At 37.2% G+C, this 72,089-nt stretch overlaps 2 pseudogenes; one reads left to right on the forward strand and one right to left on the reverse strand.

The window, feature by feature from the left end:
* Positions 1-4,761: 4,761 nt before the first annotated feature.
* LOC112320878 (AN1-type zinc finger protein 2B pseudogene) lies at positions 4,762-34,689 on the reverse strand (annotated as a pseudogene).
* A 1,039-nt stretch (positions 34,690-35,728) lies between these two features.
* LOC112320868 (dolichyl-diphosphooligosaccharide--protein glycosyltransferase subunit STT3B pseudogene) lies at positions 35,729-37,705 on the forward strand (annotated as a pseudogene).
* Positions 37,706-72,089: the final 34,384 nt, after the last annotated feature.

The following is a 72,089-nucleotide window of genomic DNA, read 5'->3' on the forward strand; positions in this document are numbered from 1 at the left end:
CTGCTGTCATATCTTAATGGCGTTCTATCCAATCAACAAAATTTAATTAATGTGGTCAAACTTTTATTTCTATAGACAGAAACAGAAGATTTATTTTCATATAAAGAAATATTTACTAAATATCAAGTAAATGCTCCGTGCTTATTTAATGCATAGGGAATCTTAGTACTTTTTATATTGCCCTGAGTAAGAAAATATTTTAAAGAAAATTCTCTTTGAGTAAAGAAGATGGAATTGTGAATTTTATTTCTTTGCTTAAGAATGCTTCTCCGCCTTCTACCTATTTTCTCTGTGCAGTTGTTCACAGCAGCCAAGTGCAGTTAATCTCTCTGTTTCGTGGACATGTCTGTTTTTGCAGTGCCTTAAGAGTTTTGTTGGTTGCCAGATCATTAATGGGCTATGAATTATGCAATAAACTTCTCCTGCACCAATAAAGAAGAAGCTAGCACTGAAGTCTGGCCTGAGAATAGATGAAATGCAACAATAAAAGCCATAAACACGGTCTTTCATTTGGAAGTCCTATTAAGAATTAGAAATAATTCATGTTCAGATGGTTTTGTATGGCAGAGATGCTGTAATGAAAGAGTGTTCAGGACTTTTAAAAAATTGAAGAAGAGAAAGGGGAGGATCATTGGACTTGAAACAGGCTGTGCCTGGGAAGCAGGGAACTCATTGCCTTTGTTTCCTTTTTCCTATTTAAGTCTCAGGCTAGTAGACATTACATTTCTAATCACAAGATTATGGGCCCATACAAAATTTACCAGGCAGTTATTTTTCTGGAAAAAAAATGCTGTTTTTTTAAGCACTTTAATTTAATGTCATTTTAAATTCATGTTAAAGATCTAAGAATGTATTTTGTGTTTCAAGTTGCTTCTACTGATGATACAGCTCTTTCTGGGTCTGAGAGTAAAAGAATGAGAGATGAATGGCATTTCTTCTTAAGCAAAATACCAATTAAGAAAGCTTTAGCCTGGAGTTGCAGTCTATTTTCAGTCTGCTATTATGTGAAATTTTGTCATTTTACTTTGAGTTTCCACATAGTGGGAAAAACACTCGGAATAAGTCTGTGTAATGCTTAAAGGGTTGGGTATGAGACATGCATGATTTGTAAATTCTGTTTTTTTCACTTACTAATTGAACTTGGGACAAAGTAGTTATTCTTTTTGTTATAGGTTGAATGGTATCCCCCCACCCAATCATATGTTGAGGCTCTAATTTCCTGGTACCTCACAATGTGACCTTACTCGGAAATAGGATCTTTGAAGATGTAATTTGTTAAGATGAGGTGATTGAAGTGGGCCCTAATCTAATACAACGGATGTATGTATAAAGGGGAAATTTGGATACAGAGATACTGTTGGGCAAATATACCTTAAACTCTTCTTCTAACCCAGAGAACCTCTCCACAGAAGTAGTAGGAAAAAAAACAAAACAAAACAAAAAACAGTTTAATTATTGAATAAGAAGTAAACCAAAATATGATGTGCATCACAGACAATCCATTAAGCAACTGCGGAGACAGAAAAATCCTCACCCTGTTATATAGCCAAGCAGATACAACCTGTTACATGCGTATTTGCAAGACAAACAATGACCAGTCAAGTAAGAGTACTTGAGAGCACCTTTGTCACACATGGTTCATGCTAACCTTACTCGGTAATTGGGGTGACCATCTGTGTTGCCTAATTGGCTTTATCCAGAGGAAAACAAACCTTTTATCTCTCTGGCAAGAGGTAATTTTGCAGCTTGGAACAAGGTCCCACGAAGTTAGGCTTCTACATTCCTGCGCCTACCTTGAGGATTCTCCTTCACAGCCCTCAAAAAGAACCAACCCTGCTGACGCCTGGATCTGAAACTTCTACTCTCCAGAGCTGTGAGGTGATACATTTCTGTTGTTTAAGTCACTCGGTTTTTGAACTTTGTTAAGGTAGCCCTAGAAAACTAATACATCCCTTATATTCCAGTTTCCCTCCCTGGAGTCAGTGGGGCTTGGGAAGGCATGAGAACTGTAAAGTGGGCGTGGTATATCTACTTCAGAGAATTGTCAAGATACATAAATGAGCTAAATTCATAAGATGCTTAGCAAAATGCCTGCGGCATAGTACTCATTACATTTTGCCTGTTATTACTCTTCTTCTTTCCTTGAGAAAATTGCATAGTATTGTTGGATGTAAAATTAGGAGGTTAGGCAAAATTCTCTTATCTCTTGTATCTCTGAAATTCAATTATTTTATTTTTTGTGTTAAAATTATAAGCCCCTTTTGTAATTTCACTATTAATCTATCAATAAAGATATATTGAGTATTTCTTATTATGTTAAACAAATATTCATTATTTCCTAAGGAATATACATGCGAAAAAGTGATTAGGTAGAGTAGTGGCAATATAAACTGATATAGACAAAGTAGAGAAGAGGGAGGAGTCAAATCTGGGGATGAGACGGATAAATGAACACTGAACAGACTAGATGATATTGGGAGTGGAGTTCGGAGTTTGAATTCATCACCCAGGAAAGGGCAGAGACAGTCATTCAAGGCCTAGGGACCGGCAGGCCCTAGAAAACAATTAACAGCTTACAATATTACTTGTTGCTCCAAATATTTTTGGAGCCTAAAAGTGTAGTGGGAGCAGGGGCAGATGTGACTGATTGGGAAGACATGAGCCAGGTTATGCCAGAACAAAGGGGCAGGGTTGAGTTAGAGATGGAAGCTTTGAAAAAAGAACCAAGAATGAAACAGGTAATAAATTTTTGAATACAAATGATATGTAACATGTAATGAGAGTTAACTATATGTCAGGACCTATTCTAAGTACTTTCATGCCTATTTACAAAGGTAATTTGTATGGCAACTTTGTTAGGTACGTATTTTTATCTTCACCTTCAGGAAAGGACCAGAGGCACTCAAGAGCTTAGGCAATATGTTTCTGATCATAGAAACTAGTAGTAGAAGTAGAATTTGATACTATGTGGCATTGGTTCAAAAAAAGTGTGTGTACATCCATTGTGCTTTAGCAAAGAGTAACAGATGCCATTTGCAGACTACATGGAAGGAAGTAGACCAGAGCAAATAGTAATACTCATATATGAATCCTATCTGTTTTTTATGGTGCAGTTCAAATGCCACATTTTCTGCAAAATTTTCCCTAATGCTCCCCACCAGAAGTCCCCTCCCCTGTAGTAAATTAATTTTAGTATCTTTTTTGTAGTGTATGGTTTATAAAACTTCTAAAATTTGTATCAAAGTGATTTTTATGACTGCCTTAGCTTCTTTACATGAGTTGTCACTTTAATACTAAAAACTGTGTGTGATGGTATCTTTAAAATAAGAGGTACAAAATGAATATAGTGCATTTCTGGAAGTTGGTAAGTTGCTGAATGAGTGATAACTGAGTGACCTGAGGCACTTTCTGAGTAAGTGGGAAAAGCTGAAAAATAAATTGGTTTTAACAAGTAATTCTCCAAAGATTTAGCAGCTGGTATCACTGACTCTTAGGGTAAAAGAGGAGTGGCGATAAGCAGGGAAGATGAGGTAGGTCCAGTAATTTAGGTCTGAAATCATGAGGGGCTGGCTTGGAGTGGGTATAGTGAGACTGCAGGGATAGGAAAGGATATAGGATGTATTATACAAACAAAGCAGCAAGGGACTCAGGGGCCAACTTCATAAAAGAAAGGAAGAAAGTGAAGTGCATTATATGCAATGTGTTACAATTTGTTAATAGTGATCAAAGAAGTTTTTTCAATTAGCTTTTAAATTAAATGTATTGAGGTGACATTGGTTAATAAGAATATATGGGTTTCAAGTGTACATTTCTCTGATACATGATCTGTACATTGCAGTGTGTGCCCACCACCCACAGTCAGACCATCTTCCAACATCATACATTTGACCCCATTTCAGATAAGGATTTGATTGATTATTTAACGAGTGTTAAAACAGGGATCTGATGCTTAGTTGATGTTTTTACTTCCACCACTTTGATCTACATTCTCTGATTTTTACAAAGACTTCCATTGTTGTTTGACTAATTTAAGTAAACTTTCTCAGCCGTGACAGCCCCTCCAGCTATACCGAGAGTGCTCGGGCCAGGAGGAAACAGTCAGTGGTAGAAATCCAAATGTCTCACTTTCCTGGAAACTATGTGTTGACATTTCCTTAGCACATTTTCTGTGGCCATCCTTTTCCACTTCATCCCAAGTCAGCATCCTACACAGAAGATTGGCATTAGCTTAGCATTTCTCTCATTCACTCTCATTTCTTCTTCACACAATGTCTTGTCTTCCTTTACTTTGGTTTCCCTAATACATTAGTTCAGCTATCTGGTTATTCTATAGCACTTGCCCTGAATTGTCACTAAGAACAGATTGCGTATGTGAAGTAACACTGATGAAATTTGCTTCATGTCATGAAACAGTTAAAGATTTTTTAGAACATTGAATTTCTATACACTGTTCTGTCCCTTCTTTTATATATTTTAATTTTTTTTTTTTTTGGCCTTACTAACTGCCCATATCCTTTATTCTTCCCAGGCTCCTCCCTGTCCCTACTACACCTGGGAGCAGCTCCTGTGCAGGAGGGAAGACATGTTGCAGGGGGTTGAGCAGGGTCTGGTCAGCATCCTCTGGGGGCCCAACCAGGGGACAGTTCCTAGTTGCTCTCTCCCACGCAGCTGGAGAGGCCAGCAGGGCCTTCTGTTGGCTCAGTTCCACAAGTTCTTTCTCTTACTGCTCCCTGAAAACATCCTCTGTGTCACTCCTTGTCTTCACTCCAGGCTGCTCCTGGCCGCCTTTCCCTGGGGGCCCTGCAGCTGTCTGTACTCTGACTCACTGGCTGACAGTGCTTGTGCTAAAGCTAAGTCTTCTTCCTCCAGAGAACTTGGGGCCTGGGGTTTGGGCTCTGCCAGGAGCAGTTCCAGGGCTCGCTGCAGAGCCTCATCCTCGCTCAACCGTTCTGTAAAGCAATCCCTGGAGGGGTAGTCCATGACGGAGACTGGGCTGTGGCTCTGCTGGGAAAGGTAGATGAAGGAAAGGTCCGACTTGGGCTGGGGGTGGTGCTTGTAGAAGAAGCCAGACCTTCGTCTCTGGAGATGGCAGCAAGTCCTGCCGGGCTGGTTGGGTGCCCCACGCCAGAGCAATCATGGTCTAGTGGGTGATGATGCTTGATGTTGTGGCTTGATGCCACAGCATTCACAGGTCAGTTTCATCATTTCCTGCCACAGCAGCCAGAGTGTTCACACTTGTTGGTGAAGATCGTACGTTTTTGCTGTGCTTGATCTGAGTGAAAGTCTCAGTCGCTGTGTTCCCGCAAAGCGTGGTCAGGGGTCTCCTCTGGCCACAGGCACAGGCACATTGCAAAGTGGGCATGCCTGTACTTGGATATCCTTTTGTTAAGCACATGCACAGTGAGGCTGAGCATAGGCCACAGGGTCTGCACAGAAGATGCCTGAACAGGCGTCAGACTTGAGTGCAGAAAATCTAAGCGCTGACAGCTCGGCTGGGAACTGTGAGCCCCGAGGTCCGGAAACTCCACTGCTGGGCGGAGTTGGGCTGGAGCCTCTGCGTGTATGTTTCATCTTACTGATATGAATTAAGAATCTCTGAGAAAATCTATTGAGAGACTTCCATTGATTAAATGGAAGATTCTGACAAATCCATCTTCAGCGAACAAATAAAACTAGGAGCTTTCATTATTTAACTCTCACTTAGCTACAATTAAAAAAAAATTCCTAGTATTTACAGAATTTTTTTTCTATCTTGTGCGGTTTTTTAAAAGCTTTTTTAGTATTAAATTTATTGGGGTGACATTGGTTAGTACATAGGTTTCAAGTGTACATTTCTGTGACACATGATCTGTACATTGCATTGTGTGCCCACCACCCACAGTCAGACCATCTTCCCTCACCATTTAGTTGACTGCCTTTACCCCTTACTGCCACTAACCCCTTCCCTCTGCTAACCACCATACTGTTGTCTATGTCTGAGTTTTTGTTTGTTTTCTTTGTTCTTTTGTTGCTTTCAGTTTTACACTCCACACATGAGACAAGGTTTTCCATTCTGACCGCTCTCATTCCACATAGTACCGGGAGTCCGAGCCAGAGCAATCAGGCAAGAGAGAGAAATGAGAGGAGTCCAAATTTGGGAAGGAAGAAGTAAAAATGTCACATTTTGCAGATGACATGATTCTTTATACAGAAAGCTCTTCAAACTCCACCAAAAAATGTGTGATCTATTCTTTAAGGTTTTTTTTCTCAGTTACTTGAAAATATGAGCATAAAGTTAAGAGAAAATGATAATCATATAATATTACATTTCAATATAATCATGGTTGTCAGTTAAAAACTTTTAAATATCAAAACAAGCTTATGCAAAGGAGCATGTAGATAGAATTCACATATTTTGAGAACTTACAATAAATTACCTGCTTTATGATTCTTGTCTGGTTAAGTGAGCATCTCTGTAAGGTAGTTGCTCTATATTTCTACTTAGAGACGAGAAACCTTGGAGTCATAATACAAAGTTGTATATCCTGTTTAAAGCCAAACAAGTAAGTGACATGGGTGTGATTTGGACCTGTTTTGTCTAAGATTTAAAAAAATATACCATCTTGTTTTCTTCCTTAATGAAGAGCAATGAACAGTGTCCAAATATAGTGCTATAAGAGGCAATTTTATCCAGAAGCATCATAACAAAAAGGTTCTGACACCAGAAGATCTAGTTTTAATTTCCATTTTTATTACCAACTATTGGTGTGATTTAAAAGGCCTCTGTTCTTATAAAATAAAAATGATATTAATATACATCTCTTGGTGTAAGAATTTAATGATAAGACATATATGATCATGATTTATAAATTCTAATGTGTTATTAAACTGTAATTATTATAATACAAATTTCAAAATTCATATTTATTTTTTGAGGAGATGAAATCATAATAAAATGTGAAAACATATTTAAATTGGATTTTATAATAGAAGTTATACTATATTCAATTTACTGAAACATATGATCTTAAACTAATCTTGTTATCCTTAGGACTACTCCCTGCCATTTATTTTTTTAATATCAGCATAATAGTTTTATTTCATATTGAGGTATGTGTTTATTTTCCACATATATTCTCATTTTAAATTTATATTTTCACTTTCTAAACTCACATAAAATTAAACATTTAATGTCCTCAATATTTTATAATTTATTTGTTTAACCAAGATTTAGGAAAACACATTGATATTGAAGGAAAATAATTATCGTAACTATTATAGATTTTACATTATTTTAATAGAGAAGGAAAAGGGATGGGAATAGTAAAAATATTACACATCTATATATCTACATCTATCTATATGTACCTGTATTTATATCTATATCTGTTTACATGCGCACACACACACACACACACCCACACCAGATAACCAAAAATGGGAAGGAGTGGTGGTCTGGATTATTCCATAAATAAATTATGCTTTCCTTAGAAATGTGTCTTTACTGTGTAGCTTTTTATTATATGTTGTTTGTATTGCTTTTCTTTCTTTCTGTAATAAAATGATTTATTATTAATTTAAGAATTATGTCCCTAGACCAATATATGTTTTTTAAACAATTTTTTCAATACAACACTGACAAAAATACTGAATGTGGGGTAATTTGAGAATACGGAATCCACCACCTGATGGGTAATGACTTATAGATAAAAATATTTTAATATATATTGTTATAGTAGTATTTTTGACAATGTGTATAAGATTGTATAACCTACATAAATAGATTTTACTTTTTACGTTACCTAATTCCACCGAAGGGAACACAATACGCGGCTACAAGCGCCAGTCCAGCAGACAGATGTGCCACTGTGCGTGTGGAACTATGAAGCTCATTCTCCAACACGTAGGAAGCCCTCATTAAGTGTTAGTTGAACCTAAAGAGAAAAGTTTCAAAAAATTTTTGATGCCAATAAGAAGAGTTTTATCTTTTAAATTTAGACAATGACTATGCAAGATACATTTTAATGAGTACATTAAAAAATGGTTTTTGTGAATAATAGCATTCCATGTTAGCTGCTGATCCACCCGTTCTTTCAGGAAAAGATAATGATCAAGCATTAACTGATAGTAGTAGAAGATTTGGTCTCCTATTTATGGTTAAATGGGATGCTATGGCGCTATTTTCCGCCATGAGAAAATGGTTTCCAAAGCCAAGTGGAAGGGAGTCAGTGACCAAGGTGGTATGTTGCTGTCACATTCCCTGCAGTATTTAAAAGTATCAGAGGGCCATAAGGATAATGTATTATTTCAAGTGTGTTTCTTGGCTTTAACTAATGCTTTGTTCTACTGGGAACCATTCAGGTTTGGGTGATATCATTTTCTAAATAAGCTTGCTGTCATTTTATCTTGCCAGCCCCTAGGCCCTCTGAACTTGGCTCATGCTTTTGGGATTTCATTCTTGTGCACAAAATAGTATTTGCCAGCACAGGATTCCAATAGTTTCTTCTACTGTGGGGCCATCAGTACATTCTTTGAGTTTTACCTTTAATTACACTTAGACAGAGTCAACATTTTTATTTATAATCAAAACATCTTTAAGGAAAGAAGGAAAACAAGCAAAGATAATGAGAAACCAGATTAGAAAAATCTCTTTATGTAGTTGACCCTCTATTGATGTAAAACATAGTAAGTACAGGAAAAACTACAGTGGCTGAAACCCTGTATTTCTGAAACACTTATTCCTATATTGATCATCATATTAGTGTCAATAATGAATTATGGACATTCAGAAGATATTACTGGGTAATATAATTTTGATTTATTAAGTAACATATTTTAGAAGTGCACACCCACATTAGGCTAGATTTGGAATAACTCGTTGGAAGGACAGGACTGGGAGACTTGAAAAAAATACTTTCTGGATCCTCTTTACTTTAGGAGAATGGTCAAAATAATGATTTTATATGTTTTTTAACTCACTCCACAAATAATAGGATTCCCTGCCTTACAGAAATTTTGACTTTTATTTTTCAACTTGAGCTGAATTCAGTCAACTTTTTTCGCATGTGTGATGACTCATTCATAATGAAACTTAAAATCCGTGTTGACTTTGCTAATCCTATCCTAATATTCTTGAATTGGAGAGTCTTGGGGAGGAGTCAGGTACCTGCCGACAGGTCCATTTTCAGCATCACTGCATGTCTTGGGTTTTATTCAAAGACTATACCTGCTACCTTTCTACAATATCATAGTGCTTGTTTCCCGGAGCCCACGTTTACTATGGCATCTACACATGTTGCCTTAAAAATTGTGTTAGAACTAACAATCTGTGAGGACCACTAAGAGTCAAATATTGGCTAAACTCTAATCTCATATTTTTTTTTACCTATAAAGCTTCTTTTTCAGCCCATAAACATTTTAAGTTCGATATAAATGATTTGATATTGTGATTTTTAGTTTAATAATTTTATACATTTATTTTTAAAAGATTTTATTGATTTTTTTAGAGAAGAGAAGGGAGGGAGAAAGAGAGGGAGAGAAACATCAATGTGTGATTGCTTCTTGTGTGTCCCCAATTGGGGACCTGGCCCACAACCCAGGCATGTGCCCTGGTGGGGAATCGAACCAGCAACCCTTCGGTTGCCAAACCAATGACCCTTTGGGCCCTTTGGTTCAGGCTGGCACTAAAAACATTGAGCCACACCAGCCAGGGAATCATTTAATAAATTTAAACAGTTTAAGAAATTATCACTACTCACTAAGAAGCTGCCATTCAAATTTAATTAGTCATTCATTAATAATCCTACTAATAACATTTCACTATTAATCAGAACTTCTTATTTTGTTGGCACATTTTGTCATGCATTAAACCAAATGTTCTAAATGCATTGCTTAGAATTGTTATGCCTGCATTATGACATAAGTATTACTACACTCTTCTCCTTCTTTCACATAGTGGATAATTGAAGCTGAGTGAGTCTCAGGAAATATCCTGCAAGTACTCGGTACCGTGCAAGATCTTAGAGAAACGTTGAGTGGTTAGGTATATTACTACAAACTGACATGAAAGTGTGCCAGGCTGAAATTTTTGTTCCAGTGTTTTGAAAGCACAGCTAGGATGTTTTAACCTTCAACTTTGTTACCTCCAAATGTCTGTGTGTTGTCTACTTTGAAAACTGTATTAGTTTTTTTTTCAGTTGCATATAACAGAAGCCCAGCTTAATCTAGTTTAAAGCAGAAACAAATAAAAGAAAGAAATTTAATTTTTATCTGGAGGGTACTTAAAGTGTTCAGAAAATTGAAGGAAGAGCTTCAGAAACATAAGGAATTGTGGGGCCAGTAGGCTATTGATAGGCTAGAAGTAAAGTTTAAATGCACTGAAAGATAAGTAATAACAAATAAGAAGATGCAATCTATGCATAACATGGTAAATTATTGAATATCAAAAAATAAATGAGATTGATTACTTGGACAAAATATTATGTCACCTAAATGGGCAAAGCTTAAATTAACCTCAGGCTTTCATACAGCAGCAGTCGCGTACTGGAATGTGACGGCCACCACATCTAAAAAAGTCTTTGGAGGAAGGGAGTGTGGTGACATTTAATAAAAATATAAAAACAAAAATCTCATTACAAAAAGCCATTGTAGTATCAACTAATTTGTCAGGACTAAGTTGAAATACATTATATCAATAAATGTGAATGAATTAAACTTTACTATTAAGACAATTATTTTAGGTTCCGATATCAACAAAAATCTCAACTATATGTCCTCAACTATATGTCCTTTGTCCTTTGTAAGAGAAATATATGAAATAAACTCAAAGTGGGTGAACAGAAAAGAGTGAGTCAGGAATAAAATGACAAAAATAAAGAAGAATAACCACTTTAATATCAGGTAAGTTATTTTTGACATAAAACTAATATATATGACTAAGAAAGATTAAAAAGCCACATGAAATATCTTTTATGTATATATTTATAATATTTTATAGCATCAAAACATATAGGCAAATTCTTTAAGAAATCCAAGATAAAGTAGTGCCTAAAACTGTATATATTCTTATCTCAAACCTCTTTCATTTCAATTTCACCTAAAGTTGATGACCAGACACACTGGATTGGCTTTCCTCATTGGGGAGAATTTTCCTCTCCACTGTCTTTCAGACACACCCCTCTGAAATTGTGTCTGAAATCCATTCACATGTGTTTTTGCTGACCTATGTGTAAACCAAGGTCAGTCTTTTTCCTCCGCATCCAGCTGGATTTTTTTGCGACATACTTGTAAAGCTGTAAATGAAAGTCCGAAGAGGGATACTTCTCAGGCAGCTTACTTGTGCCTCCTTGTCCTGCTCAGATTCATTCCCAAATGTATAATTTTTATTTTATGATGAACTGCTACTGGGAAAGCCCAACTTTATTATGATTTGGCAAGTGCAACAGAATCCAGTTTATAATGACAGTTGTATGTGTATGGTTATATTGTGTCCCATGGTCAAGCCTCCCAATTATACTAGAACTCATTAATATGTCCATAATAGTTTCTCAAAGGCTGCATAATTCTCTAGTAAGGATGCCGTGACCTTGTTTCAGAATACAATGGGCCTGTGTTGTGATTCTCCCACGTGGTCTTGCAATAACCCTATACAGCATCTTTTCCCACCACTTACACAACCAACACACAGCAACCAGACTCAAGGAATAATGCCTCTTGTGTCACAGCCTGAATTTGTTGCAGAATCCTTTCCTCCTCTGGGACTCACTCAAGGCTGAGGCCTTTCATGTAACTTAAAATATGGGCTGATTGCTTATCTACCAGTATGACATGCATTACTTCTAGAAGCTAGAGTATTATGCTTTCTTTATTGTGATAGGAAATAAACCATTCAGCAGCTTGTCTTTTATTTTGATACTGCATTTCATGACTGAACCACTAGAAATGTCAGAAAAGTCACATGTCTTAAGCATTCATATGGTTTACTTGCCACCCTCCAGAGTGCATGGATTCCGTCAAGGTCTTCAGGATCCCAGCCGCCTCTTGCTCATTTTTTTCCCCAAAAGTATGATTTCATTGAGGTAATGGGTTGGTGTGATCTATTCTTAAATGTTCAGATGGGTTATATCTCTTCAGACTACATAATGACACTGGGCAGGAAACTTGAAAAGCCCTGAGGTAAAGTGTAAGAGGCCCTGTAAATGGATCCTCTCTTCTAATTAGAATGAAATAGAATGTGTTTCCTAAATCAATACCCTCATTAATCTGTCCTAGCAATGATACCACAGTTAGCATAGCAACTATGATCAGACTACTCTTTGATGAAGATCGAAGTAGTCTGCAGTTATTTTTCAGAATGCATTTAGTTTTTTTCAGATTTGTGAATCAAATGGAGACATGGTAGAGAGTGCTACCCTTGCATCCTTTAGGTCCTCATCACATCACTAGTCTCTTTGATTTGTTTTGTTGGGACAAGGTAGGGGTTTGCATTTCAGAGGTTTTTACTTGGCCTTTTCTGCTGGGATAGCTAATACTCCACAGGCCAAGAACTCAATGTAGGAGTTATTCAACTGCCAGCTTATTAAATCCAATTATATACATGGAGTCTGGGAAAATGACCACTGTGTGAGTCTGCAGACATCGTGGGTCACTGGAAGCTGGACTTTAGCTAGGACTGTATTTATTATCACCTGATCCATGAGTCCCCACTCTATTAGAAGGGCCATGATGGTATCTATGGCAACTCAGGCCCTGTATCTCATAATCCTTGAAAAGTCAAGGTAATATTTTTTCATCAGTGCCTAGTCCACTGAGTTCATTGTCACAGTTCCCTTTGGGGAAAGACTAAGGGAAACATCATGGTATATATCTGCGTACTACAGAGTATTTCCTCTTTAGTCCCTGGGGTCCAGATCTGAAAGTTGGCTCAGGTGTGCAGACTCAGCAAGGGATTTTAGTTTTGTATGGAGGCAATCACTTTAGCTTCCCACATGTCCATCCTTTCCTCTTTCTGATTGTAGATGTTGTGGAAGCTGCAGCACCTATGCTGGCTACATTTTTACCTGGTTTCCATGCTCGATAAACTATCTCTAAAACTTCCTGCATGTCAAGCCCCCTACATTATCAATTCTCTAGTAATTGTGGCCTCCTGGATTCAGGCGGTTAATTCTGGGCACTTGACTTTGACTCTTTTGAGGCCATATCATCCTTGTACATGTTAATGAGTCCAGCTCTGTGGTCACTTCTTTTATCATCAGCCCTGGCCTGAGCTGCCACTGATTTATTTTATTTTATTTTTTGTGGTGCCTATGCCACCACCACCAAGAGTTTCTAATGGCTTTGACGAAAGCTGTGTCTTTTGGGTTTTCCTGCGGAACATGTTCTGGTGAGTCTTCGATCTCATATAAAATGTCTATTCTAGTATGCCTGCAACCCTCGGCCTGTTGTTTCTTCATTATTTGCCAGAAAAACGCAGACATATACTCTGTCAATGTAAGAAATGTCCAGACCTGTAAGAATTTGAGTCAAATAGACAATTGCTGAGAAGCCAAAGCTTAATAGATTGAGAAAATGTGTGGAAAATGGCAGTTTTGCACCTTATTTTATATATTACGATAAAAAAGGAGGCATAAGGGGTTATAGGAAATCCATTAGTGTTAGGTTAGGAAGGCAGGAGAAAGCAAAAGGAGGGAACCTCTGGGATTGGATAAAAAAGTAAAGTGATAGACATATTTCTTTTACATAGGTGGTACAGGATAGTTAATAGTTAACAATTAACAAATAATAATAACAGCGAAGAGATTTGTGGGTTGTGCCTGAGAGGTTTGGAAAAGGGGAAGTTACCTTGACATTCCAAAGTTATGTTATTATAGATGCTAAAAGACATAGACAGGTTCAATTAAGGTAAAGATTGACTTTCATCAGGGAAGATTCTAGCCAGGGACATGACTACCTGCCATAAACTGCTTTTAGTTTAAAAAGTTTTAATTTCAGACCATTCAATGTGTTTACTTTAGGCCTCTGAGTTTCTAAGGCTGCCACACAGACCTCCTCTAAGCTTGTTAGTTTTACTATGTGGCCCCTCTTCATCCACAACTCTTTTCTGATTGTGTCTGTCACCTTTTCCATGTTTGTAAGAGCCATGCCATCAGTAAGTTAGGCGCAGTCCCTGTATCCTTTCTGGCCCTGTTAATTCCATTTCCTGAGAAAATATCCCCAAATCAATGAACTCTTACCCAGTCTTATATCCTAGACATCTCTATTAAGTAGCCTAAAAATTCAATGCCAGGAATTCTTGCCTGGCTTCTACTGGTACACACTACCTAATTCTTCCAGTTCTTTTAATATGTAGTCTGTTATCTTTCTTATCAGTCATAGAATATTCTCAGCCAATTAATGTTGGGATTTAACCTTGGTTATTGGTCTGGAAGTCACAAAAAAAGGCGGGTGTGGCTGATGAGGGGAGCACTTGTTGCAGACCCAGAGAAGTCAGGGGTGGGATTGCAGAGCCGATATCCTCAGAGGCATCAAGGCAGTCAACTCATCCCTTGTACAGGGTTCTTGGATTTCCCTAGGATGGTCCTCATCTTTGCATAACAGACCTGCCTTTCTCAAGCATTTAAATATCTGAAGCGCTGAACTGCTAATGCTTAGATTAGCCTACAGCTTAATTGAGCCTGTCCTTCTATTACTGAAGATAAAGTCCTCTTCGGAAGCTACTCCAGAGGCCTCTGGCTCTCATTGTGAGCCATTAACTCCCTTTTAGAGTCTATTTTTCTCCGTGAACCAGTACCAAACCTTCATCTAACTACCAGTTTCCTTTGACTACTCTAGCTTCCCTTGTGATCCATTGGAAAGTGGATGCTAATACAGGATTAGATATGCAAGAGATTTGCTGGGAGACTTGACCTTGAAAGAGAATGGGGAGTTGAGGGGGCTGGTAGAGCCGTGAGTATGCCCAGCATGTCTGATTTCTTACAAAGAGGGGAAGGAAGGAAAAATAGGTTGGGAGTATGAGTCTTAGGCTTCAGCACAGTTCGCAAGAAGTTCAGCAAGGCCCATAGGGTGTCTTTGACCAAAGTTACTTTAATATCTCTGCTGTGCTCAGTTACATTTGAGAGAAGCCCACAGGGCATTTGGCTTTGGAGCAAATGCCATGATGGATTTGAGAATTTAGCAACAAGGGCCATCAGTTGATTACATTCCTGAAATCAAAGACTTGATTGGTGCATTTTCAGGCTGGCACAGTGTAAGCATGCATGTACACCCACACAGATACATACATTCTCCTTTACACAGAACAGCACAGAAATTGCACTTATGAATCTTTCTTTATTGAAATATAATTTGGTCACTTGTGTTGCTACGGTTACAGGAGAGCCAGTGCTGTTGCAGAACAGTCAGTGGGGTTCTACTGCTCATCCGCTATAGGCAAAACTCTGGAGTCAGGAGCTGGGTGGAAAAGGAAAGGGGTTGCTTATTTAAAGTCTGTACAGTTTTGAAATACTGGCAGTTTCCTTTCTCAGAGCCCTACTCCCTGTAAAATACCCGAAGACAAATAATCCTGCTACTCTCTTCCAGGCCAGACCAGTTCCAGAAAGTGCCTGGAATCCCTTTTCCCTTGTAAGTGCCATCCTTTGGGAAACACAGGTGGCTACAATATGCTCATCCAACCTGCTTGGCAGGTTCCAGTCACATTTCAGCTCTAGGCATCTCTCGCCAGTCTGTGCATAACTGGCCAGGCAGGGCCATGCTGCCTCAGCCAGCGCTGCTGCCACTTGTCATGTGGGCCGGTCGCCAGGCCGGAACCTTTCCCAGACCCCATGGCTCCACGGGTCCACCGGCCTCAGGAATTCAGGCCCGCTGCAGCCAACCAGACTAGCGAGGGGAAGGGAAAAGACCATGTGTTTTCCCTGCACATTCCACTTCAGAGACTTGGCGCAGAAATCTATGCATGACAGAACAACAGGCTATTTCACCATGTGTGCCAATGTCCGCCATTTGTGTCAGCTCCCCAATGTCTTTGACCACCTTCTGGCTGCCATTTTGCAGCAGGGGCAGAAGTTTCCCAGCCGTGCACAGGTGCACAGGCGCCTCAGCCTGAGGCAGGGTGTCCGGCCCCCACAGCTCACGTGGGCTCTGTATAAACTCCCTCCAGCTGGGTCACCAGTTTCTACCCTCTCTTGGGGTGTGGAAGCTCACCTCAGCTCCAGTTTCAATCCTGGGCTGTCTTCAGCACTTCCCACCTCCTTCTGGAGAAACAGGCTTTTTTGCTTGCTACTGCTTCAAACTGCCACACCTTGGGGTTTCCTCCCTGACCTTCTGGGGGAAGGTGTTGGCTGATGTACCCTTTTCTGCTCCTCAGCGATCTGGTCCAACCCACACTGTTACATTATGATATATCACAATATACTGTATAATATTACAATGTAGCATTAGTAATTCTGGCTCAAAGCAGACATACAGTCATGTTTAATAGTAGGAAATCTTAATAGTTTCCAGTGTTAACTCAAAATAATAATCATATGATAGCCAGAAATGCTCAACATATATTGCCTAAATTTTTTTAGCACTTTTAGGTAAAAAATTCTTAATAAAATGGAAACTGTACAGATAGCTCTTGGTATATCACACACACACACACACACACACACACACACGAGGTCTATCCAGAAGGTATCCAGTCATGTAATATGAAAAAATAGAGGCATTTATTGAATAAGATGTAAGACACATACATAGAATAATGACACCTCAGTCCCCTTCAAAGTGGGCACCTTGGGACCTTACACAGTTCTCCCTGTTGCCATCAGCTACCCTGTCACATTTTCCTGAATCTCATTGACACTCTGAAATCTCTAAAGGTGATTTTACTTTTGGGAAAAGTCAGAAGTCCCAGGGCACCAAATATAGGCTGTAGAGGGGCTGAGTTACCTGGGTGATTTGATGTTTCACCAAAAAACTCTGCATGAGATGTGGTATATAAGTGGGCACACTGTTGTGATGAAGTTGCCAGTCACCAGTTGCCCATAGCTGTGGCCTTCTGAATCATCCAAACAGTTTCCACAGAGGAATGTTCAAGCTTAACACAAAATTTGGTGCAGATTTGTTGCTCTGTTCATTCAGTCATTCTGAATGGTATGGCCACACAGTACACATGCTCACTCAACAGTGTCTCCTGCCCCCACTGACTAGTACAGTGAAGTCGTCACTGTTCATGCATGCGCATTGCAGTCCACTCTCCTTGGCTGCCAGTTTCCATCAATGTTGAGCAAACTATTCTAATTATATTACACAATGTTTAGGCTTTTTCCAGACAGACGAAAAAAGATATATATATATATAGTCTTGTAATGTAATACCAGAATTTTATTCAAAACAGTAAGGATATTTAATTTAATTTTAGTTAATTAATTTAAAATTGTTCTGTAGTTATTAGTGCTACAATTAGTTGTAGAAAACAGATATTAAAGGAAAATATTTATCACTACAGATGACATCATTGTACAGCTCAAGAGGGTTAAAGGAAATTTTATTTTGATTGATAAGAACATTCATTAATGTAACTGCGCCCTTTATTTACATGTAAGAGTATTTATCTTTCTATATACAAATTCAATGAGAATATGTAATGAAGAAAATATCACATTTACGATAAGCAAATGGTATATAAAATACTTCATATGCAAAATCTATGTGAAAAACAAATTACAAAGCTATTTAGTGTCTTAAAATAAGTTTTAATAAATAGGAAGACAATCTATTATTAGGTTGGGCAGCTAAATATAAATATGTCACTTCTCTCAGGATAATGTATTAGTTTTACAAGATATCTTCCAAATACTGATTTAAAAAAATAAGATTATCTTTTACTCTTGCAGGGAAAAAAAAGCCTTGCCTAAATAGCTAAGAAACTTCTGGAACTAGAGAATAATACAGGCAGGACACAAAAAGCCTTACAGCTTGTTCAGGATCTGATTAGCATAACTCCCAGTGACACAACTGACCCTTGCTCCATTTTCACAGTTATGAGGTCAGCCAAACTGTGTTAACTCAAGATATTAAAAATAATGGGTAAAGAGTTGTTTCAAGACAAAATATATCATGTGCTTTATCCCAGAAATCCTTTCATTCATTTATTCAGCAATCAGCAATAGTTTATTTTTTAATTTTATTAAATTTATTGTGGTGACATTGGCTAATAAAATTATATACATTTCAAGTGTATAGTTCTATAATATATCATCTGTATATTCTATTGTGTGTTCACCACCCGAAGTCAGGTCTCCTTCTGTCACCGTTTATCCCTCCTTTACCCTCTTCTAGCCCCCTACCCCTTTTCCCCCTGGTAATCACTACTCTTGACCGTGTCTATGAGTTTTTTTTTTTTAATTTTGCTTAATTTCTTCACCTTTTTCATCCAGCCCCCTAGCTCCATCCCCCTAGTCAGCTGTCAGTCTTTCTGTATCTATGAGTCTGTTTTTATTTTTTTGTTATTTTGTTCATTGTTTATTGAATTCTTAATATTTTCCTGGCTCAGTTCTTGATGTTGGGAATAGTGCAATGAACAAAACAGAAATTCCTTCTCTCGGGCTGGGTAAGTTTAAGGTTAAGAAGTGCCCCAGCCAGTGCAGTGCTGTCCAGTACGTGTCCAAGTAGGACTGTTGTGCTGTCGGCACTTGCATATCAGTCTGCACCTCCCAGGGGAAGAGCTGAGCTTCTTCAAGTTCTAACTTGGCTTTCCCTGGCTCGCTTTAGGACCTGCAACTGTGTAGAGTTGTTCTGTGTTGTGTTCTGGAGATACAAAACATAAATCCCTCATCTATCACTGGAGAATAGTTCTGCCTTCTCTACTGTAAAACTTTCTGAGCTGACCTCTCTATATACCTTTAGTCAAATTTGTTTTACCTGGGTGGAATTTTTGCTTTGGCCTTTCCTTCAAAATGGACCTAATACCAGTATTTGTCACTTAAATAATTGATGCAGAAAGTCATTCGTAATAAATATTAAAACAAATTTTAAAGTTATAATACCTAAAATAATATTATTGATTCAAAAATAAAAAGTCATCAATTAAACATGACAAAAGTCAGAAATATATTCAAATAAATATAAATATTAATATGCAATATGAATGGCATTGATTAAATGTGAGTCATTCAACTAGCTTTACTGAAAACACTAAACCCCCCCTAGGAAGACAATGAAAAAGTTGGGACCCCTACCTTAATCATTATCCCACAGTAAACATCCAATGAAAGATATATATATATATATATATATATGTATATAGATGATTATTATCATAGTAGGACACTGAGTGGAGACCTAGCCTATTAACACATTTTAAGGGCACAGCACACGTTGTTGCTGACTGTAGGTAAAGCACTGTGCAGCGGATCTGTAGGGCTTATTCATTTTATTTGTTTGAAAATTTATGTCTGTTGATTAATAACACCCCTATTTTTCCCTCCTACCAGCCCTTGGTAACCATCACGCCATTCCTGGATTTCATGAATTTTTCTATTTTTATTTAATACCTCATATAAGTGGTATCACATAAGTGGGATCATGCAGTGCTTCTGACTGGCTAATTTTATTTAGCATGAAGTCCTCAAGGTCCATGTTGTCACAGATTGTAGAATTGCTTCTTCTTAAGGCTGAATATTATTCAATGGTATGTGCATACCACGTTTTCTTTATCTAGTCGTCGGTTGATGGGCATTTAGGTTGCTTGCACACCTTAGCTATTGTGAATAATGCTGCAATGAAGGTGGGAGTGCTAATATCTGAGATCCCTATTTTAATTTTTTTGATAAATACCATGAAGTGGCATTGCTGGGTCACATGGTACCTCTGTTTTTAACTTGTTGAGGAATTTTTATACTGTTTTCATAGTGGTTGCACTATTTCGCATTCCCACCAACAGTGTACAAGGGTTCTAATTCCTCCATGTGCTTGTCAATACTTGTTGCCTCTTGTTTAACCACCTTGACAGATGTGAGGCAAAATCTTGTTGTCATTTTGATTTGCATTTTTCTGATGATTACTAAAGATGAATATAATGTAAAATAGAAACCATTATTAAAAAGTACAAGAATAAAACACTGGAGAATTTTACTGCACTTATAAGCATTGCAATAGGGATAATTGTTGAGTTGAATTTCATTACAGAATTTTCAGTGAAGAAAATTTTCTTAAAGTCAGAATACAAGCAAAACCTGAAAACCAAGGTATTTGCAAAACATGTGAGAGAAAAAGTACTAAAATAGGATTTGGTGATTGTTACTTCTCTTGTTTCTGATTGTGATTCCTTCGTTTTTAATGGTCGCCTTTAGAAAGTTTAAAGTTGGTTTACTATTATGTGTAGTTTGATACTCTTTAAAATGACTTATAGTTATAAAAAGAATATTCACTTCTTTTAAATAATTTAATATTAGTAAATTCAAATTGGTTACAGTGAAAGTGGAATAAGTTACTTTGTCTTTAATTTAGCCTTTATAATTTTTTATAAGTTTAATTTAAAAGGTTAAGTAAAAAATCACTACTTGATATTTAAACTAAAGTAGGTAATACATTTATATGTAAATCTGCACAATCTTCAGGGAAATATAAATTTTAAATGAGCAACAATATGAAAAGTTATGCTATATTTAAATGTCAATTTTGTGAACACAAAGGATTATGTGTAGACTAATTAAAAAACTGAGATGTGGCAGCTATTTATTTTTTTCCACTTTCCAAATAATCAGAACTTTATCAAAATATTCTTCTTTTAACATCACCTGAATATTCTGCAAATTCTAATTTCATATCATAAAATTCAAGGTAAAAGGAGAGAAATTGGGGAAATTATGCCACAATAAATAAAGGTATATTTGCTCAAAGGTATATATCAGCAAAATAATATACCTGTTTTTCCAACCTGAAAACAAAGTTGCTAGTAGTGTTGGCCAACAGAACTCACGTGTTCTGACCAGACACCATAGATTTGATTAGGTAAGATTATGGTGGCTTTTAAAGCATATCTTTCTTCTTAAATAACTTTATTGCTACTACTTCTTAGTAAATATCACTTTATTTTTTCACAAGTTACACTGTGTTGTTAATAATTATGCACATTTCTAGCCAGTCCTCATGTAGTTAATGGTATTAGTATGAAAAAAGATGCATATTTTAATTTGTGAAATAGGGATTATGCCCTTTCCCTTTGTTATTCAGAAAAAAAACCCCCCTGCGTACAACCCATTTTAGTTATCTTGCTTGCACAGGAGGCCTGTTGACATAAATCCAGCGGGAACACATTTATGCTGAAAGACCATGTACACTGCATGCAGTTGGTGTAATTAGTAATTTCCTTACCTGTGTCAACTCAGCATCAGATTGATCTTTCAAAATTATTGATCTGATCATGTTTTTCTCATGCTAAAAATGTCCTACTATTGTTCATACAAAGCTTCAAATATTTAACTCACTTAAAAGCCCTAATAGCCGGTTTCTGCCTATTTCTGCAGTCTTAGTGGTTGACACTTTCTCTCTTACTTACTTCCTAACTTCCTAAATCCCCATTATATTGTTTTTCTTTATCTTCTGTTTTGCTTTTGTTTTTTAATTTCTTAAACTGGCCACAGTCTTATCTTGGAACTCTCACACATTCTCTATTCACTAACATTATGCTAAGTGAAATAAGCCAGGCGGTGAGGGACAAATACCATATGATCTCACCTTTAACTGGAACATAACCAACAAAAGAAAAAAGCAAACAAATATAACCAGAGACATTGAAGTTGAGAACAATCTACTAATAGCCAGAGGGGAGTGGGGAGGGGACAGTGGGGAGAGGGGATTACAGGAACTACTATAAAGGACACATGGACAAAATCAAGGGGGAGGGTAAAGGTGGGGGAGGGAGGTAGGACTGGCTGGGGTGGGGTGGAGGGGTGGGGAGAAAAGGCAGACAACTGTAATTGAATAACAGTAAAAATTTAAAAAAATAAATAAAAAAAAGAATTCTCACTAACATAAGCCCTACTATCAATTTTTGTGAAGCAACCTATTTTCATGTCTCTGGTCACCCAGACTTGAGAACTTGGAGATAGTACTATTTCTCCTATGTTTTGGCTTGTTCCCTTGCCCTTTGCATTGCCGTGAAAATCACATGCTATGAATAGCAAGCAGTCCACATACCTGCTGGGAGAAACAGCAACATTCAGTTGCTGAGGCCTGAGGTGAAACTGCCCAGCGGAGCACAGCCTAGATCGCTATTGAGTTTAAGGGTCGTTCATTATGCAGCGATTAGATTCATTCGTACTAGCACAGCTTTAGTTTATACTGCTGTTAGTGCAGTTACCGTCCTACTCTGACTGTATTTGACAGACGTAATTCATTCAAAATATTAATTATCTGCTAGGTTACTATTTTTGAATGAATGATTTAAATTAAATATTTTTATGTATTTTTATTACACATATTTATTCATTATTTATTATTGATTTAACTTCTAAAGTAAACTTCAGTTTAGATTTCAGGCCCTAACTGGGTAGGGGCCCACCCCTTAATCATCATTAAGTCCCTGCAAGCACCCACTATACACAGGAATGCACAAAATGAGCATTCCTCAGTGCTTGTGAAATGTATAAATAAAGCATAAACTTATCATATTATAATATTTTAATTGGTAGAAAGAACTGTATATATTAAGAAAAATTTTTTGATAAACAGCTGGCATAATATTTTTATACTCTTATCAGTGCTTCAAAAATTAAATTAAAATAGTTACTTTTAGGTTTTTATTTGTTAAGTTGTGAGGACTTTTTGCAATTAATGAATGGGAGAGCACGCCTGTGTTTGTTGCAGCGTTGATCACAACTCCTCAAAGGACAGAAGCAGTCCACGTGTCCGTCAGGAGATGAATGGATGAGCAAACTGGTGTATACGTACTACTGAATATTATTCAGACTTTAGAAGAAGGCAGTTTTTATAAATACTACAACATGGATGAATATTGAGGACATTACCCTAAGGGGAACAATCCAGTCCCATAAAGATAAACACTGTATGATTCCACTCATAGGAGATACCTGGAGTAGTCAAATTTGCAGGGGCTGAAAGTAGAATGGTGGTTGCTTGGGGTTGGGGGAAGGGAGGGCTGGAGAGTTGTTCAGTGAGTGTGGAGCTTCCAGTTGCAGAGTCCTATAGATAGATGGTGGTTACAGCTGCATAACAGTATGAATGTACTTAATACACTGAATGTGTATTTATTTTTTTATTTAAAGCTTTTATTTACATATTTTAGGCAGACAGGAAGGGAGGGAGAAAGAAAGGGGGAGAAACATTAATATGTGGTTGCTTCTGGCCTGTCCCCTCACTGGGGACCTGACCTGGCCCTCAACCTAGGCATGTGCCCCGACTGGGAATCGGACCAGTGACCCTTTGGTTCACAGGCTGGTGCTCAATCCACTGAGCCATATCAGCTGGGCTGAATTGTATATTTAAAATGCCCCAAATAATACATTTTTATGTTATGTGTATATTATAATAAGAAATTTTTTTAAAGAATGGAAGAAAAAAAATTTAGTAGCTACTCCTCATATGTAAGTTAATAGATATGAAAAGGCTTGATTAGATATTTAAATCCTGATTTAAGTTTGATATAACAGCCAACATTTATTTGTCAAAGACTATGCGTGAAATGAGTGAAAAGAAGCTTTACATAGTAATTTCCTTATAGTTAAAGCTTATAGTCATGACTTAGACTGTGGACTAGGTTTGGAACATGGCTAAAGTGTGCTGATCATTATAAAAACAGGCTAGCAGGATGGTTAAGAGTCTAGCCAGAGGTTCCAATCTCAGTCCAACACTCACCAGCTGCATAAACTTGGGCAAGTGGCTTACGCTCAGTATCCTCATCTGTGTGTGAATTAATATACAGGGTCCAGCAGAAGTAACACATGCTTGAGTGTGGTTGGTAGGGTAATAATATGGGTGTAACAATTGATAGTTTTAATTCGAACATTTCACCTAAAATGTCATATGGTGCGCTTGAGTGTGATATCATTATGTTAGAGGATTATATGCTTATGGTTTTATAATAAAATAGTTTGTAATAAAAAGACATTTATTTGTGCCAGACCCTATGTGAAGGCCTGAGGAAACTGCCGGGCACACTACAAATATTACAATATTTAGTATTACTGTTATTACTGTAAAATCTTGGCATTCAACACTAAATTCTGTCATCTGTTGGGAAAGCTTGGTAATAAGGATGTTTTGGTAAAATATTTCCTTATTCTTCCGGGATGATGCTAATTCTGAGGGAACCACTGTTGTTTCAGAGGAGCTGTCCAGACTCTTCCTCCTTTTGGTTTATTTCAATGCTACGTCCAGGCGGCCAGTGTCTCTCCCTGCGCACCATTCAAGTCCACGCAGAGTAAAGGGACAGGAGTTACAGCTCAGGACCTCTAGTTTTTAATCTTAATTTCAAATCTGGAGTAAAGGGGGAATGAATCTATTACCATATAGATCTTTTGGCCTCTCTCTCTCCTTTTAAGTGCACTTCCCAATAGTCATCTCTCCTCCTTAATCATTTAAATAATTGGCAAGTAGTACAGCCTTAGCAGAAGGTGGGAGCTTATTTATGTCTCTTCTTTGTCTGTAAAGACAAAGGAGAAGAACAGATGAGATCAGATCAAGGAATCATTTGTTTTATAATCTCTCCAGAGAAACCTAGGAACCCCCTCCCTCCATGCTCACAGTTCTGTTGTGAAGCATGAATGACGACACTAATTAGTTGTTCAGTGACATGGACTTCCCTCGGGTATTTTAAAGACCTACTTCTTTTCCACTCTGCATATGCTTCTCTTTGTGTGTTTCCTGTTGCTCTTTCTAAAGTCTGTCTGTGAGATGGAAGAGAAAGCCAAAACAACAGCAACCCTCCCTCTTCTTTCTTCTCTGATTCGGTATGTGTCTAAAAGCTCATATTGAGTATATGTCAAAGAAAATTTGCTGCAGTCAGACAAATACTAATTTGGCAACACATCAGGTAAAAATATGCAGCTGTAAGTTATGAAACCCATGTCAAATTTACGAGATAAGCACAGTATTTATATACAAGGTCTGTCCAGAAGGTATTCAGTCATGTAATATGAAAAATAGAGACATCTATTGAAGAAAATACAAGATCCAAAAAACATTGTACACAGGACAATGGCACCTCAGTCCCCTTCAAAGTAGGCACCTTGAGTCCTCACACAGTTCTCCCAGGGGCCATCAGCTTCCCTTCACATTTTCCTGAATCTCATCGACAATCTGAAATCTTTTCCTGTTCAAAGGTGATTTAGTTTTAGGAAAAGCCAGAAGTTGCAGCGTACCAAATCTGGGCTGTAGGGGACATTTTGCCAAAAAAGTCTACATAAGACCTAATGCATGAGTGGGTGCGTCGTGGTGATGAAGCTGCCAATCACTAGTTGCCCATAGCTGTGGATTTCTGAATCATCCGAATGTTTAAGCTTAAAGCAAAATTTGATGCAGATTCATTACTCTATTCACTCAGTCATTTTGAATGTTACGGCCATGAAGTACACATGTTCACTCAACAGCGTCTACCGCCCCCACTGACTAGCACAGTAAAGTCATCATTGTTCATGCATGTACATTCCAGTCCTCTCTCCTTGGCTACCAGGTTACCTCAATGTCATGCAAACCATTCTTGTTGTGTTAACAATAGCTGGAATTTTTCTGGACAGACCTCATATGTATGTTGAAGTCTAATGATGGATAATGGTTGCAGAAACAAATGTTTGCATTCTTCCAAATGTGTCATCAAGTATCTATCCACAGTGGTGATTCTATTCTCAGGTTGTCTCTCCACAAGAGGCAACAGGGGATCCTATAGTTGATCCAGGCATGTCAAATGGATGTGCAGCATTTGATTGAAGGAATCCTTCTTTTATGTAATATGCTATTGATTCCCCCAACATGCTTCTGATTGACCTTCCTCTAGTCATATGTACACTTGTCACCCAGCCTTATGATGGAGATAATAGTAAAGGTTGGGGTATAATCAATAGTCTCATGCTATGGGAACAAAATAATTCCCCCAATAGATTAATTGCTCAGTAGACAAAGTAGTGATATGGATCATTAGAAATACTATCCTTCTTGCTTCATTAATTTTGAAGTTTGTATGATACAACTCTATTAAGATAAAATCAACAATAAACTTTCATCACGGATGGAAAAGTTTTACATGATATTAGTGCAAGCCTCATACTCTTCTACAAGACTAAAAGCAGGAAAGGACCAAGAGGCATCCCAAAGTTACTATGCCAAAGAGATAAGTATAGTCAAATGACAAAATTTTATCTTACAAGTTTCTCTAAGTTATCTTTCTCACCCTGCCAGATGTCCATCTATATAAATTAAACCTTAATTATATCACTTGCAACTCAATGCTTAACCTGCTCAGGTATTGAATGATAGTATTTCACATTTATTAAGCTTTTTTTATGTAGAGATGGTATCTAATCTTCCTGGCATCATTCTGAAGATGACAGACATTATCCTCATTCTCTAGATGGAAAGTGGATAGCTTTCAAATGGCTTCAAATCACTAGCTAGTTGAGAGCTAAGTACAGTAATTTTAACTAGCACTTCAGTGTTTTATCTGCCAAACCCAGAAGGCAAAATGTTATGAAACTTTATTCTTTGATTTATTTCAGTTCAATTTAGCACAATTTGATTCACTAAGTATTATTAAGAATCCACAATGCTCTGCTTATTCATCTTTCCCTTCCCTAAATTGGATTTTTGACATTGCAACCAAGGATTTCTAACAAATTTGGGTATGGGTTTATTCACCAGTGACTTCATTACATTGGACCTGTTGTGTGAATTGTGGAGAGTTAACTTTTGGAGGAAATACTTCTTATATTGTGAAAGTAATTTACAGTTGGATAAAAATGAGCATTATGTTATAAGAAAAACTCACTGGGAAAAAAGGCTTTTTTTTTTTTACTTTTGACCACACTTCCATCTCACATGGAAGTAAACTTTCAGGAAACATAGAATTGATAGAGAGCCCTCGGATATGGGGAATGACATATGACTTTAAAATCTCATTTTCTTAAATATGTTTCTATTATACTTCACTGGTCAAAATTTATGCTTTTTGTTCTAATGATTTTTGACTAAGGTCTATCCAAAGTATTTCCTTATGTTGCTGAGATATTTTGCTGAAATCTTGTTTGGATTATGTGTATTTTATTGTTATTCATGTTTTCCTGTCTCCATAACAAATGGAGCCAAATATTTTTTAATGGTTATAAATAATCTGTTCACTAAATGCCAAAACTTTCATAAAATTCAGTCCCTCAAATCTCATTGTCTAAATTTAAAACTCACCCATGCAATTATCCGAAGTTCATACATCATCTTTGATGATGTTCTCGTCTCCCTGCCACTTGGTGAGTGATGATTACCATTTTCTCATTGTCTTTCAACTTTTACTATTAAGGTTTCTTCTTCAGATTTGTGGTTGCTTTTTTTCAATGGTTCGTTGAATTTTAACTGCCACTTATTAAGCATTCTCTAAGTGCAGACTGATTACATAATATTTGTTCCAAACTTTTTAATAGGAATCTATAATGTTCTCATTTTTGTTATGAAGATTTTGACAATTTAGAGGTTACTTAAATGTCCCAATTTTTGGAAATGAGAAAAGCCCATTGGAGCATCAGTGCCTCTAGTAGCTTGTATGCTCCTTGAAGGGAGATTTATATACTCAGAGATTTATATATAGTAATTTATTATTTGTTGAATGAAAAAAAATAAATCCCAAGTTAGTTCTGTTCACTTGCCGTCTTTTAATTTTCATTAAATTGCAGGTGAACTACTAGAAAGGGCTTTCCGAACATATATAAGCCAGATGACATTTGGAGTGGCATTTCTTTATATTTGTTTTGAATGAATTTATGTAAAGAATTTAGGACAGTCTTGGCTCAGTATGGTTTATTTATTTTACTCTTATTACCATTTTAAAGTGTTAATTTATGATTTATATTTATATAAATGTTAATAATACCCACTCCATAAAGAAGAAAAACGAAAAAAAAAGAATTAAATCATTTTCTTGACTCCTAAAGCTGTTTTTCTCTTGTGAGAGCACCCTTTCTTATTCATATCACAGATTATAAATTTTTTCATGCCTTTTTTATTACAGAAACTGTGCTTTCTGTTTCTGAACATGATGGATGGCTCCCGCTCATTTGAAAGGTGACAATGCGACATTAGTTTGATTTTCTGTAGGGCTGTAATGATCTCTGCTAATGGCCTAAAGCAGTAGATTCAGATGAAAAATTAAAATGTTTACTATCCTTTCTCTGTATTGTGTAAGAAGAGTTCCACAGAGAACATCATTTTCATCGAGGGTGATTTATCCTCTGTGCTTTATTTTGCTGTGAAATTCCAAGGGTAGACACACTTCTGACTTTATATACAGTTTCATCTCTTTGAGAGGCAGAAGAAGTGAAATAACCTCTCAGGAAACACAGAAAGCAGACACTTACTATATGAAGCAGTTTGAACTATTCAACATCCACAGCTAATTCTGTCATGCTTTGCTAAAATAGCGCAGCGTTTAAATACCGGGGGAGCAATACACTGGTAATGACACCATTTCCAGGCAAAGAACTTAGAACAGGTATTTAGTTTGGATAGGTTCATTATGAATATCCAAGCATCCTAAAAGCATTTCAGACTAATGCAATTCAAAGAACTTCATCTGGAGTGTAAGGCATATATACCTATTCTAATCAGAACTTGATATGGAAGGGCCTTTTCAAATGAAAGTTTTCTTATATGGAAAAACAACTTTTTATTGGGTTACTAATATACACATATAATTAATTCAACTGTGTTATCCACTTCACTCAAAGTTATGAAATAACTGCTGTATGCCAGGCATTTCCTTAATACTAGAAAATTCTAGAATAATAAATAGGCCAAGTTAAATGTGTTATTACATTAGAGCCCACAGACAAATAGAAATTTTTTAATAAAAATTAAAGTGATAATTCTCATTGTAGTTGACTGTGTTACTGACAGCAACAAAAAATGAGTTTTGATCTGGAACATTTTTTCTTTTGTTTTGTTTCAACCGTGGTATGGAAGTGTCCAATGTAAGCATGAAGTGGTATTAGTTTATAAAATGGAAAGTGTAAAAAGGAATACCTAGGATTTAAAATGAATCAACTCTTGCTGATTAGGTGATAGAAGCCACTTAACTATAATGTAATCAAATCATGAAAAACATTAATTTAAAAAGCGATTTTTATAAGTTTTTAATTTCACTTTTCCTGTTGCCTCCCCATTTTTGGTAACAAATTAAAAACAAAATGATATTTTAGTGGAGTTTACTAATTTTGTTTCTTTGCCTTTTATTCTTTTAGGGCAGTGGTTTAAATGAAATCATGCAGACTATGCCTTAGTCTTGCTATAATGGGTTTAGGTGGCATATAGTGGGTTTATAATGGGGGAATGCCTAATATTTCCCAGCTTTAGTTTCCTCATCGATGCATGGAGATAACCTTAGTACCTGTTCATGTTATGAGAAGTAAATGAGATAATGCACATAAACTCAATGCAATAGAAGTATTCAATAGATATTATTTACTTAAAATCTTTACTTTTACAATGGTATGGCTCAAGCTGGATTTTAAGGAAAGACAATTTTCACTGGGGTTGAATGGGCTGTGTCAGATCCGTTAATGACCAAACTGCTTTGAAATATGCCCTTAGAAGAATTCTGTTTTATTCCATGAACCAGGTAACAACAGGCAATTGTAGGTTCAGCTAGCAACATAAGCTACTTTTGTTGTGAGTTGAAATGAGGCCCTTCCACAGGCCATGAGGAGAGCATTCAAAGGATCCACTCACGGGAGATTGTGTTGTGGCCCAGTTTATTTCAGTGGAAACAGAAGGTGCTCCCTGGGTTTCCAATTTCCCATCTCTGTCCACCCCGCCATGGAAAACCAGGGCCAGAAAGAGAGTCAGTGTGCAGAGACCCTGTACCATATTAAAGCTCATTCCTTCAGACCCCCACCACCTGTTGTGGCCCCTGCTAGCTGCTAGACCCACACAGCCGCGTGCTCCCAGGCAGGAGAGAATTCGTGAACATATGAGGTTAATGCATTACCTGGTGGGAAAGAGAGAGAGGATGGGGGAAAGAACGGGCTTCTTTGTTCCCCTGGGATTATATATTTTGAGCTTGGAAAAGACCAGAAACTTTTTCAATAGAATGAATCAACTTTCCATGTTTTAATGGTCTTTTGATAGGTTTATACCCCCTACTTAAACTGACAGACCTCTATGGTCTAGCACCTCCCTCTCTGCCCCCCAACAATCCAGCACTGGAGGGGAGGGGCAGACCCTTGGAGGGGTAATGCTATAACCCCCTGGGGTGTGGAACTGTAGCTTCCTGATGAAACAAACAGGCTTATGCTCCCCAGTTTATTAAGCTCAATGTCTAATTCTCTTCTTTCCTTTATTAATAATTGGCTATGTATGACAGTAACATTTTTACTCAGAGGTTTGGGTCCTCAGGATGTATTTACTTCGAGTCCACTGTATTTTTTTCCCCAGGAATGAAACGTAGATTTGTGAATTACTGCACTCTGCCAGAGCAGTTCACATTTCAGGTAGATGGGATTTCTCACCTACTTTTTACCTCTCATTGTCATTTCCATTTGAGATAGGTTGTGTAGGAATGTTGGAAGCAGACGAGGGAGAAAGACAACAGAGCTTTAGTTATATTTGATTTGTCCTGAGCGTTCTTAAGTCACAAGAAGATGAAATTTGAAGCCATTGTTTAAGGGCTGCATTTCTGAACCATCCAGCTCCTACAAACATGTATTGTAGAGAGACAATGAAAGCAAAAGCTTTGCTTATATTGTTTATGTATTAAAGGTGTTGCATAATTTTCTGTTTTTATGTCAGATCATCTTTAAAATTCTGCCCACAGGATGTTAGCAAAATATTTTTTTTAAATATTGCATCTGCACCTCAACTACTTTGTAAATATCAGGGATGTCTCCAAAGTTATTCCCGGTTAAACCCCACTCTTACCAGGTGGAGAGGCACTTGGTTTTCCTAAATGTTATTCCCTGAATGCCGATTTGAGGGTTTCTCTTCAGATAAGTTCTTGAGTCCTTCAAGACTTGAACTCTGAACCTGTGGAACTGCTAAGATTGCACATGTGCCTATCTTTGCAAATTCTGCATACAGGAATTTTCCACTTCTACAAATAACTGTTTATTATTAGTAGTAGCATATCAGGAAGGAGGATTTGGGCACGGATATGAGTTGGTTGCTAACAGAGCCTGTGTCCCCGTGGTTTCAGGGCTATGACAAACAATAGATTATATTATAGACACAAAAGCCCAAGTATATCAGAACCTTTTCTCAGGTTTGTGCTGCTTTGCAAATACTGCATAATTAAGACAGTAAGAGATATGTATGTCTGGGGAGTTCTTTCAGCATGACCTTGAGGATATGAAATTAGTTCACCTTTTTAATGTATATGACTCCAAAAATCTCTTTATGAAAATAAACTGTAGTGTTTATTTTTGGTCGGATACTAGGATTCCAAAACTGAATTTACTCAATACGTTCCTATGAGAAATGAATGCTTAAATACGAAAGTGCTCATTGATAGATCAATTTCATATTAATTTAATGTTAAACTGGTACATACATTGTGAGGATAAGACAGTATCCAAGCTATATTGTTCCAAAGGCTGCCTATGTTTGCGTCCTTAAGATGCTGTAGTATGCTGTTTCTAGTATGATAGGATGGTGCCACTGGTTGTCAGTGGATCTGAAGTCCTAGTATGCACCCAGTTTGCCAGCACCAAAGCTATGTTTGCTGCAGCTAAGCTCTGTTGGCCTGGGCATATGTGACATGCCGGTTAGAGATAAGTACTCTATGGTTAGTTGATTAGGCAACTGTCAGTTTATTGGGCTTTAAAACTAGTTAGGGGGAGAAATCTATAAAAATTTAATTCTCATAAAAATTTTTACCAGTCTATACTCATAACGTCTATGTATCTACTCATCTATATATCCTTTTTTCACTGAGTACTTGTGTGTGTGTATAGGGGCCCCCCAAACCCAGAACTTATTTATTAAAATTTGTGTATTTATTCTTACATGTTTCAACTTCAATCACCTTCAAAGTACTCTCCATTTGATGCAATACACCTATCACGATGTTTTCTCCACTGCTCGAAACAGTTTTTGAACTCATCAATAATGATGCCTTGAGTGTTTCTGCTGTTTTTTGTTTCATCTCTTCCACGTTGACAAAACGTTTACCTTTGAGGGCTTTTTTCATCTGAGGGAAAAAAAGTCATTCAGGAGAGATCAGGTAAATAGGGAGGGTGGGGCATGGGGTTGGTGACATTTTTGGTTAAAAACTGCTAAACACCCAGGGAGGTGTGAACAGCTTTGCTTGGAAATCACACATCATTTGGGCAAATACATTGAAAGTCTTCAAAACAATTCACTGAAGCCAAACACAACCTCTGACAACAACGCCAACTGGTACACTGATACAGATGGATTCCTCGAACATTCATCTAGTGGAGAAGGCATGTAATACAAGGGGCCCACCCTCCAGAAGATAATTCTTTTCTGGGGGGGTGTTGTGAGGTATGTATCAAAAACACCTTGAGATGCAAAATTAATCATTAATTTGTTTAGTGGGTTGCTAAATTGAACCCAAACAGCAACACAATAGTGCAAGAAAAATATGATTTATTTGGGATTTGAACAATCTGTTCTTCCTTTTATAAGCCACTTTTATTCATTTGCATTAACAGTAAAAGCAAAACCAAATTTTTTATTCTGTTTAAACCTTAGGCCAATTCAATCATTTAAGCAATGTCTTCAGATCGTCTAAGTCCCTTAAAAAGTTTTATAAGTATTCTGTCTTGTAGAAGATCTTGTTTGGAGTTTGAGTGATCTTAGCGTGCATGGAAGAGATGTGTCACTAGGTAGAAAATGACCCTTGGCTCATATGATCTCCAGAGGTTTCTTGTCCACTTACTGGCTGGGTGGTCTGCTGGCCACTGAAGCTCAAGCTTACTTCTGATCAGCTCTTTGGGCTTGATGAAAATCCTAAGGCATTGTCTGGCTCAGCAGGTTTCATTTGGGCTCCAGCTGGGGATAGAGACTCCTTGATGTGCCTGGCAATGAATTGCTTTCAGCCCCAATTTGGGTAGTCTCCTCTGTAGCTCTCAAGACACAGCTATCTGTTCCCCAGGTAAGTCCTCCACATGGTTTCTCCACTATTTCTGGGTCCCATCCAGTCAGATAGACAGACGGGGACCCAGGACTCTAAAATTTCAGAGTGTCAATCTGGTTGCAACCCCTGGACTGCAATGACTAAATTGATAGGTCTGTCTGAAAGCAGGTGAAGAGACAGCCTGAAATACAATCTTTCTGAAGATAAATGAGGGTGAAAGCAGAAGGGGATGAGGTGAAGATGGCAAAGGAGTGCATCATCTTTGCCTTTGATGTTACGCACACTTATTCAGTGCTACTCACTACACTTAGTCAAAATCTTGGAGTGGGAAAATTGGGATACATATGAATAACGATTTAACGTCTATTTCTTTCTCTTTTTTGTCTCCCACTACAATCCAAAGCTTGAAATGCACAGGTCAAAGAGGCATCTTCACCTTGGGAGCTTTCTTTAGAGAGAACCCCATTAACATTGATTGTTTAAATGCTAATGAGCATAGAACAACATTTAGAATTGTTTTTTCCAAGACGATAAACTCCCATGCACAGCGCTGTAATTGGCAACAGAGAAACAATACTGAATAAGGCTCCTGTGATCACTCTGGTTCTCATACTTCGGATTGTTCGGTGCAGCTCTATTACAGAGCTTGGTAAGGAGCTGGAATTGCTCCCCTCACACTTTCCTCTCAATTGCTAGGAGTACCATACAATGAATGAGAAGTCAAAATCATAATTGGAGGACTAATTTTTTTAATTTTAAATCTTGGTAATTTTTATGAAAATTGACAGTGACATATTGTTCTATCCAATTTCTATTTACCCTTTATCTTGTTTACGTATCAAAAATACCTTTTTCAGTTACAATAACTTCTGAAACTACCCAGAATTGTGCCATACCTCACAGGCTAATGACACAGTCATTTAAGAGACTGGCCTCATGATAGACATTGGCTACAAGTTCATGGGTCTATAAGTTACCCTCACTTCTGACCAGCTGGGTACAAATCTGTGGGTTCCCATTACATGTCAGTTTTGTTAATTAGCTAAAATGACACACAGAAGTCAGGACAATGCTATACTTATGATTCAAGTTTTATTATAGCAAATGATACAAATCAGAACCAACCAAAGGTAGGAATTCATAGGGTAAAGTCTAGAATGGGCCCAAACACAGAGCTTCCTGTTTTCCTCTCCCTGTGCATTCCTGGACAGCATTAACTCCTGACTACAAAATTTAGAGAACTGTGAACTAGGGAACCTCAACCAAGCCTTTGGTGTCTAGAAGTTTTATTGGAGTTGAATCACATGTTACTCATCTGGTTCACCTTTAGTTTCCAGCCCCTCCTGGGGGTTTGGTGTCCAGTTCCTCTGAGATCGTAACAGGTATGCCTGTTCCAGTTTCCCATGATGAGTCATATTGTAAGACTACCTGTTGGCCAAAGCAATAACAGAGACATTCTTATCAGGCAGGATATTCCAGGGGCCTAGGTAACATCTCTCATCAGCTTAAGGCAAATGTCGGACTTCTCTTTGAATAAAGCTTTATCTTCCCTAGACATAAGGATCATTTTATAAACAAATCCAGGGACTTCTATGTCTGTACTTGAAACCAAGCCTGCACTTGTAAACACACCTGAACTTGTATACCAGTCATTACTTGCCTAGAGTCTCAAGTAATTTTCTGGCTAACTTTTATCTGCTTTTACTTCTCCATGAAAATAATATTTCTCCACATTATTTGTTTGAAAAATTCCACTTTATTAATCTAATAACATATTTGTAAACTGTTTTTTAAATTGAATTATTATATATTTGTCAGTATCACTAACCATAGATATCTTTAGAGTAGTTTATTGTCTTTCACGAATGTAGTTTCATACACAATTATGAGCTACTTGAGGACAGGGATTATATGCCTTCTTTTCACTTATAATTGTAATGACCTCAGGAGTATGTGTTTTATATTGTTAATAGGAAATATTTATTTGAGTGTAAGTGAATACTCAATTAGCAGGAAGATGACATCAGAACCTATAAAAGCATTGAAATGTAACAATGCTCAAAAAACTTTTATGGTTAAAATTAACCGACTTATTATAGTGACCACAAGTCACAACAAAATGGGAATCCAATTGGTGATAAACAGTGAAAACTCTTATCATAAAAAAAAAGGCATCATGGAGCTTCCAGGTTAGTGAACACGTGGAGTGTGGGGAGAGTAGTGTGCTTGGAGAGGACAGGGAATTTCCATGACCCTTCCCACAAATATTATCCTGTGCATCTCTTTTTCTGCCTGTTCCTACATTCTGTGCTTTTATAATTGGATGATCTAGTTTAACTATCGATCAACACATCACCTTACATCTCACGGGTTTTATGAATTTTAAATTGGTTTGATGAAAGAGCATGCTATCCACTGGGAAGAAGAGTAGGTGGTACTGTTTACCCAGAATTGATGATAACAGCTGGCTTTAGCAATTGGATCTTAAATGCATTGAACGTAACTGTTCACATAAGAGATGTATGTGTGTTCCTTGCACCAACTTTTAGCAGCCTTACATCTATATCTACTTTCCTGCCTACAGGAGAACTTTGGAGCCAAGGAGCAGGACTTTCAGATGCTTGTTTTACTGCTTTTATGGGAGGTTACAGTTCTCAGTCAGTAACTGGATCCTTTGATAATGAGAGCATGACTATGTTTTCACTTCAGTTCACATACTACTTGTGGGTAAAGCTGTTAAAACTGAATCTGTTTTTTGGACAGTGCTGCTGCTTAATTTCTATATTGTCTCTGCTTGTCTCTGCTTGGGGTGTTTACTATCAACCTTTTCCCACTGTATGCATTTGTGATGCAGAGATACAGCAAAAGAGTCTACATAGCATATAGCACTTTCTACATTTTGGGTTTAATATTATCTATGCAGATACCCTTTGTGGGATTCCAGCCAATCAGAACACGTGAACACATGGCAGCTTCAGGTGTGTTTGCATTGGTGCAAGCTTCTGCTTTTTTCCACTGGCTGAGAGACCGATTAACAAAACAAGAGCCTGAGGCCCTTTTCTTTTGGGGTGTATCATTAACTGCATGTGCTGTGTTCCTTAGTGTCATCTATTTGATTTCTACAGGTTATATTGCATCATGGAGTGGCAGGTTTTACTCACTGTGGGACATGAGTATGCAAAAATACATAATCTGATTATTGCATCAGTGTCTGAGCAGCAACCTATGACCTGGGTGTCTTTCTTCTTTGGTCTACGTATTTGTGTGTGTACCTTCCCAGCAGGACTACAGTTCTGCGTTAAAAATATCAATGATGAAAGAGTGTTTTTGCTCTTTGTGCAACCAGTGATGTCTGCTTTGCTGGAGGATTGTGCGGCTGATGTTGACTTTGACTCCAGTCGTCTGTATGCTGTCTGGAATTGCCTTCTCAAATATTTGTGAGCACTATTTGGAGAATGACATGAAAGGGGAAAACCCGTCTGTGGAGATGACAAAAGAAACTGAGGAAATTCATGTGATAAAGTAGGTAAAGTGAGGAAGCATGGGACTGAACAAGAAAATACTAGAGAGGGATTAGGTCCTAATGTAGAAAGCATTGTCACAATATTGATGCTGATGCTGTTGGTGATGTTTGCAGTCCACCGTTCTTGGGTCACAAGCAATGCCTACTCCAGTCCAAGTGTACTCCTAGTCTCTTACAATCATGATGACACCAGGAATATCTTAGAGGATCTTAGAGAAGCTTACTTTTGGCTGAGTCAAAACACAGATGAACATGCCTAAGTGATGTCTTGGTGGGATTATGTCTACCAAATTGCTGGAATGGCTAAGAGAACCACTTTGGTGAATAGTAACACCTGGAATAACAGCCACACAGCACTGGTGGGAAAAGCTATGTCTTCAAATGAAACAGCAGCCTGTGAAGTCATGAGGAGTCTCCATGTAGATTATGTATTGGTTATTTTTGGATGGGGTCATTGGCTATTCTGGCGATGATATCAACAAATTTCCCTGGATGGTTAGGATAATTGAAGGGGGACATCCAAAATACAGTCTGGAAAGTGACTATTTCATTTCACTAAGAAAATCCCATGTAGACAAAGAAGAATACTCTGCTTTATTGAATTTCCTTATGTATAAAATATCATATTACAGATTTGGAGAAATGCAGCTGGATTTTCATACACCCCTAGGTTTTGATCAAACACATAATGCTGAGATTAGAAATCAGGATATTAAATTTAAGCATTTGGAGGAGGCTTTTACATCAGAACACTGGCTTGTAAGGATATGTAAAGTGAAAGCACCTGACGACAGGGAGACACTGGATCACAAACCACGAGTCACCAATATTTTCCCAAAACAAAGTATTTGTCAAAGAAGACTATGAAAAGGAAGTATGGCTACATTAAAAATAAGTATGGTTTTTAAAATATGTTTTATTGACTATGCTACTACAGTTGTCCCAATTTTTCCCCTTTTGCCTCCCTTCACCTGGTACCCTCATTGTCTCCAGCAATCCCCTCCTTTAGTTCGTGTCCATAGGTCATACATATAAGTTCCTTGGCCACTCCATTTCCTATACTGTTCTTAACATGCCCCTGCCTATTCTATACCTGCCAATTTGTACTTATCAATCCCTGCACCTTTTCTCCCTCTTCACCCTCCCAGCTGCTAACCCTCCAAATGATCTCCATATCTATGATTCTGTTCCTGTTCTGCTTGCTTGCTGAGTTTGTTTTTTAGATTCAGTTGTTAATAGTTGTGAACTTGTTGCCATAAGTTTGTTTTTTAAGAAAAAAAAATATAAAGACTGTTCAGGTTCTTAACTTGAAGCAGCTGTTCTAGTGAAGTCAGGTCTATACCTTTAGCTCACGTCATGTTTCACAGCAATAGAGTGCACAGAACCATCACTGATCTAGGCTAATGTACAAGATTTTAGGCAATGCATGATTAAAAAAAATAGAATTGGCTTACTGAGAACAGCTGTTTTTGATTTATAATGTGAAGCAAGATGGAGCACTGCTATAAATGTCTAACAGCAGATTTTTTTTTTTTAATCAGTACATGTTATCCTTCAAATCTGAGAATTTGGACTTATTGCACCAAAGAACCCTCTAATTTGATCTGTGGCACATGCGTACTTGTCAATGTTTTTATTCTTTTACAAGACCTGTATTTTATTTGAATTTCCCAAATAGCAATATATAAATTATAAGTGACAAAAAGTGATATGATCCTTTTGAACCAGTAAACTAGTACAGATCTAAGAAAGAGGCATTAGAAATGTCATTATTCTTCTTTGAATGGTATTTATTTTCACATTCCTCCAGTGCAAGGAATATTTCATCAAATGTATATTTTCTGTTGCTTACCGTTCACTCTAAGAAGAAGCTGCCATTTCAAAATGAACCTCTGAGTAACTAATTGATTCAGACAGGTTTTTTTTTTTTATGTTGATATATTATTGCTGCTCTTAGCAGTTGTTCTCACCCGATACTTATGGAGAAGGTTTCATACATTGTTCATTCAAGGGCTAAGTTTATATCATTCGGAAATCATGGCAACTGCACAGAAAGTAGCATACCAGGACGGAGTTTGTATCTCAGTACTGAGGTTAACACTATGTTTACATGAAAAGATTAAGGAAAAAAACCTTTAAGTAGACAGGTGTCCACAGTTCATTTTCGGTGACTCTTCAAAATGAGAAAGGATTTATTAACTTTGCCTGGACTTCTCTCATTTTATTACAGTTCCATCTATCACAGCGATTTTGTCCTCTGCTCCATTTGGTTTAAATCCCTAAGCATTTGATAAAAATACTCTTTAAGGCTGTTTGAATTTTCTTACGTAGATGATGTGGCAGTTGTCAAAAATGCACTAAAATATAAATGGAGATTGAAAATGTTCACTTTCCAGCTTATAGGCAACTTTATATAAACTCAAAAATTTTCTCCTATTTTTTAGTAAAAGTGAAAGAGTTTTTCCTGCCACAGGATTTATTTTTTTTTTATACAAACAAGCATAACTTACACCACTACTTTTGCTGGAAAGGTGCAAAGTTACCTTTTATGAAGACAAGTACAATTTACAATATTCAGTGAGAACATTACTACTGATTTTCTTTTCCAAGGTGTAGACTATTCTTTGATTTGTAGAAATTGTTTTCCACCCAGATGATGGGTCTTCTACAGATCAATAAAATGGCTGAACATTTTCACAAATAACTAAATCTGGATTTCTGATACTTTGTCATTTGAGGGATTTTATTTTACTTTGTTGCTTTAAAATTCAATGCAGAGAAGTTGTTAACTGTAGGGGAAATAAAGTCAATTAAATGAAGACATCATTATTATCTCAAATATGACAACACTTTGTATTACTCAATGGTGTAATATGTCATTATAATAACATCCAAACCCGTAGAGAACTTTGATAAAAATTTATTTGAGTCAACAGAGGATATGCCTGGAAGCAATATCTCAACAGACTGAGAAAAATGCTTCTCATGATGACAGTTTGTACATTCTCTGTTTTTTTTTTTTTTTTTTACATTTGAAATTAAGGAGGGAAAGTAAGAAAGGTTACATGAAAGTGGGAGAAAGAAAGGTGTGGAGTAGATTGCAGCAGAGTGCTCTCTTGAGGGTGGTTGCCCTACTGAGGGGACTGAAAAGAAGCATTTCAAAGGTGTGTTAATGCAGGTGCACAGAAATAATGGGTAGGGCTTGCTTAAAGCAAAGATAACCCTTTTACTAAAGATATTTAGGCCTGGAGCCTGATTACCCACCATGATCTTCCTAGTTTAGGAATTTATGATCACATCACTCTGTAAGGTTACTTTCCACAAACAACCCCCCTCCCCTTTTTTTTGGTTCACTGACATGTCCACTTCCACCAAGTTAGGAAACACTTCCAGTTTGTTCCTTATCATTTTTAATTCTAGTATATTCTTTGGTTAGCTTTAGTCTAAACTGTTCCCAATTGAATAGCCAGGAGTCAAATCCACATGAGTATACTTGAAAGAAATGTTCACACACGTTCAAATAGGGGTCATTTGGGGCCTCAATGGAGAAGTTTGTCACCAGACTCAAGACTGTGAAATGCTCAAGTGGAAGCTGAACACCTTGTTTCTAAGGTACCTTGAGTTGCACGTGGCCTGAGAAATCTGTGCTAGGTAATGATGTGTGAGTCAAGGCAGGGCAGAAACTTTTGTTTTGTTTTTATGAGGATGCAGCATGGGGTTCTCTGCATCAGGAGAGGCAGGGCTACTGCAGAACGTTGAGGGCTCACTGCAGCAGCAGCAGGAGAGTAGGAGTGTTTTAGGGAAGGCATCATAGTCTTCGGGAGACAGCTCTGGGGTGGATGTTCAAGATGGTGTGAAAGCACCTTTGCCCTGCTTCAGGGCAGCGAAGGGCACGGAGACCAGACGGAAATATCAGGACTGATGCTTTTGGGATAGAGAAGGCTTGGGATCAGCAACTGTGAGGCATAGCTTAGGCAGTCTCAGAAACTCTTGTTGATGCGAGATTAGAGGTCCTTCCTATCTGGAAAAGAGAAAGGGAAGAGGTAGAACATATAAGATGCTCCTACGTAATATACTCTTTTGATAAGATCTGGATATACTTTTGTAGTCTGTAAAACTAATATACATGTAGTTTGTTATTTCTAAAATTACACCACATTTAAATTGTTTTAATGCAAGATTGTTCACCAAGAAACCGTTGGTGATGGTTTCTCATTGCTACCAGGAGTCTGCACCCTACTGGGTGCCCCCTATTCTCCACATCCACTGCTTAGGGAAACTCCTCCCTCCCCATGTTCCTGATTCTTAAATTTCCCTTGGGAAAAGGTTGTGCTTTCTGAAGTCAGGAATGGAAGGAAGTAAAAGCAAGGAGAGAAGAGGACAAAGGAGGAGGCATTCCCACAAGATTTTAGAATCTTGAGTTTTCTCTTTGCTCCTCACAGTGACAACTCAGAGTGGATTTCTCATACTGGTGCTGCAGAAATGAGCTGTGAGTCCGAATTCCAGGCTTAAACAAGAGAGTTAATAGGGAAGCTCTTTGCAGAAAGCAAACGGTGGCAGAGAAAGTGAAACCAGGTTGTCCTAGCATGTATTAAAGCAGGAGAAGCCTTGCAATGGATAAGGATGAGGCAAATAAGGATGACATTTCTATGAATTCCAAGGATGAAGCTATTTAGATCAGCCAGGTCTTTAGAGAGAAATAGAGTCAATGAATCAACAGGCTATATTAGGACTGATTTTATATATATATAATTTCCAGAAGGTATCCAGCCATGCAATAGAAGAAATAAAGACATTTATTGAATAAGATACAAGATATAAGAAACATCGTATGTACATAGGAAATACTCAAAGACATCTCAATCCCCTTCAAAGTAGGCACCTTAGGACCTCACACCATTCTCCCAGTATCTCTTCCACTGTTCAAAACACTGTAATCCTGTGTTGGAATTGCCATCAGCTTCACCGTCATACATTCCTGAATCTCATCAATGGTCTCAAATCCCTTCCCTTCCAAAGTGATTTCAGTTTTGGGAAAAGCCAGAAGTCGCAGGGCACCAAATTTGGTTCATTGGTAAGGGTTTGACAAAAGTCATCAGCTACTGCATCACAGTGTTCCTTCTGCTGTGGCAGCAGAAGCCACAAGATCCTGCATCCAAATCCAGGACATAGTAGTTTTGGGAATCTCCAGATCAGGTTCTAGTTCTCATACTGGGAGTAGCAAATCTTTGTTGATTGCAGCCCACACCTGTTCAACATTCTCAGGTGGTCTGCTCGTTGAAGGTCTTCCAGAATGTGGATCACTTTCAACAGATTTTTGACCATCTTTGAAGCATTTGTGACACAATTTTATTTGTGCTGCACTCACTGCATCATCCCTGAAAGCCTTCTTAATTATCCGAATAGTATCCACGGAGGAATGTTCAAGCTTAGCACAAAATTTGATGCAGATTCATTGCTCTCCTCACTCAAGTCATTTTGAATGCAATGGCCACACAGTACACATGCTCATTCAATGGCGTCTACTGCCCCCACTGACTAGTATAGTGAAGTCGTCATTGTTCATGCATGTGCATTCCAGTCCGCTCTCCTTGGCTGCCAGGTTACACTGATGTCATGCAAACCATTCTCTTTATATTAATGATGTCTGGACTTTTTCCAGAAAGACCTCATGGGCATTGGCCCATGTGATTATGGAGGCTGAGAAGTTCCACAGCTTGCAAGCTGGAGACCCAGGAAAGCTGGTAATATACTTCAGTTTGAGGTCAAGATCTGAGAAGCAGGAGCTCTAATGTCTCAGAGAAAGGGAAAATGGATGCCTGCTCATGCACAGAGAGAGAGAGATTGAAAATTTGCTCTTCTGCCTTTTTGTTCTATGCAGACCCTCAGGGGATTAGATGATGAGGACATTCTTTTCCCAGTCCACTAAATCAAATGCTAGGTTTACGAAAACACTCTCACAGATTCACTCAGAAATAATGTTTTGTCAGCTGCCTGGGTATCCCTTAGCCCTGCCAAGTTGACACATAAAATTGATAATGATCATCATAACTTCCTATGCCATAGTTCCTAAATCCCATCCTCACTCCATCCTCTTCACTCCAATCCTGAACTTCCTTCTCAGGAATTTAGAGTTCATGAATTTCATATCAGTCATTCAAAGTAAATTCAGCAAACATCTTTTAGCATTGTATTTTGCCTGTTTGTTCACTTAGTCCATTTTTATAGTTGAGATTATGAATTAAACATTTTGTGAATTAATCTCTGGGCATAACTGGCATGTATAACACTATTTCCATGGAAACATACATTCCAAATTCCAATTAAATAATCATATACAACTGTGTAGGCAGAATATTGACCTCCCAAAGATGTCCACAGTCTCATCCCTGGAATCTGCAAATATGCTACCTAACCTGGAAAAAAAAGGACTTTGCAAATGTGAGTAAGGTTCAGGAGGCTGAGATGGGGAGATTAGCCGAATTATCTTTGTGGCCCATCTAATCATGAATCCCTAACAGTGAACAACCTTTCCTAGCTACTTCAGAGGCTGTGGTCAGAGGGAGACGTGATGGCCAAAGTGTCAAACAGGTGCAGTGCTCCTGCTTTGCAGGTGGCGGAAGGGACTCGATAGCCAACAAACGAGGGTAGCATCTGGAAAAGATGAGGAAACGGAATTTTCCTTAGAGCCTCTGGAAGGGAACACAGCTCAGCAAACATCTCGCAAGCAAACACATTTTACTATTTTGGGAATCTAATTAGGTGCATGCTGTGGGTTTCATGCACATGCTCTCATTTGGTCTTCAACACCCTTTTAAGTGGGAGCTAGTACCGCTCTTCAAAAGGCTAGTGGGGAGAAAATGCAGACAATTGTAACTGAATAAAAATAAATAAATAAATAAAACTTCTAAAAAAGGCTAGTGGTTTCCTTAAGCTTCTTCACTGCTGAGTGAGAGAGCTGGAACCAGCCGGGCCGGTCTGGCTCCAAAGTAGGCTCGCTCTGCTTTCCCACCGCACAGTGCATTCCAAACTGAACCTGTCAGGTGAAATGGCAGTGTTTTAGTTTAATCCATCGTAGAACTAAAATAGTATAAAACACTGAAAAGCTCACCTACTAATAAAATTAAATGATGGAAACATCATGATAGAGACTCTCACTGCACACAGATTGTGAAGGCAAATGATTAAGATATTTAAGAAAGCCTGAAAAAGTGAGGCCCTTTGTAGAACTCAAAAACCACTATTCTGAACTCACATGAGAAAGAAAAATTGAGTCATTATTATTCTCTAAATTAGTCATTTTGAGAATCACCTTGCTCTTTGATTGCCTTCCTCACAATAGAATCTTTGCTCCTACCTACTAAATCTTTTATTTTAAAGCAAAACAATGCCCAACTTGAGATTTCTATTGTCAAGAAAAAAAAATCCCATCAATTCAACAATGTCCCAGCATTGTCACCACTAAATCTGGGGAGAATAGAGTTTAACACAGTGGAGTAGGTACGATGTCTTTATTTTTGAAAGCTTATTAAGCGAGGTAGACCCACTGGTGCTGGTGGAGAGCTAAGAGTGAGCTGGATGCTGAACAGCACGGCACCCTGTCCCCTGAGCTAATTCTTCAGTGCGCACTGATACGGTTGGGGCCTGATGATGAACGACTGAAGTACAAAGCAGATAAAAGAGCCTTTGTTGTAAATGTACAAGATTTTTCTCCTTTGGAGTTTAATTATATTTTGCTTAATAATTCCTTCAAAATATTACACTTGGAGCTTTATATTCTCATATTTATCAAAGCGCTTGTCCCAAAATAAACACAAGGAACACTTTCTGGAAGAAAACAAAAGTATCAGGATAAAGACAACATACTCAGATACAGATATATTTGCAAGGTCTGGCATTTATTGCCTTTTTAATTTTGGGAAACGATGATCATTGCTGATGGAAGTATTTCAAGAGGTTTTCAAAGCATGTTAAGAAAAGAATGAAAGTCAGAAATAAGGTCATTTGCAGTAAGTTAAATAGATGTCAGGAAGTGAAGGCTTGGCCTATATTTGTGTGCAACTTGAACTTTTCCTAGAAAGAATTTCCTGTGACTGGTAAGTATCCGTGTTCTTTTCCTCTCTGTGGATGCATTTGTACTCACAGCAAGCTCCATGGAGTCAGCATCCTCATCTGTGTAGCCCTCACATGTGTCAGTGGAAGGGTAAATGCCCAGTAGATACAAAACACATTACTTGTTGCAATAATTATGAGTAACCTGTGATGAAAGGCAAGGACAAAGTGTCTCCTTAACTCTGAGGACCACACACTCTATGCCTACCCATGGGGTTAAAAATCTCTGATTATAGTCATTCTTATTATGAAATACCATTAGAAGTATGAATGACACTTCAATGAAATGGACCAAATTGTTACTGCTTTTAAACCTCTATGTATTGGGTTTGCAATGTGACCTCCTCCTCCTCAGCACTTCTTTCATTTACACTTCCCTTTCATTTGTAATGTCTACAGACATCGTTCCCTGTGTTGTGTGTGCCGGAATGGATTGGGGCCATCCAGCGAGAGGCAGATATTAGAACCAGCACACAGTGATTATAGGTGGCATCTGGCAGGAGTCATTTTCTCATAAGGCTTTGACGTGTCATTCCTGGTAAATTGGTTCCATTAGCTATCTAAAGGCACCAGATGCACCACAGGAGATTATGCCAATAAATCTTTAGTGGATTATATATATTTTTTACTATTGCTGATATATTGCAGTTCACGTAAACTCAACTATCTTTGTCTAGAAATGGATTCCAGTGTAAGCTTCTTAGGCGCTCCCTTACTGAATACATGTTTCTGAAACTTGTTCTTTCATGAAATGACCCAATGCTAGAAATAAATTCTTTTAGCAGGTATTGGTATATGATAAGCTATTTTATCTGAAAAATAAAGTGATCTCAAAAATTTTTAGTCGATTATTGTCTTGATAAATTCAGTAAATATTGCAAATACATTTTGAGTAAAATATTTTCAGTGGCATCTAGCAGTGATTGATTCCAACTGTGTGAAATGATGATGGCAGCTGGTCCAAAGCATGTAACAACAAAGTGAATGTAACAGGGTAGTATTTGGGGACTTAGGATGGGTCGCTGATAGATGTGGATTGGAGTCAGGATGTTAGATAAGGCTGTATATGCTATTGGGGTGACGTGTCTCCAGTTTATGAACCCTACCCCCAGTTAACCTCATTTGTAAACCAGCTTCTTGATACTCGGAGCCATGGCTATTCTCTACCTGTACATTTATTTAAATTCTACATTTCCTTCTGGGTTCAGTTCATATTCTATTCTTGAAACAATTTATTAATTTCTAATCATCACTAGTGCCTTCTCTGCCTTCATATCTATTGTAGCACATAGAGCTAGAAATAGCTATTGCATTTAGATTCCTTTTTCTACATAGTGGCTGCATTTCTACTCATACCTTAAGAGGCAGATCAAGTGTTTCCTCTCTGATTCATCAGATAAATAAAAATTAAAACCACAATGAGATATCACTTCATACCTTTCAGAATGGCTATCATCAATCAGCCAACAAGCAACTAGTGTGGGCAAGAATGTGAAGAAAAGGGAACCCTCGTGCACTGTTGGTGGGAATGCAGACTGGTGCAGCCACTGTGGAAAACAGTTTGGAGTTACTTCAAAAAATTAAAAATGGAACTGCCTCGTGACCCAGTGTTTCCACTTCTGGGTATATACCCATAGCAGTCCAAAACACTGATGCAAAAGAATATGTGCACCCCTATGTTTATTGAAACAATACTTACAATAGCCAAACTTGGGAGCAGCCCAAGTGCCCATCAGTAGATGAGAGGATAAAAATGCTGTGGTATATTTACCACAGGGAATACTACTTGGCTGTAAAAAAGAAGAAAGTCTTACCTTTTGCAATAGCATGGATGGACCTGGAGAACATTATGCCAAGTGAAATGAGCCAGTCAGAGAAAGACAAATACCATATGATTTTACTTATATGTGGAATCTAATGAACAAAATAAACTAACAAACAAAATAGAAACCAACTCATAAGTACAGAGTACAGACTGACTGCTGTCAGAGGGCTGGGGGTTTGGGGTGCTGGGTAAAAAAGGTGAAGGGGTTAAGTTAAAAAAATCCTCATAGACACAGACAACAGCATGGGGATGGCAGGAGGGACAGGGTGGTGAGGGCAGGGGGGAGAGGGTGATGGGAGGAGAATTGACTTGGGGTGGTGAACACAATGCAATGCACCGATGAGGTATTACAGAACTGTACTCCTGCAACCTATAACATTTTATTAACCAGTGTCACCCCAATGAATTAAATAAAATAATTTAAAATATCGATCACTGCATTCTTAGTTCCACTCTTGTGCCTCATACATAAGATTACCTTTATTTTTTGTCACCCTCTAACCTTTTTCTATTTTTATTTTTGTGTCCACTATCCTTGGTTTGTTTTTTTTCCCTCTTGGAATTTTCTTCTCAATATAAAGTACAATAGAAGGGAAAAATGAAAAGGGATGTGGCAGAAATATTCACTTTTGTACATCATGTTTTTTATATTTTAGCTAATAACCCAAAAATCTATTAATATGTTGATGAGTTTTAAATAGTTGCTTCTGCTCTTAATCAATTCTATCATTCAGTTTTCATTGGTTTTATAGGTATTTACTGAAGGGCTGCTGCTGTACTGGTTTCTCCGGTTGGGGCTGTAGAGATTGCATAGTATTTATTATTTACCTCAGAGGAACTTACTACTCTAGAGAGGCAAAAGACACATTCCTGAAAAGCATTAGGATTATACTAAACAGAGCCCGAGTTAAGTGCCAAATTAGCGGATGCAGCAATTCAATAACATGGAGATTTGGGGAATGAAGTGTGTGTAGTGAAAAATTAATAAACTAAGGGTGGGTGATAGAATGCAGAGGGCAGAGTATATGTGGGAGTCTTTACTGCAGAACAGTGCAAGGCCTTCGGAGGTCTAACGTTAGCTTTCGTACCCTTTTCACACCAGTACCAATCGCTTTATGCGGTGTTCTTAGTAACTTAATCTTTGTCTGAATTTCTTCTGACCTTTTAATTTTCACATTGAAGTTGAAGACATCTTTCCATGAAAAGTCAGCAGAAAACTAAACCTAATAAAACATTTCTATAGAATAATGTGGACATCGTCACTATTCATCTCTAGCTTTTGGTCAGTCTGTGAGATTTAATACTCAACAAGCAGTAGATCCACTTATGGAAGTTGTCTTGTCTGCAGTGAAGTCATCATTTTCAAGCCTGACTTGTTCTTGAAAGAGCAGAGGAGAGTGCAGGGCAATCACTACCATGGTTACCTTCTCAAGTGCCTTGTTACTTGATAGGAGTGAGGGTCTCACTCTAACATTTTTTGCTTGTGAGATGGTGATACATGGAATGAAGTAGTTGGCGGTGGTTTTATGATGTCAGAGAAACTTTCATATTACTGAATCTGACAGTATTAATTTGTCTCCTGTAATTGTGTCAATAACATTTTGTAATTTCATATTAAATCTTTTTTACAAATAACAGATCAGGCATCAGTCTGGCTTACTCTGATGTCTATGGGAAGCTTGCCAAGGATATGGCTTATGAAACACAACCCTAGAGAAGCTCCATCTGTCCCATTTAGACGATATACAGTGTCAGATCTCAGCGGTAGAAGTAATAACTGCAAGCTCCTATCTGGGCAGACAGCAAGAGAGGGCTACTGATCACACTGATTAAAATAAACAAGCCCTTAGGGTGGGTTGTAGTCAGTATAAATTTAAACTAGATACCCACTTTCCAACAGACTTCCGCATTTAGGGCCAGTGTCAGGTGGAAAAATAAAACAAATACAGGCCAGCTCATTGCAACTACATGCAATCTTGATTTAGCCATATTGGAGGTCACTATGTTTGCCCCCTCTCAGAAAAATAACATTAAAGAGACATAGAGCTGTATAAAATGTTTCTCCAAAATGTCAGAACTCAAGGGCATGTTTAAGCTGGGTCAGGAGCTCATGATTCAGTCCAGCTTTACTGAAACAGTTCCAAAAACAAGGTCAGAATGGAAGAATGTGTTTCATCCAGAATCACATGGAACCCTGTAATTTCATTCTGAGTTTTATCGGGAATTCAATTACCACATACAAACCATGAATGCAGATGGACCCCCTGAAAGCAGAAAACCTCTAAAAAACTTAAAGCCCATTGAATTATGGGACTATTCTTCCAAAAGAGGTTTCCTTTTAAAGTCATCAGTAATTATGTAGAAACATTTCAAAGATAAACGTTTTTTGATTCTGCTTTACTATATATTTCTAATACTTACTAAACTAGTTTATGTACTAGGTATCTAGTCAGTGCTTAGAGGTAAAATTTGAACCCCCTTGAGAATATTGAAAAGGAGCGAAGGTGACGAAGTCTAAGCTGGGAGTGAATATTTTTTACAGTCATAAAATGAAGCTTGATTATCCATATGTGTGTAATTCACTTCTAAGGTTAAAGTTTGTTTTAGCCTGCCTTTTCTGCTTCACTGAAAAGCTGGTGAATAAGGATGTAAGGGATTTGTTTTACTCAGTGGAGATGGTTCATTTTCATAATTAACAGGCAACATTTACTGAAGACCAACTAAGTATTTATTTTGTCTTGATTTCCAATGATAGTTTTATTATGTAGAAAAGAAGCAGTTCTTTTTTATTTTGAACTCTGGTGGCACAAAGTACTAACAGAGCTCTAGAAATGGAAGGCATTACCATAAGGAATGAAGCAGATACTTAAGTGGGCAAATAACTTAATAATTTTAAGCATTATATTTCCTCAGCCATCAAATGAGATGGTCAAATTAAAGAATTTCTAAAATTTCTGCCAGCTCTAATGTTTCATTCTTTTTGATCGACAAATTTTCTTTATAAATTAAAATGGCACAACTCAATGTCATCCACATGTACAATTTCTAATAGCTCAAAAATTTTAGAGTCAGCTTCTTATAATTCAGAAACCTGAATAACTATTCTGAAAGACTATATGCACCCCTATGTTTTCTGCAGCATTATTTACACTAGCCAAGTTCCAGAAATAGCCCAAGTGCCCATCAGTAGATGAGTGAATAAAAAAACTAAACAAATCTTTTCGCCAACCAAAAAAGTGGCATCTGATGAACAAAATAAACTAACAAACAGAGACAGACTCATAGATACAGAGAACAAACTGACAGAGGGGAGGTGGGTTGGGGGGCTGAGTGAAAAAGGTGAAGGTATTAAGCAAAAATAATCCCAGACAGAGACAACAGTATAGTGATAGCCAGAGGGAAAAGGGGGTAGGGGGTGTGTAAGTGGGGAAAGAGGGGGTCGCTGGGTCAAAAAGAGACTTGACTTTGGGTGGTGAGTTCATGATGCAGTATACAAGTGATATTTTATTGAGTTGTACGCTTAAAACTTGTATGGTTTTATGAACCAACGCCACCCTAGTAAATTCAATTAAAAATTATTGGCTGCCACTGTGCGGACCAGACAATCAAATGTAAATTGAAGGTCCTGGATGGAGCCTGGGATGTGCTACCTCACCACCTCTGCAAGTGGTCAATGGGTCACCTGTGAAATGATTTCATCTGCGGGCTAACTTGCTTTAAGACTGAGAAGATTGGAGAGAGGAGCTTGAAGAGTATGGAGACAAATTTTCTCTAAACTTCTGTAATTCTTAGGTGTCCTCACTTGAAAATCTGGTTGGGGAGCAAATACATATGTTTATGTTTAGAAAAAAAGACAACAAATAACAAGTACTAGTGAGGATATGGGGGAAAAGGAAACCCCATGTACTGTTGGTGTGATTATAAATTAATACAGCCACTATAGAAAACATTATAAATATTCCCCCAAATTAAAATAGAACTACTATATAGCCCAGCAATTGCACTCCTGGGTATTTGTCCAAAGAAAGTGAAAACCATGATTTGAATACCCAGGATATGGGAGGAAACTAGTTGTCTATCTGGACAAATGGGTAAAGAAGATGTGCTGCACATATATAACGGAATATTACTCAGCTGTCCAAAAGAACGAAGTAGTACCATTTGCTACAACATGAATGGGCCTCGACAGTATGACGGTAAGTGAAATAAGTCAGGCAGAGAACGAAAAATACCTCATGACTTCACTTATATGTGGAATCTAAAAAAAAAGCAGACAAAGTGAAACAGAAACAAACTCATAGGTAAGAACATAAAATGATGGTTGTCAGAGGGGAGGGAGATGAGGGTTTGGGTGGAAAAAAGGGTAGTGATTAAGAAATAGAAATTTCCAATTATGAAATAAGTTACAGGAATATAATGTACAGCATAGGGCATAGAGTCAATAATATTGTAATAACAATGTATCGTGACAGGTGGTTATTAGACTTGATGCGATGACTACTTTGTAAAGTATATAAATGTTTAATAACTATGTTGTACACCTGAAACTACAGTGATGTTGTATATTAACTATGATTAAAAATAAATTAAACAAATTTGTAAAAGGAATTTTACAAATTCCCCTAGGTCAGAGTTTCTCAACCTCAACACTAATGACATCTGAGACCAGATAACTGTTGTAGGTCTGTCCTGTGCATTGTAGAATTTTTCGCAGCATCTCTATCCTCTAACACCTGGATACCGGGAATACTCCCCCTTCACCACAACCCTTCCTTCAGCAGTAATCAGGGAAATACAAGTTAAAACAATGAGATACTACTACACACACAACAGGTTTGATTAGAATACAAATGTTAGATATTACCAATCATTGGCAAGAATATAAGGTATTGAACAATAAGAATTCTGATAAAATTGTTGATGGCAATGAAAGCCAGTTACTTGAAAATCAGTTCAATGGCGTACACTTAAAGATGTTTACACTCTTTAACCTGGAAGTTTTGTTCATTGCACACAACACAGAAATGAATGCTTGTTTCACCAGAACGTGCACAAGAATATTTATAGCATCTCTTTCTGTAATAAGTCCAAACTTGAGATGTCTTATTATAGAATGGTTAAATAAAATAAAATATTTGTAAATGAGAATATCATATAGTATGCAAATGAGTTAACTATAGAAAAACAAAACCAATGTCGATAAGTATTAAAAACATCTTTGAAAACATAATCCAGATAGAAAAGAATATATGCTTTTTAATTCCATTCATATAAAGTTCCAAGACAGGCAAAATTAAACCATATAGCTTAAGATAGACCATTAAGGAATAAATCTATAACATCAGGTCAGCTCCAGAAGGAAAGAAGGGTGTTATCACCATGAAGGGCCAGTTGGGGATATCACAATATTTTTTTCTCTCTTGGCCAAATGTTTACTGTCTAGGTGTTCATATTACAATAGCTCATTAAGTTGTATGTTTATATTTTAACATTTTATCAATGTGTTATTTTTACAGAGATGTAAAGAACAAAGAGAAGTTATATTACTTGCACTAAATACAATGGAGTTTACATACTGGTGAAATATTATTTTTTGAAATTTTTTTAAGACTTCAAGCAGAAGGAAACATTTGCAATAAAGGGTTTAATAAGTTGGCTTATATCAATTTTAAAAGTTTTAAGTAATGGATTTTATGAAGATTTTGAAGAAAGTTGCTTTCTCAATTAAAATAAAAAGATTTAGAGTTAGTGCTTTATAACAAATTAAAATTTTAGACCTTGCAAAAGGAGTCCAGAGTCTTCCTTCTGTGTCCTGTGTCCTGGAAATATTTCTAATTCGTCTTTCACATTATCTTTAGAATCACTCCTTTTGAAAAATACCAAAAATGAAGTAATAAGGCCAATATTTCACACTTAGCTGGGCTACTAACTTTCCTTGTTATGTTTATCACCATACCATCTCCTTCTCTACTCATCCCCAACTTAGTCCTTCAAAAAAGCATTATTTTTAAAAAATATTTTATTTATTTATTTATTTTAGAGAGGGGAAGGAAGGGTGAAAGAGAGGGAGAGAAGCATCAATATGTGGTTGCCTCTCTTGTGCCCCCTACTGGGGACCTGGCCTGAAACCCAGGCATATGCCCTGACTGGGAATCGAACCAGTGACCCTTTGGTTTGCAGGTCAGCACTCAATCCACTGAGCTGTACCAGCCAGGGCAAAGAAAACCAAAAAACAAACAAAGAAAAAAACCCAAAACATGATTCTTTATCAAAGATTTCTTCATTCTAAATTTTATGACTTAAAGCCATCTGAGGGGACCTTCCGCATGTATGTTAGTCAAATCTGTAAACCAACACTTCTACCCATATTCATTTTCTGTGCTCTTCCCTATTCAAATGGAAGAAATAACCCTGTTCAGGTTAAACCCAAACCATTGTTTCTCATTTTTCCATTGTCTTCTTTTTAATGACTATGTTCCTTTTCAATGTTCCATATTTTTTCTCTAGAATCAACAGTCTCTTTTTCTATCTGCTCTTTCATTATTACCAGCATGCAGTATATTTATGAGAATTTCCCATCTTAAGAAAACTCATTCATTTACTCTACATTGCCCTCCAGTCACAAACCTATTTCTCTGCATCATTTCCTTGCAAAATATCCGATGTTATACACACTGATATGTCTCTACTTCTTCAGTTTCTGTTTGTTTTTAATTCATCGCTTCTTAGTTTTTATTTCTACATTTCTCTGAATCTGCTCCCGTTCAAACTTTCTGTTTTCCAGATATTACAGATAGCTCTGCAGCTTTATCTTTCTGTAACTGGAGTCAATCTAAGAACATTCAAAGTTGATCACTTCTTGAAACACTTGAGTCACTTGGCTACTTTTATATATTTATATTCTTTTTCTTAGATGTCCTTGTCCTTTCAAGGCTTGAAAATCCATCTGGAATCATCTCCTGCCAGTTAAATTTTTCTGCATCAAATTTTATTTACAGACGCCCACCTGATACATGCATTTGAATGCCAGGTGGAACCACCTCAAATTTAGCATGACCAAAATGGGACTCTCTATTCCTTCCTCTCCGTTCCTCTGTTTCCCCTAGCCTTCTGCATTTCAGAGGTGGCTTCACTATCATCAGTTCTGAAGTTAAACATCTGGTTAATTTCTCTGTTTATCTCATCTCACTCTGCACATTTCAAGCATTAACAACCCTTTCAATATTGTTGCCAAATATCCTGCATTTGTTCACTTCTATCCACTGCTACCAGTATAGTTCCAAACCGTCATCATCTCCTGCCTGGATCTCTTAGCCAGCCTCTACTTACCTGTCTGATCTTATTCCTACTATTTTCAATCCATCTTAAAAACGAGTCAATTTTTAAATATAATTTTCAATTAAATCATGCCACTCCCTACTTAAAACCTAGTGGCTGCCAATTGTTCTTTTAATAAAATTAAAATCCTTTAACCAAACTATATGAACCAGTATGACTGAAATCCTGTCTCCCTCTTCAGCTTCACGTTTTTCCACTTACGCATTGTTTTTCGTGAAAGGTGATGATCTTCTGCCACCTTCATGAGCACTCCAAGTCTTTCCCACTCAGCGCTTTTGCACCTGCTCTTTCTTCTGCCTGGATAGCTTTTCTTTCAACTTTTCCTGACTGGCTTATTTTTAATCTCCAAAGCTCAGCTATTTAAAACAGCCTCTCCGACCTGCCGTTTCCATTACTCCTATAATAACTCACAGTCCAGTTTCTTCATAGAAATGATCAGAAACTATAATCATCTTGTTTGATCATTTATTTGTTTAATATAAATTTTTCACATAAGCATGTAAGCTTTCAGAGACGAGTGTCTTGTCTGTCACTATACCAGTACCTAGGGAAGTGCCGTGCACTTAGAAAATTCCCAATCGATACATGCCGCATCTGTGACAGCCTGGCTGAATGAAGTAATTAACTAGGTGCCTAATTAAGTAATGAGTGAAAGAAATTAATCCAATTTCTAGAAGCATGAGATCCATCAGGTTTTTTATTGTGTTTTTTCCGTTACCATTTATCTCCCCTATACTCTCTTACCTCCACTCACCCCCAGTTTTTTTTTTTTTAATTGCTGTTGGATACAACTGATAGGCACTGTTTCCCAGGAAGACGGTAATTTAGGAACTTCCTGACCTGAGTTTTAAGTTTTTGTTTAGACTTGACATCCCTTTGGATACAGATTATTTAGAGGGAAATGTAGGGTAAGATGAAAGTTTTTGTTCTCGAGATGTTATTAAAAGCAGTTAAAGGAGAGGGTATGATGTAGGGAACTTTTTGTGAAGGAAAACTAGATCATTTTATATTTAATGAAGTATTTTGATCAACAATGATTTACACTAAATGTTGATGATCTTCTAATTTTGGTTCTGTTACCTTTGGTTTCTTTCTCATCTAAGATGGAATCAGAGTTCACAAATAATTAAGGACATTGTCTTAGGACATTGATTTTCTATGAACCAAATTGCTTAGTATTTTTCTTTTCCTTGAAAAAGTATTTTGGTTTCTTTTTTTACTGGACATTCAGGAAGTAAAAGGGAAAAAATTCATGTTTTAAATGACTCTATGAGTTAATAGTGTAAAGACTCCATAGTATATAATACATAAAAATGATTTTAGATATGCAGAAAGGAAATTCCAGAGCTTTCTGACTTTGTTTAGAAACTAAATGTAATAAAATTAAAATAGTCTTTAAGATAGGGCACTCACTATCAAGCAAATCATCAATTGCCAAATATATAATTTTTTAATTTTCTATATTTTTAAAAGAAATTCTGCCTTTTATACTTCAAACTACTAGCACATTTGCGGCATTTTCCCAAAAGGTCATCAGTTTAATAGACTTATTTATAAAGTCATAGATTTTGAAAATAATCCTGAGGAAGATACTACAACTCTCCTTATTTTACGTGTGTGGAAACGAAGGCCCAGGGAAGTCGATCCGCTTCCCTGCAGCCTCCGAGACAATGACAGCTGGGGGTGGAGTCTTGGCAGCCAAGCTCCAGGACATGTCTCTTTACCTCTTAATCACGGGAACACTGTTTATTTGTTCCCGGTTTGCTTTTCTAAGTAAATTCGGAATCATATTAAAAATATGGAGATACACGTCATCTAATGAAATTTTGCAAATTTTGTGTTTTGTATTTTTTCTTATAAATCACACAGGTCAGTAGATACAGTATAGGATTTGGCTTCTGATTGTTTCCTTCAATATAAAATGAGGATACTAACAGTGCCACTTGTACAGAGTAGGACTTCGTAGGTGTTCAAAAATGTAAGATCTTTTCCATTGCCTTCATCCAGGGATATCAATTGTCTAATGTCTGATTCCCTGGAAGGAAAGCCTGAGATGGGATTCAAGTGCAGGTGATTGAGGATGTCCTTTAGGAGAAAGCAAATGAAGCTTGCAGAATCAGATTGGGGGAAAGCGCTAAGCAATAATGTGAGTTTAACCTTGGCCTGATTGCATCAGACCTCTGCAGCACCAGTTGTGCCTGCAAGTTGTTCCTGGAGGGCATGGGAACAGCTAGATTTATCTCTGTGTCTGTCGTGGCCAGTCACTGGCTCCCAGCTACAAGAGGAGGTTGGGGATGATGAGTAATGTGCTTTTTCTACTGGACGTAGTGTCTCCCATTGAGCCAATGGGAATTCTCTGGAAAGGGGAAGCTGTGTACAATCAGCACACAGCACACAGCAGATGAGGATGCTGGCTTTAGCCCCAGGGAGGGGAGCTGGGTGGGACCCCAACTCCCTATTAATGGTGTCTAGAATTATATTAATGGTGTCTAGAATTTGATATCTCAATTCACATGTCTCTCAGGACTTTTAAAGTCATAAATAATACACCTGAAATGTTAAATTAACTACTGCCTGTGTGCATTTGTTCCTTGGTTTGGTCACATTACTCAAGTTTTCCTAGATTAATTCAAAAGTGGGTGAGATTTTCTAAAAGTTTCCAAGACTCAGAGGTTTGAATACTAACCTTATTTTTTTGCAGTCAGTAAATTATGAAATGATTAGCAAAATTCTTCTCCTGTGCAACAATGACGCGTGTTGTTGATATTATTATCAGTATAACATGATTTAGAATTAACACGAATTATACTGTAATTATTAATATAAAACACGAATACCTATTTTAGCTTTCTACCTGTAGAATTGTGGGGCGTTGTCCTTTTAACAAGAGCAAGAGCTTGAAGTGAATTCATTTTATCTATTTTATTTTACTCTTCTTCAATCAGAAAATTGTAAGAAAATAAAAGCAGATATAATTTTGAGAGTGAGTCAAATTTTAATAACATTAGATAGTTTTAGACATTTCTCTTGTCAATTACCTATCTTTAAATATAAATGAATTTGTCCCATGATGGATTCATCTATCTCTGAGGTTCCTCCTTCATCATTCAAAGTTCCTGGCACCTTACCTACTTCCTCTGATTGTCGCCTGTTCTCCCTTCTATCATTTCTCAGTTCAGCTTCACCAAAACGTTCTTTGAGGATGTAGTATGCATATTCTTTCTCCTCCCATGCATGTATTCCATAGCTCCCACTATAAAAAAGCTTGATTAATTGTTGGCAATACAGGTTTATATATATATAACATATTATAAATATTTATATTTATGTTATAAATATAAATATACTTATAACATATTCATATATAAAAACCTGTGTGTATATATATGTAGACCTGTAAAATCATATATATATATACATATATATATAGGTTTATACAGGTTTATATATTTTTTATATATATTTAAAGTACCAAAATACTGTCATTTTTGGTCATATAAAAACATTTGCTCAGTATTTTAAAATCTGAAAACTGAATCATATCTCGAGAGACACCCAGATAATTATGACATATTCAATTTTTGAAAAGAAAAAAATTACTTTGAAAAGTGCTCAGACATCTCTCTCAGACATCTTAATGTTATTTTAAGCCCCATTACCCATAATTACTAGGTTTTTATTTTACACTATATATAATGGTAACATTTTTCTCAAAACCAGGTGAAGCACTTCTGGAATGACAGAGTAAAGACATCTGAAATTCTTCTTTCCCATAAAATGCCAGAAATAGAACTATGTCTATTGGCAGATGGCATTATCTTATACATGGAAATTCTAAGGAATACACTAAAAACCTATGAGAACCCATAAACAAATTCAACAAGATTGCAAGATAAAAAAATCAATATACAAAAATCAATTGTATATCTATGCATTTTTAACTACCAATGCAAAAAATAAAGTTATGCCATTAATAATACCTTCAAAAAATAAACTGCTTTGGAGTAAATTTAACAAGGGACATGCAAAACTTGTATTCTAAAATTCTAAAATATTAATTGAAATTAAACAACACCTAAATAAATGGAAAGACATATTGTGTTCATAGGTTGGAAGACTTAACATTGTCAAGCAAAGGAATATGAATAGAGGACTCATGGGCATGGACAATAGGGGGGACTGACTGTGGGAGTGGGGAGATGGGGTTGGGGTGAGCAAGGAGATAAAAGGCAAGACAACTGTAATTGAACAACAATAAATAAAAATTTCTAATAAAAATATGGCATCACTCCCCAAATTAATTTATAAATTCAATACAATTTCAATCAGTATCTTGGCTGTTTTCTTTGTAGAAATCGACAAATTGATTCTGAAATTCCTACGGACTTTATGATTAAAAATAGCCAAAATGGTATTGAAAAAGAACAAAGTTGTAATACTCACATTTCATGGTTTAAAAACTTACTACAAAGCTACCGTAATCAAGGATAGTGTGCTACTGGTGTAAAGAGACATATCAATCCAAGAAGTAAAAATAAGTGCCCAGAAATAAACCCAAATGTGCATGGTCAACTGATATTTGACAAAGGATTCAAAGACCATTTAATGGGAAAAAGTCGTGTTTCAACAAATGATGCCAGGACAAGTGGATAGCCACATGGAAAAGAACACAACTGTACTATTATCTCATGTGATATATAAAAGTTGACTTAAAATGAATAAAACACTGTTGTGTGCTGGCCTCAGCCTGTCAATAACCAATATTATGACTGGACTGGCCCTTGTGGTTCTTATTAAGGTTGCAAAATGTCCTCAGCAATAACTATCAGGAAACTTTGAAAGAGACAAAGTTTATTACTGAGAGGTTCTGGAAATTCGATGGTACACCTGGGGCCACAGAGTGAAGTCCACATAGTGGGGGTATTCTGGAGTTCTGCTTTTTTTAAGAAAAACATTTTTATTGTTTATGCTATTACAGTTGTCCTCCTTTTTCTCCCTTTCCCCACCTCCTCCCTACCCCATATTGTTGTCCATGTCCATGGGTTATGAATAAATAGTCTTTGCTTAATCAGTGGTGGAGCTGACTCTGTCTAGTCATGTGGCTGGCAACGTGTTTGTTCAGGATAGCTAGCTATCTTTGGAGTGGATACCTCTTTGAAATGGATACCTCAGCAATCAAAGTTTGTCGGGCACTTGCATTACAGAAAGAAAAGCCAGCTCTCAGGGGTTATACTACAAACACCTATGCTCAAGATCTAAAACTATAAAACTCCTAGAAAAAAGTATACAGGTAAATCTTTATGACATTATTTTGGCAAAGGATTCTTAAATATGATACTAGCAGCACAAACAACAGAAGAAAAACAATAGGACTTTTATCCAAATCGCAAACTCTTTGGCATCACTAATACCGTTAAGAAAGTGAGAATACAACTCACAGAGTAGAAAATATTTGCAAATTATATATTTTATAATGCTTTTTGTAACCACCATATGTAAATTACTCTCAAACCTCAACAATAGAAAATGGTTAACACAGAGATTGTTTGGCTCACAAAGCTAAAAATGTTGATACATTTACTCTTTTACAGAGAGAGTTTGCTGATCTCTGTCTAAAACAACAGGAGGACGTTTCTTGTTAACACAGAGTCCTCGTATGTCTGAATGACTCTCCGGGGCAGCTGTGCTCCGCAGGTTGCTCAGTGTCACACCTCTAAATCCATGTACATTTCTGAATTGGTCAAGACAGGGGAAGAACAAGAGTGGATGATTGCATTCTGCTGTTAATGCTCAGGCCCAAATGTGGCCCATGTCAGAGCCACACACGTTTCATTGGCCAAAGCAAGTCACATGTCAATGACCAACTTCAAGTATTCAGAAAAAGGCAGCTCTAATGACCATTCTTATAGTCATTGCTATTCTGTTCATTCTTTTACTAAAACAATTCATCTGAGTGTTTTCAGGTATGTGATTTCAACCTTTGTGGGCTCCTTTGGCTTTCATAATAATTTTTCTGAAATTGTAACTTATAAGTTCTCTATTCTAACAACTGATAGAGAATTCTCATGGTATATAATTCTACATAAAGTAAAACATCTGCATCTTATCTGTGTGCACGTGTATCTATGTATATTAAAAGCACATAGGAAAAGGGGAAGGGAATTAGAAAGTGCACACTGCCAGTTGTAAGATTATTCATGTGGCTGTAAAGTGCAGCACAGGGAATATAGTCAATAATATTGTAGTAACTATACATATATAGTGCCAGGTGGGTATAACTATGTATGTATGGTGGTGCCACACGGGCACTAGACTTACAATATCATCGTGATCACTTCGTAAGGTATATGTGTCTAATTACTATGTTGTATACTTGAAACTAATGTGTATTATGTTAATCATAATTAAAAATAAATTTAAAAAGAAATCATATACAGAAAACTTATGTAAGACAATGACTAACATTTCAAGGAGGAGTTACTCACTTTGCAGAATAATCTACTGTTGAGTCATATTTTTATTTGTGGGATTGTTTACTGCATTTTTAATTGTTGCATTACTAATAATATAATTTAGAGGTTATTTTGGGAGCTAAGTTATTATAGAATGCAAAGTGCATTTCCCTTAAGTAAAATGGAAACGCAGCTTTCATTTTTGTCTTTTTGAAGTATGAACAAATCCCTTCAAAAAGTATTCAAGAGAAAATGTACAATGAAAAAGAAGTGGGAAGTATCATTTCATTGCTATTCTAAAATCTAGCATTCTGTAACTGCAAAGTCAAACTCCATGACCAAATAATTTATAGACCCTACATTTATTTATTGTAGAATGAGTGTTAGCAGAAACATGTCATGGTAGTGCCAGATTATTTAAGCTCCCCTTTACTTGTTTTTCCCACTGCCAATCACTGCTTCTACCCAATCTAAAATTCATTTAAAATAAACTTTAGAATGATGATACATTTTTTTAGTCTATTAAAGCTCTATTAAAAGATTCAAGAATTTTGAAAAATGTGCCCGATTTTATGTTTGTGTTTTCCTCAGGCTTTTTTAAACTACAGAGAGTGACTTCTTTCTTTAATATGTAATTTGAAGCCATTCCAACATAAGCAAAACAAAATTAATACACTGGAAAATATTCAAATTTCTTCAGAATTTGCCTGTGAAACATTTCTGTTGCTGCTACATGCCGATACTCAGAAAGATATAAATGGTATATGTGTATCTGTTAAAATGATCAATATTGCCATTGTTGTTTTGATGAGGTATAAGGTCAAACAAGGCTCATTCACACCTATTCAATAAACAGAACAAGAAGTAGCATCTTCAGAAATTACAAAATGTATAACTTATAAGATGATACCTCCTTTTGGTCTTACTTTTTGATTCTCTGTTTCTTTTGTTGGCACTTCTTGCACAATAATAATTGTGGTTTCTCGACACTGTTTCTGTTTATTCTCACTTGTGGAACAGATCCGCTTACATGGTTTCTTGTGTATTAAATGAATATAAAATTCCACTTGTCTAGTGCTTTATATAGAGAGGGTTATTGCAAGAACACTTCTTCCTGCTCCTGGGAATTTTCTGTTTACTTCTTCACTCATCCAATTAACTTTTCGATCATTGGCTGCATTCTGGACACCATACTAGCAACTTGCCTTCAAGACAAAAAAGCTTCCTGAGCCTGAACTCAGTGATCCCCACTACAAGAATGGCCCATCTGCTAGTACTTTATGTCTCAGATAAATGAAATGAAAACCAGTGAGTTTGGAGTTAGCAGTCATATCACTGTCACTACAAGTGCGAATCCCACCCACTTTCTTTATTCTTCAATGCAGAGCTAAGACTAAGACTTCATGAACTTTACTGCAAACTTGGGTTTAAATGAAGGAAAGAGGAAACTTTAGATTCTACCACTGTTCTTGGAGTCTTTCTGTCATGCCCCTACTGTCCATCCTGTTTTGTAGACCACAGGTTATCATTGTGGTATAACTGTCAACCAGTTTCCCTTCAAAAACAGGGCCTTTGAACATATCTCCTGCCTAGTCCCGATAAATGTGTCCTGACCCTCGACACAAGAGAAGGCTTTCTCTGCTTTCGGTCAAACGAGACTTCTTGACTGACTGAGGATGTTTGGACAGGAAAAGAAAACCCAGTCGGGAGCACTGCCATGCAGGGCAGTGGTGCCTTTGATGTCTGTTCCAACAACAGGAAGCGTGTACTTACTTTACTTTTGCTATTTAGGCAAATTCCTTAAGCTATTTTAAAGGTAAAGTGATATTATTTCCACCATCAGAGATGAAAAAAGTGCTAGTCACTTTTAAGTCAACTTGATTTTTTTCTTAAATCAAGCTAAAAAATTCAGCTTTACTGGGAACCTTAATTTTTAAGTACAATATATAATCTTTATTTTTTACTTCTACTTAGTGGAATTGTAAACCATAACTACACACTAAATTCCATTTTCTTTTAAAATCCTTTCCTTCAAGAACTCAAACTCTCATGTATTTCCCTGACTGCAACCTCCAATCTTTCTCTTCCATCCTCTCACTCTTACTGAATCTGTATATTGTTTTTTCCGTGACCTCATCTCTCCAATTCTCATACCCAACCAATTTATTTCAAACTATTTTTCTTAACCCCTTGAATCTAGTACCTCTAAACTGAAAAGGTTCTCCTCAATGTCTTCCTTCCTTTCTTCCTTCCTTGATATACTTACTCATTTTAGAATTATAGTCTACATTCAAAAGTATATCAGTTTCAGATGTAAAACATAGTGATTAGATATTTATGTACCTTACAAAGTAATCACAATGATAAGTCTAGTTACCATTTGTTATTGCAGTTATTACGATATTATTGACTTTATTAATAAGCTTCTTTTACTTCTGATTCATTGTGTACTGCTCTGTATTATTGGGTTCAGTTATTCTGATTTCATTTATTCTTGAAATTCTCTACTGAACCCTGGACATTGTTAAATTGCCTTCCTGCCTCTCTGAGAATTTCTTCCCTGACTCTTTCTCTTATCATTACTCTTGTTTCCTCTTTTCTCTCTTTTCTGCAGCTCCAATTAACCTCTCCATTTAGATGCTTACCTAAGCTTAATCTCTATCTCAAATGAGCATCTCTAGTTTTGTATTTTCAGCTATTTTTGGTATTTTCCTAAATACAGGGTATGGCACAAATAATGCCTCTTTTTATTACAAACTCATAAGCATGTGATTCTGTAACATAATATCATACTCAAACACACCATATGACATTTTAGGTGAAATGTTCAAATTAAAACTATAAATTATTACACCCATATTATTACCCTACCAACCACACTCAAGCAGGCCTTACTTCTGCCAGACCCTGTATGTACATTGCTAATACCTTCAAGAATATATTTAAAACAGACTATTCATATGACACTCACCATAAAAAACAGTCATGCTGCTTCCTAGTGTTAAGCTATGTACTTCCCTTCCCTCCTCCCCCACGTCCTTCTCTCTATTGCAAAAGGATCCCAAAGCAGCTTGCTTGTACTGTTCACTGACACTGGCAGTCTCAGAGGTTTATAAAATAAAGGAACATAGCCCCCAGATTGCATGAGGCCAGCATGCACATCACCCAGCAGGCGACCGTGAAGAAGAAACCAACCATGTTTACCGATCCAACATAAAAGCTCCTCTAGTCATCTTTACTCTCCCACACTCTCACTCCAATAACACATTTCTTGAACCAAATTTGTAACTCAAACTCATAGTTCTCTTCCTTTCATACCTCTGTACTGGGCCTGGGCCTTCTGGGACTACTCCTCTCTCTCTCTCTCTCTCTCTCTCTCTCTCTCTCTCTCTCTCTCTCTCGCAACACACACACACACACACACACCACTTCACACATATATTGTATATATGCATGTGTATGTATATATGTATTTATTTTAAATCATACTCTCTTAAATTGTTCATATCTCTGCTGAATGTTCCTTTTGAGTGCAGACCATAAAACAATCTGAAGTCCTTCATGAAAATCCTACCTCCTAAGGAACTCCTGGTTACTGGACTATTTTTTTTTCAGCTCGTATCTCGGGATCAGGAATAGGACAGAGTTTTCATTGGTCCTTCATTCTGCTGCTAGACATTTTGTGTGGGTGCACGGGTGGAGTGGTTTCTTGCTATGGGATTTCCACTAGCTACAGGGATTTCCACTAGCATAACAGATCTTCCCCCATCTCACTGAATTCTCCCAGTAGGGAGAAAACATGACTGATCTGTGAATCAGTAGTACAAATGGGCCCTTCCCACTTCTTCCAGGGAGACAGGGTGCATGCACCTCCATTCCATTTACTTTAGTGGAGAAGGTCCTCACCTGGAGAAGTGTGACACAGTCCAGTGCTGTCCAGAGCTTAGGAGAAGCCTTTGTTGTTACCCACTTTGGCAACATTCTCTAGTAACAACTAGTCTCAGAAGGCCTTTACTACTTGTAACATCACTAATTAGCTATGTGAACTTCAGTCATTTCATGTGTTTCACTGAGAGAATGGTGATACTGTACTCCATAGTGGTGTTATGAAGATTAAATGATTCAGTACAAATTTAAAATACTGTTGTACAATGTGCTTGGCTCATGGCAGTTGTTAGCTGTTATTTAAAAACAATGTGGTCCCCTGTCTTTATATGCCATAATCTTATTTCTGTCAAGGTTGGTTCAGTTGGATAAGAGAGGTGATATTTATTTGGTCCCCCCTGAAACCCGAGTGCACATCATCACTCTTTTACCCTATTATTAAAACAAACAAACAAACAAACAAGCAAACAAGCAAACATCCTGCTCTTCAGGATCATGCTATTTTGCTGTTCTATTCTCGATTCCCTCTTGTCCCTGTTAGTCCCTGGCCTCCCCAAAACCCCCACTGCTTCCTGTCAAGTTTTTTTGTCTTGCTTTGCCAGTATCATCAATAGAAATTCCACACTCTAATTTTCTAGGTTTTTACTTCTGGAGAAATATATAATATTCCTGATCATTTTCTAAAAAGCTATTGCTAGTTCTCTTTTATTTATGATTTGGTTTACTTGTGTCTATTCCAACTGACTAAGGGTCATATTAATAGTTGATAGAGTTCTCCAGCTAAGAAAATATAATTTGCTTTACATATCTACTTATTAGTGTTTGTGGCTAAATCTACTAAGATAGCTATGTATTCTCTTTCTCTTTTCTTGAATTAATTCCTTTACTTCTATATCACTTCTCAAAACTAATTTCTTAAAAAGAATGTTTCACCAATTAAACACCCATCTTTAATTCCTTCTTTATTTAAAGTTTTCTTTTAGAGTTTTGTACTATACACTATTTTAATTTGTAATGTTAGTATATTGCTTATTAGTTGCTTCCCAGTTTATCAGGAATATGCACTGAATAACTAAACAAATAATATTATAAAGGACAGGAAACATCTTTTTATTTTTTTCCTCCCCACAACTTCAAAGAATCTACTTCCTCTTTCAAAATAGTGCAGGCTCAAGAAATACTATTATCTGGCAGGTATATATATCTAATAACATCTTGTATCTTTCTGCTTTGAATTATGGGCAGTAAATCTTTAGAGTATATATGTATATGATGTGTGTGTGTATATAGTTTATATTTTACATGCATGTATACATATGCTATGTATATTTATGTATATATCAGTTTGGAATATATGTATATGTGCCCATATATATTACACACACACATACAGATACATATGCACATATTTATGTTACATAAATTTATGTTACATATGTATATACCTATGTACAGAGGTCTTTCTGTAAAAAGTCCAGCCATTGTTAATAAAACGAGAACAGTTTGAGTGACATCAATGGCACTTGGTAGCCAAGAAGAGTGGACTGGAATGTGCATGTGTGAACAATGACTTCATCGTAATAGTCATTGGAGGTGGCAGACGCTGTTACGTGAGCACCTGTACTGTGTGGTTGTTGCATTCAAAATGACTGAGCAAGCAGAGCAATGAATCTGCATCAAATTCTGCATTAAGCTTGAACATTCCTCTGTGGAAACTATTTGGATGATTCAGAAGGCCACAGCTGAGGGCAACTGGTCACTGGCAGCTTCATCACCACACTGTGTCTGCTCACACATCACATCTCATGCAGAGTTTTTTTGGCAAAACATCAAATCATCCTGATTTGACACCTCTGATTTCTGGCTTTTCCCAAAACTGAAATCACATTTGAAAGGAAAGAGGTTTCAGACCATCAATGAGATTCAGGAAAATACAATGGGGCAGGTGGTGACGATTGGGAGAACTGTGGGAGGTCCCAAGGTGCCGACTTTGAAGGGGAATGAAGCGTCATTGTTCTGTGTATAATGTCTGTTGTATCTTGTATCTTCTTCAATAAATGCCTCTATTTTTTATATTACATGTCTGGATACCTTCTAGACATACCTCATACATACATATACATACACACACACACATATTCCAATTTGCCACAGGATAAAGATTTAGATATGTCATTGTGAATTCTTAAGACCTTAAGGACAGACCTGCTAACAATGTATATCATACGCATGATTTGATGATTTGTTTCACAAGAAGAGGAGCTTTTCAAATTCAAAAGCAACACTTCTGCTATTCATCACAGTCCTTTGCACAGGGCTGTTTGGAAAATTACATTGAACATAATTTTAGTGTCTTAAAATTTACATTTTTGAAAACAATAAGGTCCAATTTTACTTTGATCTTTCAAACTGTGTTCCTGAATTGGGGAGATGAGCACAGAATGATTTTATTAGCTCTTCTCCAACACAGGCTTTAATCTGTGATCCAAAGCTTTCTCTTCCATTGATTTAAGTACCAATCCATGCTAGCAGGTGAGAAAAGCAAACTTACACTAAGTCCAAACCTTTCTATGTATGAAAGTATAGCAGAAATAGTTTTATATGAGTGATTCTGTTCTTCCCCTGTCGGACAGGTTGTATCAGATTGATTCTTCTAGGAGTACTAAATTCTGTTGTCTGTTGTGTCTTACAGTTGAATTGTGAGAGTCCTAGCTGACCTTATGATAACTACATTGACCTAAGGTAACTGTACCAGATCATTTCTATTTGGCTTGTAATGGCTTATTGCCATCTCCATGCTAGGTTGTCTTTCAAGTTCATTAATTAAGAGGAAAAATATTAGTTTTTGCAGACTCCAAATCAATAAATCTATACTGACACACACAGACACACATTTTCTGTCATTGATCAAATAAAGGAAATTACATTTTTTTGAAGATTTTATTTATTTATTTTTTAGAGAGACAGGAAGGGAGGGAGAAAGAGGGAGAGAAACATTGATTTGTAAGAGATACATCAATAGGTTGCCTCTCACATGCCCCCAACTGGGGGGACCTGACTGGCAACCCAGGCATGTGCCCTGACCCGGAACCAAACCAGTGACCTTTCCGTCTGCAGGCTAGTATTCAGTCCACTGAGCCATACCAGGCAGGGTAGGAAATTACATAATTTAAAAAGAATCATTAGACTCTTTGCATTCACCTCTTTAATCCCTTTAATAATTGTATAATCTCCCTTTGGTGTATCATGATAAATATCAGATAGGGTCTTCTGATCTCCCTGGCAGAATCCAGAATTTCAGCCATACTGAATTTTTTTTAATAACAACTCAAACTGATCCACAGTTTCAGACTTTGTTTCCTGCCTATGTCTGGATTGGGTACCTGCTGTGGCAGGCATTCATTTGTACTGGTCCTGCATACCAAAAGACCAGTCTACGCACACTGAAGCGGGTGATGCCACCTACCATGCATTTCAGCTGTTCACAGCCTCAGAAGCCAGCCCCCAATAACCGCTGTCTAATAAGCCTCTTCATGGTATATACTCTGGAATGGATAAGAAAACCTGTGTTCAGCCTATTTCACACTCCTGGTTGGTGCTCTATTTCTCCACATTACAGTTAAAATAAACTCTGAAAACTCAAAACTGACCAACTCTTTTCTCCTATTCAATTACTTGCAATTGCTTACCATTGTCTTTTGATTAACATTTTTTCCAGTTCTGTTGATTTACTTTTATTTTTGAACACATAGAACTCTAGCATTCTTCCAAAAGACAGAACTACAGAAATGTGAAACACAAACGTGTCTCCCTCATCTGTTGCTTTCATGCCATTTTATGTCCACTTCTCACCTCACAGGTTACCTGCTTCATTGCTTTTTCGTTGATATTTTCCTCTATTTATTTTTGTAAAATTAAAAAAAAATACAGGTGTTTTACTTTCCTTTTCCTTACATAAATTATAGTATACTATATGTAAACTTTAAACTTCATTTAATATTTCTTGAAAATGAATCCGTATCATTTAAATGTAATTTGTCTATTTTGTCTTATTCCTGTTTCATGGACAGGGATCCTAACTGAAGAACACACTGTACAATCATATAATGAAATTCAGTTTCTTTAATTGTTGATATTGGTGGTGATAGTGTAGGGAGGGTGTGGTATATCTTGTTCCCTGTTATTTCGGCAGGTTATTTTTTTCTTTTTCCTTCTTTCTTTTCTTCTAGCTCTGATCTCCAAGAGGCAGTATCCGTCCCTCTTGTATTTGTCCCCTAGGACAATGCTGCTCCAAGTATTCAAATTTTATTTTCATTTTTCTTTGAAGTCGTTTTCCTGCAGGTGGCGCTGTGAATATTGGGCCTGAGATATGTGTGTTCAGTATCTTAGTGCTTGTTGTTGGACTTTTTCTCCCTGGGGGTGGTTTTTGCTGTGCTTCATCTACGGTCTCCACTCTGCTCTTATTTGGTTCTTAGACTTCCTTAAGTCCCTTTTTCCACTTTCCATGCACACCAGCTTGGGACCTGGTGGGTAGTCCAGCATTAGCTCAGTTGGGATTTGGAATTTATATCTCCACTGAAATGTGCCTTGAAGTTTGTGAAATTTCCTACCTTCTAATGATGCTGAAGGCATGGGCCATGTGTGGTTTTCTTTGTGGTTTTTCTTGATCATATGATTTTTGAGGAGATTATCTGAGAAGGCTCAGATGCAGGAGGTTGTCATTTACCTCCAAATGAGGGAAGCTTAAAATCTAAACATTTAACGTGGTTTGTACAGTGCCTCACAATCTGGCTCCATCTCAACTTCAGGTTGAGTTCCTCTTCTCTCTATTTGCTCTCTCTGCTCTGGCTGTGCATTAAGTTCTTTGCCTTCAGACTGGTTCTTCTAGATGCCTATAAAATAATTTTACTTTAATATTTCTTTTGATATTACTTATATATACTACCTTTATTGTAGGTAGAATTAATTTACTTTCTCTTGCAAAATGATTATTACTTCTTCTTCCAAAAGAATGCATGCATAATTTCCCTGCTAGATATTTATTTGTGATTTTTGCTATTTACTGTTATGAACTAAACATGTTGAAATATGAAAATGAATTATATTTTAATATATAAGTTAACAATATAAAACTAATAACTTTAAGATCATAAAACTAGCCACACTTTTTAATTTGAGAGTACATTTTCTTCTTTTTTACCCCCTGAATTTTAATTTCTACTCACTGGAAAAAAATGTCGAAGTTGAAGAAGTCAGTGCTTTTTTAATTTTTTATGTTGGTGATGTATCAGGAGCTCAGTAGAACTGGCATTTATACAATATAGTAATAAGAACAATTATTCAGTCTCTTTTAAAAAAAGCTAAACGCATGGAAATTGTATTGGTTGTGATAATACCATAATTCATTGGTCAGAATGCAGGAGCTACACTGCCATTATTTATATCAATAGACTCATTAAGGAGCTAAAGATTTTTCTCCTTGAGTTATTGTGCTCCCCTGAATAGTCGATGAAACATTTGGCAATTCTTTGATCCAAAAATCTGCCTTTGTTTCTCAGAAGAAGCAAAATAGAAAGCAAAATGTCCTTTGTTTCTAGGACAAATTATCCTAGAGAGGACATAGACACTTAAAAATAAGTCTCTAAATCATTTTCAATATAACAATTTCTAGATTATAAACCATGGATTATTATATAATATGGTTGGCAGAGTTTTAAAATTAAGGAGACCCAGGTTCAAATCCAACTCCACTTCATACTTATTGAAGTTTGTATGTTCATACCTTGAAAGTTATGTAATATCTCTAGTTTTCAGCTTGTCCACCTAGAAGTCAAGGAAATTAATATCTATCCCCTGGGGGCATTACGACACAGGATAAAAAGCTAATATTGAAGTAATTGGCACTTCATTGGGGTTCAAAAAGAAAGCCATTGATAGTCTTCACATTTCTTTGAAATCAGAATGCAAATTAAGATGGCTTATTAGAGGCAATATCACTTGGTTTTGCTTAGTTTATATACCACAGTGCTCCTGGGAAAGTGCTCTGTGTAGCACACAGAAATTAAAAGGAGACAAAATTTGTTTCTAATAGTGGCTTATTTTAGGTAGCTTAGGGTGGGGTGGAGGGATGGGGAGAAAATGCAGACAATTGTAAGTGAATAAAAATAAAAAAATGAAAATAAAAAATAATAATTAAATTTTAAAAATAAAAATAAATAAAAAAAAGTAGTTTAATAAAGTATACACAATAGAAGAAACTTTTTCTAGTTGGGTAAATTCAGACATTAATCAGCAGTTATGTCTTCTCAGGCCCCTTATGAGACCAAGTGTCCAAGAGGAAGCAACTGCTCTTACTGAGAGATGTACATCAGAGTGACCTCTCATTTAGCATTGCATTAACGCGTGTCTTCTACAGTCTTCACAATTTCCTTTCGTTGCAGAGTAGACGATGTCCATGGCCTGCCCTGCTCACCTTCACCTGGATGTGCATTCATACCCTAGCTGCTTGGAGTGGTGGGTGCTAACAGCTCACAGATGTCCCTGTAACTGGAGAATTGCCCTCCTCTCTGGAAATGTCTTGCAGGAGAGATTAGTCCCAATCCTATATGAAGGTACAAAAGGCTAGCTCTTTGCTTAAGGTGGGGCCAACTCCACACTTTTCCGACAGGTTCAAGCTAAGTAGGATCCAGCTGTGATAGCTTCTCTCCATGGTGACTCCGTAATGGTACTTACTCTTTGTGTGGTCCTCTCCCACACTTAATCTGGGATAGTCCTGTGTAACCAATAAAATGTGGCAAAAGAAACACTGCAAGTCTCTGAGTTTAGATTATAAGAAACTTAAAAGTTGCTACATTTGTTCCTTGTACTATTATTCTTCAATAGGTAAGCCACCATATAAAAATTTGTCTGTTCTGCGAGGGCCATACTGTGAGGGGCACAAGCCATGTGAAAAGTCCAGGTGGAGACAGAGCGGATACTGACCAGCTCCAGGTGTTCCAGCTATTCCAGCCCAAGTGTCAGGCGCCTGAGGGAAGAAGGTATCCCGGACATTTACATCCCAGCAGAAGCAAAATGGGGAAGAAATGAAGACCCCAAGCTTAGGTCTCAAATTACCTCTACTCATTTCAGCCACTTCACTTTGGTGTGTCCTTCTCAAATTCCTGACCCACCATAATCAGGATACAATGACTGCTGATTACACCACTGATTTGTGGTGAAGTATGTAGCAACACATAACAAGAACGTCTGCTGAGACCACACAGGGACTTAGCTTCTTTCCCAGCTCTAGGATCCTTCCCACCTCCCTCTTTTCCCTCCAGTGCAGTCTTTTACCAAGTCATTTGTACAAGAATCATGATCTCAGCTCTTCTAAAAAATGTACCTGAAACTGATAGGTCTGTTTTTTTCCATTTTAAAGATGCTCAAACGGAAGTGCAGATGAATAAAATAACTTACTCGAAATTACACAGCAAGTACTCAGGAGAGTTGCTATGTTACCCAGACCCCATAGCCTCGTTTTTAACCAGAATTCTATAGAGCTTCTGACCAGAGTCGACTCCAGGTTGACCCAGGGGCCCAGGGTAGGCAGGCTACTGCCTACCAGGTGAGGAATAGCATGTTGGGCTACTATGCTAAAGTTTCAAATCAAATAAGCCTTAGAATAGAAAGAGCAACCATTTG

This window comes from Desmodus rotundus, chromosome 4 (genome assembly GCF_022682495.2).
Source record: "Desmodus rotundus isolate HL8 chromosome 4, HLdesRot8A.1, whole genome shotgun sequence".
Classification (NCBI taxonomy): Eukaryota; Metazoa; Chordata; class Mammalia; order Chiroptera; family Phyllostomidae; genus Desmodus; species Desmodus rotundus.